Genomic DNA, 71,678 nt, shown 5'->3' with positions numbered 1-71,678 from the left:
TCTTTAACAACTAAATAATGAGTCTTCAAAGTATTTCTTGAAACCAAGCACTTCTTTAATTTTGCAACACTTCTCCATGAAACATCATCATCAAAATCCTTTATTGAAGCAAGATGTCCATCTTCTTGTTGGTAACATTAGGCATGCAAATATTTATTTAATTGATTTAGAAAATGTATCTAATAAAAATATTTCATGTTTAGTAGTAAGAGAAGAAAATCCGTGGTTGTAGTATAAGAAAGCTGCTCATATTCATATGCAACAATTGAATAGACTTATATCTAAAGACTTATTAATTGTTCTACCAAAACTAAAATTCGTCAAGGACAAATTATGTGATGCATGACAAAAGGGTAAACAAATTAAATCATCTTTTAATTTGAAAAATATTGTTTCAAGTGAAAAATCCTTAGAACTTTTGCACATGGATTTATTTGATCATTCAAGGATAAAATGTTTTGGGGGAAATTATTATGTTTTAGTTACAGTTGATGACTATTCAAGATATACATAGACGTTCTTTATTACTCTAAAAAGTGAAACTTTTAAAGTATTTAAAAAGTTTGCAAAACAAGTTCAAAATGAAAAAGATTTTAAAATTAACATGTTCAAAGTGATCATGGAGGGGGATTTCAAACTGAATTATTTGAAAACTATTGTGAAGAATTTGGAATTTCTCATGACCTTTTTGTGTCTAGAACTCCACAACAAAATGGAGTAGTAGAAAGAAAGAATAGATCTTTAGAAGAACTTGCAATAACTTTATTAAAGGAATCAAAATTTCCATGACATTTTTGGGTTATGTTGTGAGTATTGGATGTTGTGTTTTAAATAGAATGATTATTAGACATATTTTAAAATGTACTCCTTATGAACTCCTTAAAGGATGAAAGCCTAATGCTTCTCATTTAAAAATATTTGGATGCAAATGTTTTGTTTTAAATAATGAAAAACAAAAGTTTGGGAAATTTCATTATAAATCCGATGAAGCTATATTTCTTGGGTTTGCACCTCACTTATATATTATAATTTGGCCTTATCTCTAGTCGACGTGGGACTTCCAACACACCCCTTCACGCCGAGGTATAGACATTTGAGAGTAAAAATTAATGGGTGGTCCGATAGTAGCCACGACAACGGGTGGAATAGAAAGGCCCAAAAAATAAGAAATATCGCTAGGATAGGCTCTAACCATGACTCTGATATCATATTGGAAAGTGGGTTGAAGCCTAACTCAACCCCACAAAACTGGCTTGTAAGGTGAGGTTTGCACCTTACTTATATATTATAATTTGGCCTTATCTCTAGTCGATGTGGGACTTCCAATAGAGAACGTGTGAAATAGAATAATTCATACATGTTGTCTTTGATGAAATTGTGGACCATGAGGAAAAACCCCTTGAGTCAGATGAATCGGATGTAGGTGAAGAAGAAGACTTGAAAGAGACAACAAATGAAGAAAAGAAGAATAATTCTCTTCATGAAGTTTTAGCTAAGACATAGCAACAACCTCGAGGACTATCATTAGACAATGTTATTGAAGATGTCACAGAAGGGGTAAGTACTCGAAGAAACTTAGCTAATTATTGTATGATTATGGCTTTTGTTTCATAGTTAGAACCTAAAAACATAAAGAAAGCTCTTTAAGACGATCTATGGCGTATAATAATACAAGAAGAACTTAACCAGTTTGAAAGAAATCAAGTGAGGAAATTAATCTCTAGAAAAAACACTTATCAAGTAATAAGAAAAAAATGAATATTAAGAAACAAACTAATGAAAATGGAAATATCACCAAGAACAAAATTAGGCTTGTTGCACAAGGTGATAGTTAAGAAGAAGGTTACCTTCCACATGTTACAAATTACATTAAATTTTAAATATTAATATACAAATATAATAAAGTTTTATTGTTTTTACAACACTTCAATAATAATCTATCACACATAACACAATGAAAAAGATATGACAAGAGATAAAACCGTAATAACAACAATTATATTATTCTTCAGAAAAATTCATTAGTCTAGTATTAATACTATTGATAACTTTAGTTTTATTCTTAGTTTTGATTACTTTATACTTTTAATCTTGAATTTGGAAACATTCAATACGAATTTGTGATAAATATTTTCTACTTTTTAGGTTTGGAACATTTGTAAAAACAAATAAATTAATTTAAAACAAAATGCTTAACGTCAATTAACGTCCGTCAATACTAATACTACAACTCAATACCACATCTGACATCAATTGCTTCCCATTTTCAATACATAGATAACGCTCAATGGTGCCCACTTCTGCTTAATACCAAGGCATTCACAAAAATTCATGCTCAATGGTCCAGATTCTATCGCTCTATCGCTCAATACCCTAGATGTCGGTTTCTTTTCTATCCACCGGCAACATCGGTTACACCTAGCGTCGGTGTCCTTCAACGTCGACGACTAAAACGTGAGTTTGGACCGACATCAAAGGTCGAAAATAATAAATATCAAAATTCATTTTTGTAATGAACGTACCTTACACCATTTGGAGGATCTTAGATTGGGTGATGAAATGGATACCATATACTCACCCTTAATATGGTCCATAATTTTTTTTAGAGAGAAAAAAGACATCATAATACACAGAAAGAATGGCACAAGATTGGTCAGTGCAGTATGTACGAGTCAATACATCTTGGTGGCTCAACTAATCCTACTCAGCCAACTCTATTTTACAAACCAAAAAATAATAAACTGGCCAGGTGAACATGGAACCATTTAGCATCAAACACCTTATCAAGAATCAAAACCAATCAAATAATATATCTCAGATCCCATGTGGGGTAAATATCTTCTAGCTTAATCATCATCTGAATCCGCTATATCCTACTCAATATGAGAATTCATGACCCCGAAGAGAAATATGTTTCTTCATCCATATGGCTATGTCTTCAGCACAAACCTGGGCCTGAGGGCTTTTGAGAAGGACATCAAGTGTTGCAAATTCATGTACCGCATCCTTATACTCAAGAACAGGTGCATCCACGTTCACCTTTCGGAGCTCCTCTGAGTATGCAATGGCACGATCCCTCATCCAGTCATGTTCGGCCACAACCGTCAATGTCGGAGGCATCAATTTTAAAGGAGGACCCCGTCCCGGGACAAGGGGATTAGCAGATGGATGGTCCAAACTAAATTCCCCCTCAGGTAGGAAAAGTTTCCATGCAAGCATACACATGGCCTTGTCATAAAAGTAAGAGTTTGCCAACTTTATTTCAGACCGTGTGGGAACACTTCCTATGAAAAATGGATACAGTAGAACCTGTGCTACCACCTTGACAGGGTCCAGAAGTTTGCCTCCTTCCACAGCTTTACGAGCTACATAGTCTGCAATATTGGCACCACAACTTGCTCCAAGAAGAACACATCTGTTTCAACATTAAAAGAAAAATAAAAATGTTAAGCCCTAAAGAAGGAAAATACTATGAGGACTATCTGACAGCTAGATCCAAAGGAAGCATATCGGAAAGAAATTAGTGTGACCAACAATACAAAAGAATATTTAGGAAATTGTTAACTCCCAATGCACACATACAAGTGCCCTAGTAGAGGAGATTTTTAGTCACTCTCATAATCACACCATTCCACTCAGAATGTAACAAGTGGGAATGGGACCATATAACCATAATATAAAACTAAAATATTACCAAATTATATATGAATGGTTATAAAGCTACCTCTACATAGAGAGAATATTAGAAATCTCCCCTTTTAGAAAGGCAACGTATCCCAGTATGTTCGACATGCTAGAGTTAATAGCTAGAGACTTGGTCAAACAATCATCTTCTCAATTCACCGTATCATCATAGCCAATGTCTTCCCATTATTAGTGATCATTATTTGAAAAGAACTATTTTGGAGAAAAAAATTAAGATATTTAATTATAAATATTGTCAATGATTCTATAACCAAGCTTCATCAATTTAATATTGGGTTTTATCAAAGGAAGCTACATAATCATTTAGTGTAGAAGATATAGTTGAGATGGGGTGGCCAACAACTGAAAGATTAGTTTAGAAGAGTGTCTTAATGCACGAGTCTTCCATCATTGAAGGAAAACAGAAATTCAATACTGAGAATAACAAACCATCAGACAACAAGAAAGAACAAAAGAAATTTGAGGATAAAGGCATCCACAAAAGTGTTGCTTAAGCACTACATGTCTCCCTTTAATTCCTTCAACAGTTATGAAGAATGACTTGTTTCGGCCAACAAGTAACCTCTCCAGAATATGAATACTTGGCATGTCATCATCAGTCATCACTTTATCAGCTCTCTTTCAATGTGTTTGTATTTTTCATAGTACTTATTATAAGTGACCTATGAACACATAATGCTAATATAAACATATAAACAATATTAGAGAAATCCATTCCCAGTAGTATGTTTCAGCCAACCAGATCTATATGTTTGTAACCAGAATATGCACCAAAATGTGATTTACGCACAACTGAGGTTAGACATAGACCTCATTTAAGATAAAAATTCGGGAATTATTGAATAAGTAAAAAAAGTTAACAACTGTTTGTCCTAAATCTAAAACGTCCATAAAATGTGACCTTGCAAATATATCAAACATTGTCACAAGAAAGCTCTCATCTTGAGTCCTAGATTTTATCCAACCATATACAATTCAAAACTCAGATGAATCAAATCCATTGCCTCTGAGTAATTAACATAAACTTTGGTGTTCAACTTAAACTAGTCCCAAACTACTTTCATTTACAAACTCTCCCTCCCCAATTCAGGAAGGATCCTTGACCTTCATTCTTTAGCTAATCACTATCTCTATATCAAAGAGGCAATGGAAAATGTTTACAGACACACACACTAAACAACAACACAAGAAAATGAAGTTCAATAACAAGTCAAGAAAAACGACCATTAAAGATAAAATTCCAACCTGAATTCATAAATCATTAATCAGACAACCATGAACTCTACATAACAGTAACAAATAAATAAAACACAATCATCATGAAATAGTAACAACCTTGAAGGATCACCATGAGCAGCCAGCCAAGGCTCAACCACAGAAGCCCCAAAGGAACCAACAATATGCTTATGAGCATCCGATTTCTTGAACTCCCCACCACCACTACCACCACCATGCCCACCACTCCTCCCACCACTCATCGACCTGCTACATTCGGCCAAATTTGCCTGCTTCGCCAGCCAATTCAGCACCTTCACGCCGTCCTCAAACGCCGCCGGGTACCGGTTTTCCGGCGCCAGCCGGTACCCCACTGCAATCACTATCACATCACATAACTCGGCAATCCGCCGGCAGAAAATATCGTTCGCCACCGAATCGCTACCTCCGCTAACCCACCCCCCTCCGTGGAACTGCAGGACAACAGGTAGCCTCCGCCTCTCCCCCTGCGCCACCGACGGCGGCGAGTAGCCGAGGTACGTGCCTTCCGTCATCAGGTTCAAACACTCCACGCCGGAGCCCCCTCCGAAGCTGTTGCTCCGGCGCTCCTCCAGGAGAGGCGGACCATAGCTTTTCCTCCGTGTGATTGAATCGAGGTGAGCGGATCGAGGCTGAGGCTCGGGAATGGAGCGAGTCCTAGGTTTGGAACGAGACTCGGGAGCGTTGAGGGCCGATTCGGGGAGGAAGATTCGGATGGAGAGAGAGGCTAAGGGGTCGATGTGGATGTCTTTTGTGGCGACGCCGTCGGCGAAGGAGGGATTAGCGGCGGCTACAACTTCTTCGGGTCGGGTGGTAATACCGAATGAGTCGGAGTGTTGGGAAGAGGTTTGGATCCGGTTCTGCAAACGGTGCTTCAAGAGGAACTTGAAGAACACGCTGTAGAGCTTGACGGCCACACTTGGCATTTCTTTCTCACCACTACTTCCTCCACTGTAACACTCTCTCTTCCTTTCTCAATTTCTTTCTAATTCTTCCAAAACTATTCGTATGTTTTGCTTAACCTTGAAATGTGGAATTTGATCGATATTTGGATGCGTTATGGTTTAAGGGGGGAGAAAATTGATGATTATGTGACGGTGGTTGAGTTCGATGGCGGGTTGAGAAGAGAGAGAGGGAAGGGTCCCTTCGTGATTGCAAAGGATAGATACATTATACATACATACATGCAGCTCTACTGCTTGTGTTTTCCGTGACTTTTCTTTCTAGTGTTGGGATTTTTTGGACTTTTTCTCTTTTTACTATTTTTTATTCAACATTACTACTTTGAAGCTTATTCGTTATCATCATCCAACTTTCATTATTATTATGTTTCTAGATTCATCTAACTTTTCAAACCCATCAAATTTATTTTACATACACTTAGTATCTTTAAATAATGTCACATAACCTAATGTTTAAAAACAAATTCACAAATTCTAGTAATTATTTAAATAATAATTTTACTATCAAGGACGCTTACAAACATATAAATAACAAATGGATAATGATATTTTGACTCTTTTTCTTACAACTTTTTAACTTCAACACGTGTCAAATTAGAATTGGTCTAGTTATATTTTTTGCTGACGTGGAATTCAAGGTAGCAATAGATAATAACGTGAGAGATTGAAATTTCGTTCTTTCAAGGGTTTCCTTCCAAATTGGAACCTCTACATTCTAAAATCTTCCTCCCATTTGGTTCTGAATTCATCTTCTTCATAAATATTCCTCCTTGATCAGAGCCATGGGCAACGACGTTGTCGCCACCGGAGCGCTCACCAACGTTCTTTTCTTCCTTTGTAGCAAGGCTTAGGCCTTTCCCCACCGTAGCCACATTTTCTTCCATCACTGCAAGCAGGAGATCACTTGAGCCACTTTCGTTCATGGACGTGGCCACCGACGCCATCTTTCACTCGCGAGATCGGAAGCCATTCTCGCTAACTTTGCTTGGGGTCTTCCTTGCAGCACCGCCGGTACTTCGTCAGAGACAAAGAGCGTGGGCAACTATTTCACCGACAACAAATTTGTTCTTCGAAAGCACTAATTATTTTAAATTTCTGATATTGAATCTCAAACTGATTTTTCTCTTTTCTCTTGTTTTTTTGCTTTATTTAGAAATAAAATTGTGATAATATGTAGGTATTGGTTTGTGTTATATTGAAGGATAAGATGAATTAATACAAGAAATAATACAAAACAGCAAATGTTCTATGATATAGAAGCTCAATTAAACTCAAAATGATGCCTAAAAGTAGTATAGGCTTCAAGCTTTGGTTGTTTTACAACTCCAAAACAGATTGCAAAGTAAGCCTTTTTGGTGAATTTTAAGGTACTGGAACAGCCGAAATGCAGCTCTTACAGAGTACCCTTCTTTGATCCAATTTTAGTTCCCTTTCCATTTGCTAAGAAGCTACCTTAGTAGGTACAGGTTTCTGCCTCTGGATGCCTCAAAGAGATGTCACAAACCTCCAAAAACCAACTCAAACAACACCAAACAGATTTAGCACACTGCACCAGAATTCAGCAAATCAATTTTTCTGATTTTTGACAACTTAGAAGTCAAGAATGAGGAATTCGACTAGAACAGGGATGGAAAAACAACAAGCACTCAAAAAAGAACTTAATAAAGGCACTAGAAGAGATTAAGAAAGCAAGAAAAGTTAAAATGCAGGTTGAAAAACATAGTTAGCACGAAACTGATTGATAAAAGCAAAAGTGTTTGATGAAGTGCTTCAAAGAAAACCAAATTTTGTGTTTTGGGGTTTTAATTGCTTGAAAGTGAATTGCACGGTTCTACAAGCCTTTTAACACTTAATATGACTTCTTTTGATCATTTTGTTTCAATCTAGAACAATGAACCAACTCTTGTTGCAATCCAAATTGAATTTTGAAGATTAAATCATCAAAACAGATTCAGTTTTCAACACTGCACCATAAAATTGGCTTGAAATTCGTGGTTTGAAACTCAAATTTGTACAATAGTGACTCTAACTCAAAACTTATCACTTCAACAACTTTATTTAGTTATTTTAAATGTGTTCAAACTTTGAATTGGCTTGAATCCAAATTTTTACTCAAAAACACCTTGTCATTTCTCAACTTTGTACTTGGACCATTATATCAATAATTGAACTCTGCTAACAACTTTTAAACATCATTTTAGACTTGTTCAAACTGTTACACAACATAGAAATGCTAGCACTCAAAACTTGACTTTGTTATATCAAAAAGTGCAGAAAAGCTTGGATTAAAACTAAAACAATGAGATGTTATTAATTGTGAGCAACCAAGCTTTACACATTGCACTTCATTGCTTGTGATGGTCTACTACACTTTTAGCAACCTTCAAGAACATCAATCAAGTTTGTATAACACACCAGAATAAAAAAAATCATCTAGAAAACGATTTCATGAATTAAAACAGAATCAAAATTCTCCAACAGAGTTTAACACATAATTGAAATCAGAATGGATTTCTAGTGTTTCAGCTTGTATCACCAAAGCTAGAACATGTTCTCATTGACTTATTTAGTTGATGTAAAGTTGTTCAAACACTCAAAACTCATAATGGACCAGTCAAAGAGTGTTAGCACGGTGAAAAGCTTGGATTAAAACTAAAACAATGAGATGTTATTAATTGTGAGCAACCAAGCTTTACACATTGCACTTCATTGCTTGTGATGGTCTACTACACTTTTAGCAACCTTCAAGAACATCATTCAAGTTTGTATAACACACCAGAATAAAAAAAAATCATCTAGAAAACGATTTCATGAATTAAAACAGAATCAAAATTCTCCAACAGAGTTTAACACATAATTGAAATCAGAATGGATTTCTAGTGTTTCAGCTTGTATCACCAAAGCTATAACATGATCTCATTGACTTATTTGGTTGATGTAAAGTTGTTCAAACACTCAAAACTAGATTAGAACGAAAATACACAGCAAAATTAGATTAACTAAAAACAAAAACAGATGTAAAACTACATCAGGATGCACATGACTTATGACAACTTGGAATTAAAAAAAGATGAAAATGACTCAAACACAAAAGATTCACCGTTTAAAATGAAGGATAAACACGATAATATAATGGAAACATATCAATCAATGATTAAACACACAAAATTAAGAAGAACCAAAACCAAAGAAATTGAAACAATGTTGGAAAAGAAAAATTGAACAGAATGACAACAAAATACAGAAATGGAGTATAAAATGGAGGAAATGACTTAGCTCCTGGTGTGTAGATGACCTAATCTCTAGATACCACTTGATGGAAACCACTACCAGCTAAAACCATGCAGGCAGCAGCTCCAAAGAGAGTCACACAGTGGTGAATGAAGATTCAACGTAAATATGTAGAGGAATGAGGTGTTTGATGTGTTCAAATGAATGGAAGGTAAGTGTATGAGGCCTCTCAACTTAGAAAGCCCTCCTATAAAGGAAGGAAGCTATAGGAAAGAGTAGAGAAATCGAAAATCAAGAATGACTCAAGAGCAATAAGGCTGGAAAGCAATTTCAACAGCATTTTACTAAGCTCAAAAGTGAAAAATACAAGAGATTGGCTCTCTTATTTATAGGTGAAGAGGAGCCTCTAACCTCTGCCAAATTCCCTCCAAAAATTCAAATGAAACTAGCTGGAGAGGCCAGCTGTCAAAGCACATGAGCTAGGCTTGCTTACATGAACAACCAAGTCATCACATGAAAAATGCCTCTCGTAGTGGTTGGGCGCGTAGTGGTTTTGGCTAGGCGAAATCCAATTTCGGAAGCCAAATCTCTTCATAAATCCAATCCGGAAGCCATGCTGCCAAATATGGAATTCACTCCTTTTCCTTCCTAGCTTGGTTCCTTCACTACCTTTCATTTATCAAGCTTCTTGGTTGGTTGATCCATGATCTCCTAGCCTTATTAGACCATACAAAACAACAATATAAGTATTAAGATAATCCTTCTAAGACTTAGAGAAAGAAAATCAAGAAAGAGCCTTTAAAAGTCCTTCATCAACTTCCCTTTCTTAGCCTTAGCTTAAGTTGGTACTACTTTGAATGCTCTAGTTAGGTTTCCATCAAACATTCTCTATAGTTATCCGATTGAGTTGATTTTTTTTTCATTTCATTCCTGATTCAATTACCTTTAATTTGAATGCAAGAACTTAAATTTTGGACTTTTATTATGGTTGTATTTTATTTTCAAAATCTCAGTTTGTAGAGTTCAATTATGGATTAGATGTTGAGAAATTTGAACTCTGCTGCTTATTTGGTCTATAAATTTCTCTATAGTTATCTGATTGAGTTGATTTTTCTTTACATTGCATTTCTGATTCAATTTTCTTTAATCTGAATGCAAGAACTTAAATTTTGAAATTCTTCTATGGTTGTAGTTTTATTTCAAAAATCCCATATAGCTTGTAGAGTTAAATTATGGTTTAAATGCTAACAAATTTGACCTCGGTTGCTTGTTTGGTCTATAACTTTCTCTATAGTTATATGATTTAGTTTTTTTTAGATTACATTCCTGATTCACTTATCTTTTGTTTGAATGCAAGCACTTAAATTTTGGACTTCTTATGTGGTTATCGTTTGATTTCGAAAATCCCACACAGTTTGTACATTTCAATTCTAGTTAAATGCTGATAGATTTGACCTTTGCTGCTTGTTTGGTCTATAACTTTCTATATAGTTATCCAAGTTAGTTGATTTTTTTTTTTTGCATTGAATTTGTGATTCAATTATCTTTATTTTGAATGCAAGAACTTAAATTTTGGACTTTTGTTGTGGTTGCAGATTTATTTCAAAAATCTCACACAGTTTGTTCAGTTCAATCACAAAGAAGTCATTTGGTATGTCGTCAATCATTTCATGTTTGTGTTGGAGTGTGACTTGCAAAATAGATTTGCAGCCTTCATGAAGAACAAAGGATTGGTGGAGGTTTAATGCTTTGCCATTAGGATGGGTTTATGTACAAAGTGTTGATTTCCAAGTCACATAATTCCACAAAGTTTGTAAAATGATGGAAGGAAGTTTGCACACAATATGGATTGAAGGGAGAAGATAATATTCAACCTCATTGAAAAGCTTATAAAATAATTTTTTAAAAATACTTATGGGTTGAAAACGGACATCAAATGGGTACTCGTGGGTTGAAAAAAATTGCGGATTTTTTTGTGCGTGCATCTAGGAGGTAACGGGTACAATTGTGTCATGCGGGTTGGGTTGTGGTTACACACTATTTGTGTCCGACCCGACCTGTTGTCATTCCTATTCCTGACTCTCCATGGATGAATATTTCTATGGATTTTGTTTTAGAACTTCTACAGTCCAAACGAGGAAAAGATTCTATTTTTGTTGTGGTAGATAGGTTCTCAAAGATGGCTCACTTCATTCCCGATCATAATAGTGATGACGCCAACCTTGTGGCCGATTTATTTTTCACGAAAGTGGTGAGAGAACATGGTATTCCAAGGAGCATTGTGTCAGATAAAGATTTAAAATTTGTTAACCATTTTTGGAAGCTATTGTTGGGTAAGTTAGGTACACAATTTCTCTTCTTTATAATGTGTCATCCCCAAACGGATGGATAAACCAAAGTGATAAATCAAACTCTTTCTCAACTCCTTAGATGCTTTGTGAATAAAAATTTTAGAACTTAGGAGGAATGGATACCTCATGTGGAATTTGTTTATAATAGGGTAGTTCAATCTACTACTTGTGTGTCTCCATTTGAGGGTGATCTATGGTTTTAACGCTCTAACTCCCTTAGATTTGTTACTTTTGCCTAATATTTATTCTCTGACTAACAAAGATCTTGTAAAAGCTACTTTTGTTAGGAACTTACATAAGGAAGTGAAGGCACAAATTGAAAAGAAGATGGAGAAACTAGCTTCTAAGGCTAAATAAGGGAGGAATAAGATGAAGTTGGAGCCCAGAGATTGGGTATAGGTACACCTTAAGAAGGAAATGTTTTCTTCCAAAAGAAAATCTAAGCTCCTACATAGTGGAAATGGACCTTTTCAAGTTCTTAAGGAAATTAATGATAATCCTTACATTGTTGATCTACTTAATGTTTATGGAGTGAGTTCTAGTTTTAACATTAATGACTTGTCTCCATTTAGTTTAAGTACTAATTTGAGGACAAATTCGCTTCAAGAAGGAGGGAATGATAGAGAACTATCCCTTGATCGTATAAAAGAAGAACTTAAGAAAGAATTATTGCAATTCAAAGAACCTATGACAAAATCGAGAACAAACAGTTGGAAGAACACAAAATATTTGGATGTTCGAAAATATTTTCAAGACAAAAGGTTTATAAAATATTCTCATGAAATCTTATTTTATTTTAATTAGAAACTTTGCTTCAATAGTAAAATTTTATAAATAATTTTTTATTTACGTTTTAATTTTTAACAAGTTAAAAAGTTTATTTAATTATGTAATTTATTCTTTTTTTTTACTATTAAAACTCAGTTTTATTCAAAACGTAAATGCCAAAATGATAAATTTTTAATACTTTTCTATTATTAAAAATATCAGGGTTTTATACAAAACCTAAGCACCTAAATGTTAAATTTAAAGAATCTAACCAAGATGTACATTCAAAAATGTTTTTATAACCTAAATGTTCATGAGGTGCAACCCTTCCTTGCATACAAAGAATACCAAACTTGTGAAACCGTGAAAAAGAAAATAAAGAAGAATTTATTGGCTTTTATTTAAATAAATTTGTGAAACTAACCATTACCATATATCTAAGAGGAAAATAATCAAAGTGATCCAAAGAGATTATTATAAAAAGGTGGGAGAGAGAGAGAGAGAGAGGAGAGAGAGAGGAGAGAGAGAGAGGAACGGCTCATAGAAAACACAAAATTTTCACAATATTAAGAGTCTTGGTTTCATATCACTTATAATGGTCGTGGGTTCCTGCACACTAACTTCTAATACGAAGAGAAGGGCCACCTACAAATTTTCCACCGACATGGACACTGAAGCTGCCACCAAGGTTTCTTTCTTCTGCTATTACACTAAATATTCTTCTTTTTATCTTGTTTGAATTCTTTGTTCTGTGCGATTTCTGGGAATTATCTTTTGTCACCATCTCTTTGACAATCTATTCATCTTCTTTTCTGATCTGGGTTGGATTTATTTTTGCCTTTTCGTTGATAATTTCAAGAGTTCTTTGGTGGGTTTGTTGCAAGCTTTCTTTTTTATTATTGGATCGTCTGCTTCCTTGGTAAGCAAAATATTTTTGTTCTCAGCGCTGTCTATATGTTTTCCCAGCGTTTTTGAATTGACATTGATAGGTACTAGCAGGATGCCCAATTAAAAAAAAAATCAATTTTTAATATTTTCCTTTCTATTGATTATTGAAGATTTCTTTGGTGGGTCTCGCAAGGTTCTTTTATTGGATTGTTTACATCCTTCGAAAGCAAATAATTTTTGTTCTCACCGTTGTCTGTATGTTTTTCAGTGTTTTTGAATTGACAGTGATATTTACTAACAAGGTACCCAATAAAAGAAATATTTTTTAAGGATTAAAAACACAAGAACTAATCATTTAATTGTGCAACCTAAAATGGGGCGGAAAGTGTAAAATTTACTGATGTGGTGATCTCCTTTAGTGGTCAGTCTTTCTCATTAATTTGACTATAATCACTTCTTGGAAAAAGTGGTGGAGGTAATTAAGTTAAGAGCTTGCTCGTGGATTAGAGCCAAGAGCAACAGAACATCGTCATTTTCCTTTTATGTTTGGCGGGTTAGCCAAGAGCAACAAAACATCGTTATTTTCCTTTTATGTTTGGGGGTTCATCCTTTGCTTTCTATTAAGATGGCTAGCTCTTAGTTTTCTCCAATTGGCGATAGCAGTAGAATTTTTCATGCTTTGTTTCTCCTGTTTGCTATTGTGTTGTTTGTTTTTCTTTTGAGCGTGTTGATGTTCGGATGGGATGTGTGGTAGGTTTATAAGCTTAATGTTAGGATGGGACTTGCTTTGTGTACTAATGCTAAATGTGCTGTTCACATCTTGTGAGTAATATCTACCTTTTCTTTTTGTTATAATACATTATATGGCCTCTAAAAAAATCACTTTTTGCAATTTAATTTTCAGTACAGTCGATTAATCCACAACCTTTTCTAGATTCCCTTACTGTTCAGCCAGCCTTGACATAGAATTTTTTACATACAATTGCATGAAAATGTTGTGGCTTGCAGTATGCATTCTTTGATATTTTATACTAACTACAGCAACTATCTCCCACTTTGGTCGGGTTGGCTAGTGTTTCCTTCTATAACTTTTAGCGAGTCTTCCTTTCATTTCTTCAACTCTCCACAAAGGGTGTTCTTATTCCCCTTTTAATTCTTTGGCCGACATTCTCATCAATCATGCCATCACATCTGGAATTTGGTTTGCAAGATCCCATCCCCTTTTAAATTCTCCCTAAAATGTAAGAATTTGAAATGTTTGTACTTTCTCTTGTTTCACATCTATGTTTCTTCTTTTCTAACTTTCTCTCACTAGCTTGGTCTTGGCCGGGATTTATATGTTTGGCCTTGGTTGGGATGTCGTTAGCCATTGGTTGGGCTACTTTTCTCAACTTGATTTTTTTATTAACGATGTGAGTGTTTTTCTGCCTGATGTATGAAGATTATTAAACCGATATATTTGTGTTAGTTGAAATTGTTGATATTATTTTTCCATTGATTTAGATTTAGGCTGTAGTCATTTCTTAGTCAACATTAGTTAGAGAGTGCCTTAGCCAATGTTAAAGGGACTATTTTTTGGCTGATGTCATCAAGTTTTTTTCCCTTGACGTTTATTAGAGTTTTGTCTGGGTCGATACTTGCAATGTTTGTATTTTGGCTGGCATCAACATTATCTTGTTTTTTATTTTCTTGATAATTTCTTTTTTTAGTGTCAATTGGGAAAATTTTCATCTAGCCTTGACTAAGATGTTGTAAAAGTTGGCAAAAGACCCCTTGATAGAGTGTTAAGAGAGTATGAGAGGAGGAAGAGAAATTAATAGGGTGGTTAGGAGGTTAAGGAGTGTGGTTGATTGTTAGCTATTCAGTTAACGGTTAGTCTGGGGAACCTTATAAGAAGGTTATGAGCTATTGTAAAGGGTTAGCTTTTGGGATATTCTTTTGTATAGACAAGATACTTGCTCCTGTGGAGGGAGAGTGCTTCCTTGTGAGTGGAGTCTGTACATTGTATTCGAGAATTAAAGAAGTAATACACATTCTTTTTCTTCTGTCAGAGTTAGTTTGTTTTGTGGAGTGTGTTAGATAGATTTCTTTATTAACAAACTCTATCAATTTGGTCTGACTTGTCGGATCAAAGCTTGTGGAGCGAGATGGAGGGAAAACTGAAATGCTATAGGGGAGGATGGATGGAAGAGTGGTTTGATTCGATGGAGACGACATGGAGGGATTGAAGGCCGAGATGACAAGGGTGCACCAAGAACTTCAAGAACTCGCACGTGTTCTCTGCAGAAGGACGAGGAACCAGGGTAGGAGTTCAGAGGGGAGTCGCGACTCCGTGAATGAAGGTCGGGTAGGAAGGAAGGAAAGTCCCGAGGACGACTTGGAGGACGACAGGGGTGAAGTGCAGCGGAATTGGATGAAGCGGGTAAAATTACCCACGTTTGAGGGACAAGACCCGATGGGGTGGATCTTGAAGGCAGAGAAGTTTTTTGATATCCAAAATGTCATGGGAAGGGAGAGGATTAAGCTGGCTTACATCTACATGGAGGGGTGTGCCAGTATTGGTTTAGATTTTGGAAAAAAATAACCGAGAACCCTTCTTGGGAGGCTTTGATGAGGAGGTTTGGATGAAGGAATAGAGGGTCAATTTTTGAGAAATTGGCAGCCGTGAGACACAGGGGGATGGTGGAGGAGTATGTCCAAGAATTTGAGGTGCTTGTGGCTCAAGCTATGGGAGTAACGAAGGAACAATTGTTGGGTTACTTTTGTGCATGTCTATAAGGGGATATCAGGAGCCAAATTCGGCCCCATAACTCGAGGGAACTGTTGACAGCAATGGAGGTGGCCCGAAATGTAGAGGAAGCGGGGAGTAATTCAAGAATGAGTGGAGGAACGGGTAATAAGAGCAATCAGCCATGGGGAAGGTATCAGGGGAGTTCGGGGACAATTGCAAGAACATAAACGTATAAGGGAAGCCAAAAAGGGTAGGGGGCTACAAGTGGGGGGAACATGTCGAAGAAGGAGGGAGAGGTCAACACAATGAGTTCCAAGGTAGGAAGTAATGCAGTAGGGGAGTTGCAAAACATAGGGGTGAGAACTCTAACCTATCCCGAGTATGACAAGAGAAGGGAGGAAGGAAGGTGTTTCTACTGTGGAGGCTTATATAGGGCATAGGTGTTTAGAAAGAAGCATTCGGGTTATGATAATGGCCGAAGGTGATGAAGGAGGGGAAGACGAGGAAGAAGAGGAGATGGAGCAGAAACGCATAGAACTATCCATTTTGTCAGCAGGGGGCCTAACCCAGACCCACACAATGAAGCTGCAAGGCTGGGTGTAGGGGAAAAAGATATTAGTCTTGATAGATAGTCGGGGCAAGCCATAATTTCATTTCGACAAGACTAGTAGAGGAATTGGGGTTGAAGGTGGAAGAAATAACTCTTTACAAGGTGTGTCTAGGGGATGATCGACTTCATTACAAGGGCCGCTTAGTGCTCTCAGCCCAGTTGGCTTGGATTCCAAGGTTGTTGGCTTAATTTCACACCATCACCATGGGGGGACATTCAGGGGTGTATCGGACCTACAGAAGGGTAGCCTAATCACTATACTCGATTGACATGAAGAAGTCAGTAACTGATTTTGTGGCGGCCTGTTTAGTTTGCCAACAACATAAGTACTTAGCATCATCACCCCAAGGCCTGATTCAACCATTGGCATTCCTCAAGGTATATGGGAGGAAGTCAATATGGATTTTATTGAGAGATTACCCAAATCCCAGGGGTATGATGCAGTGTTAGTAGTGGTTGATAGGTTGAGCAAATATGGGCATTTCATACCCATCAAGCATCCTTATGCAGCCAAGTCCATAGCAGAGGTCTAGTTAGGCTTCATGGGATGCCTACTTCGATTGTGAGTAACCGTGACCGTACCTTCTTAGGTCTATTTTGGAAGGAATTATTTAGACTACAAGGTACATAGCTTCGCATGAGTACAACCTATCAGTCGGAATGGGCAGACCGAGGTACTAACTGGATATTGGAAGCCTATCTACGTTGTTTCAGCTCTGAACAGCCCAAGATGTGGAATTCGGTTTTAACTTAAGTAGAATACTGGTACAACACCAGTTATGAGGGGGCAACCAAGTGTACCACCTTGGAGACAGTTTATGGGAGACATCTGCCCACTCTAACAAGGTTTGTGCTAGGGGAAACGGCCGTGGAAGCAGTGGCGCAAGAGTTGCAGACGAGGAATGAGGCTCTGGAACAGTTGAGGCACCATTTGGCAAAGGTGCAGGATCAAATGGTTAAGTATGCTAACAAAAAAAGGAGGGGGACTAGGTTTATCTAAAGATCAGACCCCACAAGCAAGCTTCCATGCCCACTAGGCTACATCCTAAGCTGTCAGCATGTTACTACGAACCCTTTCAGGTGATCAAATAGATTGGACCGGTGGCGTTCAGACAGCTTCCGGAAACAACTTGGATACATCCTATGTTCCATGTCTCCCAGTTGAAATTGGGAATTGGAACACAACAGGTGGAAGGGGACCTGCCAACAGAGTTACAAGTAGAAGGCTATTATGTTGGCCACTCAGGGTGCTACGAAGAAGGACGAAGCAGCATCAGGAGGATATGGTGCCACAAGTGCTGATTGAGTGGCAGGAAGGAGGGAAAGAGGGAGCAACGTGGGAGGATGAGCTGACCATTAAGGTGTAATATCCAGAATTTAACCTTGAGGACAAGGTTGATCTTTTGGCGACGGGTAATGATAGAGTATTAAGAGTGTATGAGAGGAGGAAGAGAAATTAATAGGGTGGTTAGGAGGTTATGGAATGTGGTTGATTGTTAGCTATTCAGTTAGCAATTAGTCTGGGGGAACCTTATAATTAGTTAACTGGGGGAACCTTATAAGAAGGTTATGAGCTACTGTAAAGGGTTAGCTTTTGGGATATTCTTTTGTATAGACATGATACTTGTTCCTATGGAAGGAGAGTGCTCCCTTGATTGGAGTATGTACATTGTATCGAGAATTACAAAAGTAATACACATTCTTTTTCTTCTGTGTTAGTTTGTGTTGTGGAGTGTGTTAGATTTCTTGACTAAAGAACTCTATCACCCCTTGATTATTGATGTCAAAAAATAACCCTGATATGTTCTCAAAGTTAATTATTGGTGGTATCTAATGAAAACAATATCAACCAATGTCCATTGAAAAAAACACCCTTGATGACATTACCCAACAAATCTTCGAAAACTTTGACCAAAAAATAGCCTCAACAAATGTTGATGGAAATATATCACGAAATTTTATTTTTGAATTGTAGAATATTCTTTAATATTAAAATAATTTCTTTGTTTTGGGTTAATTGAAACATTGTATATAACAAGAAAATTAAAATATAGTGAATTTGAATAGTCCTATCCAAACAAACAAAGCATTTGATAAAGTAATTAGTCCTATTGGCTTACCCCATTTTTCTTATCTTTGTTGTCAAAATCATGACCTAGATTGTAGAGTTGCATCATTTTTTGAGTTTTCAGCCCTCTGTTTTGGATTTGAAGTAATTTGGTATGATGGGACTAAGTAACTGATCTTTCTTACCAGATCATAAAATTTGAGAATTTCTCTGATTCAAGCACGACTGTTTTGGCCCAGGCTTTGGGACTGATTTGGGATTTCAATTGTATATAGGAAAAGATTGAATCTCATGTAACACCATTCAAATTTGACTCTCTTGACTTTTTTTCTATCTTGTCTGAACTCATTTTTCCTGTCTGTTCTCATTTTGTGGCTGTCTTTTGAAGTTTTTTTTTTCTGGAGTTTCTATGGCTGTTTAGGGTAGAGACAATAAGTGTAAAAGGACCAAAGTAGAGGCAGGGGTCAATGACCAGCCAGACCTCCCGCATTTATTTCAATTGGTAATAAAATAGAAGGAAACATTGAATATATGAAGTGCATGCAGTTCTATGAGATGTGTTGAATATAGTAAAAACTATGTATAAGATTAATCTCCCTTGTGTTGAATATACATATTGGGTACTCTATTTATAATAGAAAAGATATGAACGAAGTCCAAAATACAAATAGTGTATAATAATAAACTAACTAAAGATAAAAAATAAAGATAACATATCTATCTAAGATATTTAATAATGGGCTTAAATGCTTACTTCGTCCCAATGTTAAGAGGTGAATTTCTGTTTAGTACCTGGTTTTAAAAGTGTAGACATTAGGTCCCAAAGTTGTCAAAATTGTATGAATTGAGTCTCTTCCGTTAAATGGGCAGTAATGGAGTTAACTTCCAACTCACGTGGCAAAGGAATCTGCATTTTTTCTTCTCTCTCCTCTGCCTTTTCCTGAAATGCCCCGGCTTTTTTATTTTTTATATCTTTATTAAATGCTTTTCCTACAAAACCTACCTCCATTATCAACTAAGAAAACACCTCCATGCTATTGCCCGCAAATAAGCTAATCACCCAACACACACTTCATGCAAATAAGCTAATCACCCAACACACACTTCATGCAAATAAGCTAATCACCCAACACACACTTCATGCAAATAAGCTAATCACCCAACACACACTTCATGGCAATAACAACAACAAAACTAATAAAACTGTGTTGAAATACTTCACGGCCACCCTTTAAGACTACTTTTCTGCAAAATACTTCAGCATCACATAGAATAAGGTTGAAACCATCAAATGAATGTTGGCTCCATGTTGGTAAAATACACATTGGCATATTCACAAACACATAGAGGGCAGGTTATTTGTCCTCACTTTGCCCCATTTGACTAGGTATCCAACACAACTAAACCATACAAGGAAAAACAAATTACAAAATTACAGAGTATTTATTTGACCAGAAACTGCATATTTTGGTGGATGGAGGTCTTCAGAAATTTCAACAACTAATAGAGGCTTTGAGATCAATCTTGGTGATGTGTCAACAATACTGTAAGGCCTACAGGATCCATTCACTGCCGAATCTGAGGCTTCAATTAAAATCAAACATTGTCTTTCTTTTTTTGTTAAAAACAAAACCCTCGAAAGAGAAGAATTCAAATAAAACCCTGAAAGTGAAATCTTCAAATAAAACAAAGAATACCAGCTTGTTCCTCTCGGCCTTCGCAGAACCCTCAGTGATATCTTCCTTCGACGACGCCGTTCCCGCCTCCACCGGCATGACACGTGCTGCCGTAACAGGCTTTGGCAGTTTCGCTGGCTGCCGTCGCGGAGGCACAGCAGCAGCAGCAACGCCGCGACGAGAATGAACTCGACAATGATTGCGACAATGGCGCCCGTGGAGAGCTTCTTGGACTTCTTATGCGTCGTGGCCGGGGTCGAATTGGAGGAGGGAGACGGCGCCGGAGCTGAGAAAAAGGGGTTGCAAGCCTTCAACGGCAGGCCACAAAGATCTATGTTTCCTGCGGGCCATTGTGTTCCAAGAAGAGGCCATTGAGGTGGGTTAAGTTGTTGACGAAGAAAGGGATTTGACCGGTGAAGTTGTTGGAGAAGAGATCCAAGTGAGTGAGACGAGCGAGGCGAGTGAGACTCGGAGGGAACTCACTGGAGCAATGGTTATTTGGGAGGTAGATGATGCAGAGCAAAGAGAGAGAGAAAAAAATAAAAATATAGAAAAGAGAAAAAAAGTTGGGGGCATTTCAGGAAAAGGCAGAGGAGAGAGAAGAAAAAATGCAGATTCCTTTGCCACGTGAGCTGGAAGTTAACTCTGTTACTGCCCATGTAACGGAAAGGACTCAATTCATACAATTTTGACAACTTTGAGACCTAATGTCTACACTTTTAAAATCGGGTACTAAACATAAATTTCCCTCTTAACATGGGACGGAGTAAGCATTTAAGCGTTAATAATATAATATATCTAATACTCCCTCTCAAGGTGGTGCATACTGTTAGATGTTAAGTTGTGTGTTTCTGTTAATTGGGCTTAGCCCATTCTGTATTTAGGGTTTAACCCTTATCTTACATTATAAATAAACTACCCTATGTGTATGCTAAACACATAAGGGAGATTTCTCCTAATCTTCTTCACTATATTTAACATGGTATCAGAGCTAGGGTTAGAGCCTATCCTAGCATTATTGGTTGTTTGTTGGGCATATTGTTCCACCCATTATCGGGCCGCTATTGGACCACCCATTAATGTCTAATCTCACGCTCGAGATGTATATACCTCGGCGTGAGGGGGGTGTGTTGGAAGTCCCACATCGACTAGAGATAAGGCCAAATTAAAGTATATAAGTGGGTGCAGACCTCACCTTACAAGCCGGTTTTGTGGGGATGAGTTAGGCCTCAAGTCCACTTCTAACATGGTATCAGAGCACAAGAATAGTTCCAGTCAACTCCACGGTCTTCGGCACCCATCACTGCCGCTGTTGTTGCAATCGCCGCCGTCGCCGGAGTTCCAGAATCGACCGACGACGACACCATCGGAAGCGTCTCGGTCGGGCGACCACCGTCGTACGAAGATCGCGGCGAACGGACCTCTCACGCGCCTCCACGCGCCACCGCAAGAGTCACCGTTGCCGCCGCGCGTGCCGGCGCGTCGTCGGAGCTTTCCGCCGCCGATCAGCACCGCCGTGATCGCCTCCTCGCCCTCTTTCTGGATCTGTGGTCGTTGCGTCAATCGGAGCATTTTGAATTTTTAGGGTTTCTCCCTCTCCATGGCTGCCCAACTTGATGATCGGAGTCGGTCTCGCCAACCAGGTAAAGGACGTCCAAAATGTGACCACTGTGGCAAGCTAGGCCACAAAATTGATAGATGTTATGCACTTCATGGACGTCTTCTTCGACCTATAGCAATGGCTAATTCTGATCCACCTCCCCGATCACCGTCTGCAGACCATCCTACTTCATCAAATACCATGAATAACCCTTTACTCTTTCAGGAATTTCTCAGATGGTATGAGGACCGTCAGCACTCTAGTTCCACTACATCTGCTTCTGTTACACGCACAGGTACTCCTTTTGTCGGTCTAACTCACTCTCTCGGATCTTGGGTCCTTGACTCAGGTGCCACCGATCATATCACTGGTAACAAGTCCTTGTTTTCTTCCTTGTCATGTCCGGTTAATCTACCCTTGGTAACGATGGCTGATGGGTCTCGAGTCTCATCTCATGGTATTGGTACTGTTCATATTTTTCCGTTCATATCCATTGGTAATGTACTTTATGTCCCTGGGTCTCCTTTTAACTTATTGTCCGTAAGTCGTCTAACTCGTTCCCTTAATTGTGTTATTTCATTTACCAAAGATTCTGTTTGTTTGCAGGACCGGAGTTCGAAACACATGATTGGCACAGGATGTGAGTCTCATGGCCTATATCATCTTAGCCCTTCTCCACATGCTGGCGTAATCATGGAGTCACCATCCCTTCTTCATGCTCAGTTAGGTCATCCCAGTCTTGCCAAACTGCAGCAACTTGTTTCGAGTCTGTCCAAATTATCAAGTTTGTCGTGTGAGTCTTGTCAATTAGGTAAACATACTCGTAGTTCCTTTCCTCGTAGTGTTTCACAACGAGCGTCATCCCCCTTTTCATTGGTTCATTCTGATATTTGGGGACCTAGTCGTGTTAAGTCAACTTTAGGATTTCAGTATTTTGTTACCTTCATTGATGACTATTCCAGATGTACTTGGTTGTTTCTCATGAAGAATCGTTCTGAGTTGTTTTCTATTTTTCAAACTTTTTTCAATGAAATAAAAACTCAGTTTGGGGTTTCTATTCGCACTTTACGTAGTGATAATGGCCGTGAATACCTTTCTCAACAGTTTAAACATTTTATGGCTTCTCATGGCATTCTTCACCAAACCTCATGTGCTTATACCCCTCAACAAAATGGGGTAGCTGAGCGCAAGAATAGACACCTTATTGAAACAACTCGTACCCTTCTCATTCATGGTCAAGTACCCTCACGTTTTTGGGGTGATGCTGTTCTCACGGCATGTTATCTTATCAACCGCATGCCATTTTCCGTCCTAGCAAACAAAATCCCTCATTCTATATTATTTCCTCAAGACCCTCTACATCCATTACCTCTTAGAGTTTTTGGGTCTACATGTTTTGTTCATGATTTTAGTCCTGGTCTTGATAAGTTATCTCCTAGGTCTCACAAATGTGTCTTCTTAGGATTTCCACGGTCACAAAAGGGCTATAAGTGTTTTTCCCCTTCCCTCAATCGTCATTTTATTTCTGCTGATGTCACTTTTGATGAATCTTCTTTTTACTTTACACATTTATCTTCTAGTTATGTACCTCTCCCTGTTACTGTTGATATTCCTCTTATCTATGATCCTCCTGGTGATGCTCCACCCATTTTGTCTCCTTCTTTAGACTCTCCTTCACCACAGGATCGTCCTTCACCACCACCCCTTCAGGTTTATAGTCGCCGCAATTGTCTCCCTCATGACTCACTTCCAGTGCCGCCTCCTGTGTCTCCTCCGGCTCCAGCAAATGAGTCTGACTTGCCTATTGCCCTCCGTAAAGGTATACGCTCTACCCGTAACCCTTCCCCCCATTATACTGTTCTTAGTTACCACAGATTATCTCCATCTTTTTACACTTGTCTCTCATCCATTTCTTCTGTGTCAATTCCTGAATCTGTGGGTGATGCCTTAAGTCATCCTGGCTGGCGTCAAGCTATGCTGGATGAATTAAGTGCTTTACAGAAAAGTGGAACTTGGGAGCTTGTCCAATTACCATCTGGAAAGTCTGTTGTTGGTTGCAGGTGGGTGTATGCTATCAAGGTTGGCCCTGATGGCACAATTGATCGTCTGAAAGCTCGACTGGTTGCCAAAGGCTACACAGATTTTTGGTTTGGATTATGGTGATACTTTTTCTCCAGTGGCAAAAATGACCTCTGTTCGCCTATTCATTGCCATGGCCGCTCTTCGACAATGGCCTCTTTACCAACTTGATGTCAAAAATGCTTTCCTAAATGGTGATTTGCATGAAGAAATTTATATGGAGCAACCGCCTGGCTTTGTTGCTCAGGGGGAGTCATCTGGATTGGTATGTCGTCTTCGCAAATCCTTATATGGCCTAAAACAATCTCCTCGGGCCTGGTTTGGTAAATTTTGACTATCTCGGCATCTCTCAGATGAAACAACACCTTTGTCATCATTTTCAAACCAAAGATCTTGGCAAACTCCGGTACTTTTTGGGTATTGAAGTAGCACAATCCAATGATGGTATTGTCATATCTCAGAGGAAGTATGCGTTAGACTTCTTGGAGGAAACATGGTTAATGAACTGTAAATCTGTTGAGACACCTATGGATCCTAACATCAAACTCTTACCAAATCAGGGGGAGCCTTTCTCAAATCCTGAACGGTACAGAAGATTAGTTGGTAAATTAAACTATCTTACTGTTACGCGTCCTGACATTTCCTTCGCAGTTAGTGTGGTGAGTCAATTTCTAAACTCCCCATGTGAAGACCATTGGGATGCAGTTGTTCGCATACTGAAGTATATTAAAAGATCACCTGGAAAAGGTTTGCTATATGGCCCTAACAACGATACAAAAATCGTTTGCTATTCAGATGCTGATTGGGTTGGTTCCCCTTCTGATAGGAGGTCTACTTCTGGATATTGTGTCTCTATTGGTGGCAACCTGATATCTTGGAAAATTAAGAAGCAAAGTGTTGTGGCAAGGTCCAGCGCAGAAGCAAAATATAGAGCTATGGCATCTGCTACTTGCGAGCTTGTGTGGCTTAAACAATTACTTAATGAATTGAAATTTGGAGATGCCACTCACATGACACTTATATGTGATAATCAAGCTGCTCTTCATATTAGCTCTAACCCTGTCTTCCATGAGAGAACCAAGCACATTGAAGTTGATTGTCATTTTATTAGAGAAAAAATCATATCTGGAGATATCAAGACTGAGTTCGTTAACTCAAGCAACCAGTTGGCAGACATATTCACCAAGTCCTTACGAGGACCTAGAATTGACTATCTTTGTAACAAGCTTGGAACATATGATTTATATGCTCCAGCTTGAGGGGGAGTGTTAGATGTTAAGTTGTGTGTTTCTGTTAATTGGGCTTAGCCCATTCTGTATTTAGGGTTTAACCCTTATCTTACATTATAAATAAACTACCCTATGTGTATGCTAAACACATAAGGGAGATTTCTCCTAATCTTCTTCACTATATTTAACACATACAAATCATATGTATCAAGCTTCTGCACTCGAGTGATACAAAATTGTTAATGATTTGCAAAGACGACATAGAAGAAAAAATATAAATCCAAGCGACTCCCCTTAAGCAACAAATCTGGGAGGTTGTTCCATATAAACCTCTTTTTGTAAATTGCCGTTGAGGAATGCATTGTTGACATCCAGTGGATAAATAGGTCATTGTTGAAGAGCCACCATGGTTATAAACAAACTAACAAAAGCTATCTTTGCCACTGGAAAAAAAACATATATGGATGGGTCAAATGCACCAGTGACAGAAGAAAATGCACCAGTGACAGAAGAAAGGTCAGAAGAGGCAGCAACAGAAGAAGCCATGAATGAACAGGAGAGAGAAACCCTAAAAATCCAAGATTCTCCAACCAAGGCACTTGAAAGAGGAAAAAGAGCGACCTTGACGTTCTGAATAGCTACCAGAGAGGAGATGGGACACGCTGCCATGCACAGCGATAAAGGGAGAAAATGCACAACTTAGAAAGGCACTAAGAGTATGTAGGAGCTCCAATGAAGGCATTGTTGACAACACAGTGGTTGCCTGACCAAGACGATCAAAGTCGTGTGGTCGTCAGTCGAAACTGGAACTCCGGTGACAACGGGTGTAGTGGGAGAGGCAACGAAAGTTTTTATATAAAAGAACCTAGCTTTGATATCATTTTGAATATAGTAACCTGACTCTAATACGATGTTTTATATAGTAGAAAAACTAGATGAGATTAATCATTTTTGTGTTGAATATACACATAGAGTACTCTATTTATAATAAAAGAGATATGAACTTAGCGCAAAATACAAATAAGGAATAATAATAAACTAATTAAAAATAAAAGATAAAGATAAGATAAAAATAAGATATCTAATAATATAATATATCTAATAGGGGTAAAGAGAGGAAGATAACAAAGAAATTTCTGTGTGGGGATCACATTTGAGGGTTAAGAGAGGTTGTTTCCCACCCTTATGGCCCAATTTTTTTAGTGTTTTCTCATAACCTCTGTTAGAAGTGGACTTTAAGCCTATCTCAAGCCCACAAAACCGACTTGTAGGGTGAGGTTGAGTTAGGCTTAAAGTCCACTTCTAACATGGTATCAGAGCCATGGTTAGAGCCTATCTTAGTGATATTTGTTCTTTGCTGGGCATATTGTTCTACCCGCTATCGGGCCGCTATCGGACCACTCATTAAAAATGTCTATCCCACGCTCAAGATGTATATACCTCGACGTGAGGGGGGTGTGTTGGAAGTCTCACATCGACTAGTGATAAGGCCATTTCATAGTTTATAAGTGGCTGCAAACCTCATCCTAGAAGCCGGTTTTGTGGGGTTGAGTTAGGTTTAAAGTCCACTTCTAACAACCTCTTTGTGCATGACCAAACTAGTTACATATGTGAATCCAGCCACAAGTGAGTTGTGTGATTTGGAATTCAAATGGCAACTTCCAGCACTCAAAACCATTCCCCTTCCAATCCAAGATAAAAATACTATTGGTCCTTTGGACCTGTTAAATTGAAATAATAACAAAGGTTTCCTTTCCCTGTCCTCAGAAATTATTATCTTTGATCTTCCATGAGGCATTATGGATATTTCTATCTCATGTATGTCTTAACTTGTATATTTGTACTTCTATCAAAAGTTTCCTGGTTCAGGTTTACTGCTTCTGCAATTCAGTGAACTATTTATTTCGATGATATTTCCTTCACCATTATATTGTATTGAAGCAGATCAAGCTTGATGCATTGAAAGAAAGAGCTGGGCGAGAGATCCGTGTTTTTGAAACATATGTTTCCTCATCATCAAATTCTGCATTATCCAATGGTAATTGCACCCTATCTTATTGACAATCCCAAGGCAACAGAAATGCTTTCCTGGAAATTTTTATTTATTGATATTGGCTTTTTCTCAAATATCCTGATTAAACTTTTGTTTATGGTTTCTAGAAGAGGTGACTGATGACTTCTATGAGTTTACTGCTGAAGATTATCACAGACTTTTGGCAGCTAAAAAGGAAGGTAATGATGGTAATACCATTCCACAAGAAAAGTAAAATTTTATTAACCATTTATTTTAAACTATTTTTATGCCCTGTCTCCATTGATGTACACTTTATATATTTACTCTCTATGGATCTATTTTGTTAATGACACTGAAAATAAAAAGAGGGGATCAGCTGGGATGGGAAGAATTGGCATGGGACAAAGCTACCATTGTGCTAACCGTACAACATTCCATTATCCTTGTGTTTCCCCTCATTCCACCCCAATTAGTGGGAAGTGATATTTTTATCTTCAAGGGGAAACGACGAAAAATGATTCCCCCTTCTGTTCCATTTCCATCCTATGTAATTTATACTCTCAAACAGGGGAACTTTTATCCTCTTCCCCTCATTTCATTTCCATTTTGATCATTACCTGACAAATTTAATGTTTACTTCTAAAAAATTGATAATCTAATGACGTCGAGAAAGCAAAAGTTGAAATATGAGGACAAACTTTTTGGTTCGATGTCCCTTGTGTCTTGTTTATATGTTTTTCTTTCTTTTTAATTTACTTTGACGTGCTGCAAATGATTAGTGGACTTTAAGGCGCCAACTTAATTGGGATTTCGTTGTTCCATAATAATGCTTAGAATTTTAATCTTTACAGAAAATATAAGGACAAAATTGGTTTTCTAGTCAAGGTTAATGGGCCATTTTTTTGCAGTCTTAGGAAGTTAGAATTGCCATATTTTTTAATGCTGTTCAAACCATCCTCTACTAAACTGTTTTATCTTCTACATTTTGGCTTTTTAAATGCAATTGTATGTATTTGATTTTGTGCTGATAGAAAAAATGTATTTGTTTTTGTTTATAATTCATGGGTGACGGTACTTTTTAAAATAGTGATGTTAAACAGTTAAGTTGTTATATATGTCAGGAATTGCTTAGACAAAATAATATTACCTTCATTACATTAAAATTTAAATGTATTCAATTTTCTCAGATAAGTTCTTGAAGACTCGAAAAATCCGAGAAGCAGAAGAGGCAGCACGGAGGTCAGAAATGACCAAGGTGGTTGTTATTATTATTATTATTGTTATAGTTGGAGTTGAGACTGAAAATAGTGAATAGTAAATAATTTACAAGGATAAGATAATGTTGTAATTAGAGAAAATATCTTTAGAATCTTCCTAATTAGAAGATATAGATATATAATCTTTTATTTTATTTTGTTTTCCTAGTTTCCCTATTTTCCTTTTTAAGAGAATTTGATTATTACAAATAGAGGATATGAGAATGTATTTTTCATGATTGAGAATAATAAATCAGTCTTATTTTCAACTTGGTGTCAGAGCTCCAAATCTTGGGGCTCCATTCCGCTGCAACAGTCGCACCGCCGTCGCTGTTCGACCACCGCCGCTGCCGCCGTCGCCGGTTGGGGTCGTTGATAGGGCAGAAAGGTGTGCCCAACACCGGCGATCACAACGCCAAAAGTCGCTCCGTGAGAGGAGCTGCCACGCGCTGCCACAGTCGCCGGCGCGTGTAGCCCACGCGCTCACCTCCGACGAGACCCACTCGTCGTCGCCGCCACAGACAGGGTCGCTGGAGCCTCCTGAATCTGTTCCTGGGGTCGGTGACGACTCGTTTGGCTTATATTTGAGCAGATCTGAGTTTGAAGGTTTTGCTCCTCTTCTCGGTGTGACCCACATGCCGTCGTCGTCTTGGAAAAGGTCACCGGAGACTCCTAGTTCCGTTCTACGGGATGTCTGAAGTAAAAAAGGTTCCTTTGGGAGTACCTAATGACCTACCAAATATAGGAGGTACCGATCGGTTGGATGGTCAGAATTACTTACAATGGAGCCAATTTATCCGAAGGGTTCTCAAGGGTCGTTCAAAACTTGATCACATAGATGGAGGAGGACCAGGACCAGATGACACTTATTTCTCAATTTGGGACAATGAAGATTCATTAATTATGACTTGGATGTGGCAATCCATGATTCCTGAGATAAGGAGAAATTATATGTTCCATTCTTTTGCAAAAGAAATATGGGCTGATTTACAGAGCACTTTTTCTTTAAAAAAGGATCTTGCTGCTTACTATGACACTGAGAACTGGATATTTAATACAAAACAGGGCTCCCTTTCTGTATCAGAATATCACGGAATCCTGAGTGGTCTTTGGATGGAATTCGATCAGAACCAAACAATAAAGATGTGTAAAACAAATGCTGCCGCTTTTGTTGAAATCATTGAAAGGGGAAGAATCTTTAAATTTCTCCAGGGCTTGAATCATGAGTATGACCCAATCCGGGTTTAGATATTTGGAAGAGAAAAATTACCATCCCTGTCAAAAGTTTTTTTTATGGTAAGAGGAGAAGAAACTCGGAGAACTGTCATGCTAAATGGAGGGATCTCCAACACAGGCTCTGCCATGACAACTGGAAAGGGAGTCCACAAGGGAACAAAGGCTGGGGGAAAGACGTTTGAAAAAGGTACTCATGGGGACTATTGTTCATACTGTAAAAGATCTTGACATACCAAGGAAATATGCTTCAAACTCCATGGAAGAAAGAATGTTCTCGAACGCATGGGAAACAACAAAGGGTCTACTCAAAGATGGGTAAATCATACTACCTTAGAACAGGAAGCCACCAATCAATCTAGTTCTTCACAATCTAATCCACAACCACTAGATCTTGATATGAAAGCTTATAAGGAGAAACTAGAGCGCTTGGAAGCAATGGTTGAATCAATGAGTAAGCCCTCTGGATCATTTACTCTGTCCATAAAAGGTAAGATTTGTCTCAATAGTGTTGGTCAAGTGTCTCAAGGTATTTGGATCCTTGATTCAGATGCAACTGATCATATGACACCATTTAGTGGGTCTTTCGACTCATATGGTAAAAGCAATAAAGCACAACTTATTACAGTTGCGAATGGTCAGGGTATACATATATGTGGCTCTGGGAATATAATTTTGGACTCATCTATTATATTGAAGGATGTTTTACATGTTCCTCAATTAGCTAATATAGTCTTATCTCTAGGCAAAAAGTCACAAAGGATTTAAATTGTTCAGTAGCATTTTTTCCAACTTATTGTGTTTTTTAGGACCTTGCCACAGGGAAGACGATTTTAACTGCTAAAGAGCAAAGTGGGTTGTATTTTTTAGAGTTTGATGACCAAAGCAACACAAATTATGAGTCAACAAGCTACATCTGAGATGTGGGCAAATTCCCAAATATGGCTACATCATCAAAGGCTTGGGCATATTTCATTTAGTCTTATCAAGTCCTTGTTTTCCCATTTGTTTACCAAAGAGTCTGTTGAGTCTTTTAATTGTGATATTTGTCAATTGTCAAAACACCATCGTGCATCTTATCCTATTAGTAATAAAAAGAGTATTTCTCCATTTGATTTAATTCACTTTGATGTTTGGGTCCTGTCATAGATTCTATTTCCGGAGCCAAATGGTTTGTTACCTTTATTGACGATTGTACCTGTGTCACGTGGACATACCTTATGAAAAATAAATCCTAAGTTTTTCAAATTTTTGTTAATTTTTTCCGTCTTGTCCAAAATCAATTTAGAAAAAATATCAAAAGAATTAGGTCTGATAATGGTACTGAATATGTGAATCATGAATTTCTCAATTTTTGTCTCATAATGGTATTGTTCATGAACTAACCTGTGTTAACACCCCTCAACAAAATGGGGTTGCTGAAAGAATGAATCGTCATCTTCTTGAAGTAACTAGAGCTATTCTTTTTCAAATGTTTGTGTGGGAAATCAAATAGTATTTTAGGAAAGAATAAATTAGGAAATTTGTGTATTTCATAACAAGTATATATTTTATTGTAATCAGTACAGATTTGAATAAATAGGGACAATCCCATAAATCAAGGGATTCTAGAATAGAATATAGTTATTATATTTCCTAAAATAGCTTAGGTCTCCCGTATATATCTTGTATGATCTCTTTGTAATAAACATATCAATTTCCATTTAACCTAATTTCCAGATGGTATCAGAGCCAGGTTAGAGCCTATCCTAGCGAGTTCTAAGTGGGCATTCTACTCTTCTCTTCCACCCGCTATCGGGCCGCCATCGGACCACCCAATTTCTACTATCACGCACGAGATGTCTATACCTCGGCGTGAAGGGGGTGTGTTGGAAGTCCCACATCGACTAGAGATAAGGCCAAATTATAATATATAAATGAGGTGCAAACCTCACCCTATAAGCCGGTTTTGTGGGGTTGAGTTAGGCTTAAAAACCCACTTTCTAATATGGTATCAGAGCTTCCGATCTAGGAAGCTCTGTCTGCGCATTGTAAACCCTAAGACGGCAGCCTGCATTGCTGCTGCATTTTTCTTAACCCTAAGACGGCAGCCTGCATTGCTGCTGCATCTCTCATAACCCTAAGACGGCAGCCTGCATTGCTGCTGCATCTTTTCCTATATTCATTACATTTTTTTTCCCTTGCTATTGCAACCTTCTCTATCGCTCAATCTTCTGTTGCTGCTGTCTTCTCTGTGCCTTAATTGCACAGCCTTTCCTTTTTTCCGCTCAGCCATCTTCTTGCTATGATGTCAAGGGAAGCGGAAGTTGTGAACCCAACCCCAGAAACAGGGAATTCCCATTCCCAGCTTCCTGGAGAACTGCAGAATATCCATTCTGCATATCGACTCAATGGAAGAAATTATTTGAAGTGGGCCCAACTTGTTCGTACAGTGCTGAAGGGAAAGGGGAAGTTGAGTCACCTGATGGAGTCTGGACCCAAACAGGAGGATCCCAAGTTTACTACATGGGATGAGGAAGATTCAATGATCATGGCGTGGCTGTGGAATTCAATGATTCCAGAAATCAGCGACACATGCATGTTCCTTAATTCGGCAAAAGAGATTTGGGATGCTGTAGAGCAAACCTACTCTAAAGCCAAAGATGCTGCTCAAGTATATGACGTAAAGGTGAAAACTTTGGCAGCAAAACAAGGGAACAAGACTGTTACAGAATATGCCAATCAGTTGAAATCATTATGGATGGAGCTAGACCATTATAGAGTCATAAAAGCCAAATGTACTGAAGATTCAGCACTTCTCAAGGAATATATCGAACAAGACAGAGTTTATGATTTCCTTGTTGGTTTGAATCCTGAATTTGATCAAGTTAGGATTCAAATATTGGGGAAGCAAAAGGTACCATGCTTCAATGAAGTGGTGGCTATTGTGAGAAGTGAAGAAAGCAGAAGGGGTCTCATGTTGGAGAGTCCAGCAGTAGTAGAGAACTCAGCAATGGTGGCTGACCATAAAGGAGAACAGACGTTGGCCATGGTAGCCGAACAGAAGAAAGGAGGATCAGCAAATGTGGAGAAAAAAGGTGATGGTCTCTGGTGTACCTACTGCAATAAGCCTCGTCATACCCGAGAGAAGTGCTGGAAGTTGCATGGGAAGCCTTTAAATCGAGATCGAGAAGGGGGACACAGAGGAGGCCCCTCAAGGAAAGGAGGACAAGTTTATGTTGCTGCTGGAACAAATGAAGGAAATAATCCAGAAGCTGCTGCCCATCTTAATCAAGAGGAGATAGAAAGGGTGAGAACCTTTCTTAGTAAGCTGGAAAAACCTACAGGTGTGTGTTCTTTGGCATATTCAGGTAAGTTTCCACTTTCTTTTGGATTAAATGTCTCAGATACACCCTTTAACAATTACTGGATATTGGACTCTGGAGCCACAGACCACATGACACCATTAGCCAAATACTTCTCCACATATTCCCCATGTCCCAGCAACAAGAAAATTGCCACAGCAGATGGAACCCTTATAACTGCAGCTGGTCAAGGAAATATCCAAATCAATTCTTTAATAACCTTAAAAGATGTTCTCCATGTCCCAAAGCTGTCCACCAACCTAGTCTCTATACGAAAACTTATAAAGGATTTGTCATGTAAGGTTGTTTTTTACAACGATCATTGTGTATTTCAGGACAAGGATTCGGGGAGGATGATTGGACATGCTAGAGAATGGAATGGCCTTTATTATCTTGAAGATCCAAATCTGTCCAACAAAAACAGAATCTCTCATTCCTTCATATCTGAATCTTTGATGACCAACAGAGAAAAAATCATGCTTTATCATTGTCGGTTGGGACATCCCTCCTTTGGAGTGATCAAAATTATGTTTCCCTCTCTGTTTACAAAGTTAGATGTTGAGAGTCTTCATTGTGAGGTGTGTGAACTTGCTAAGCACAAGCGTGTATCTTTTCCAATAAGTAATAAAATTAGCAATTTCCCCTTTTATCTTGTTCATACTGATGTATGGGGACCTTCTAATGTTTCAAATGTGTCTGGTGCTCGATGGTTTGTCACCTTTATAGATGATTGTACAAGGGTCACTTGGGTTTTCCTACTTAAACAAAAATCAGAAGTCAGTTCTGTCTTCCTAAACTTCCACTCCCTGATAAAAGGTCAGTTTGGTGTTAATATTAAGAGGCTTAGGTCAGATAATGCCAAAGATTACTTCAATCATGTCCTTAATTCTTTTTGTCAAAAAGAAGGTATAATTCATGAGTCCTCTTGTGTCAAAACACCACAGCAGAATGGGGTCGCAGAAAGAAAAAATGGGCATCTATTAAATCAGACTCGGGCATTGTTGTTCCAACATAGTGTTCCAAAAAATCTCTGGGGGGAAGCTGTTCTTACAGCAACACACCTTATCAATAGACTACCCTCTAGAGTCTTAGGATCAAAAAGCCCTATGGAAGCTTTGTCGTCTTTCTATCCAAACCTATCCACTACAAATAATCTTAAACCAAGAGTTTTTGGGTGCATCTCATATGTCCATATTCATAATACAGACAGGGGGAAACTTGATCCTAGAGCCTTAAAGTGTGTCTTTGTTGGTTACTCACTCACTCAGAAAGGGTATAAATGCTACCACCCCCCATCCAAAAAATTCTTTGTGTCTAGGGATGTTACCTTCAATGAACAAGAGGGCTATTTCCATCAACCTTATCTTCCGGGGGAGAGTTTCAGGGAAGATAAGGAAAGTAGTAATTCTGGTTTTCCCATTCTTCCAGACCTGATATTTGAACCTAAACTAGATCAAATTGAAGCTGTACCAAGTGAAATTAATTGTGAAGCTGATCAAGGAGATGTTGAAGCTGGAAAATTTGGTAAGAAGCTGGTATACTCAAGAAAGACTAAGGCCATTCCAGGATCAAGCAATGTTCAAGAATCCAACTCAAATCCACAAAAAGAGGTAACAATTTTTTCTCCAGCTGTGCAGGCTGAAATTGAAACCCAAAATGATCTTGAAATTGAAACCCAAAATGATCTTGACCTCCCAATTGCCATTAGAAAAGGGCCAAGAAAATGCACCAAACAGCCAATCTACCCTCTCTCAAATTACCTGTCCTTTGAAAATTTCTCTCCTACCCATAAAGCCTTCCTAGTAAACCTAAACACTACACTCCTACCTAATACCCTATCTGAGGCATTGTCTGACAGAAAATGGAGGCAAGCCATGGATGTAGAGATGGAGGCGTTAGAGAAGAACAACACCTGGGAGTTAGTCACCTTACCAATAGGAAAGAGGCCAGTTGGATGTAAGTGGGTTTATACAGTGAAATACAAGGCTGATGGATCAATTGAGAGATATAAGGCAAGACTAGTTGCCAAAGGGTTCACCCAAACCTATGGAGTTGATTATTTGGAGACCTTTGCTCCGGTTGCCAAAATGAACACAGTTAGGGTGATATTGTCTCTTGCTGCCAATTATGGCTGGAACTTGGAACAATTTGATGTTAAGAATGCTTTCCTACATGGAGACCTTGAAGAAGAAATTTATATGGAGATACCTCCGGGATACGGTAGAGACGTTGTAACCAACACTGTTTGCAAGCTGAAAAAGGCATTATATGGGCTAAAACAGTCCCCCCGTGCATGGTTTGGCAGGTTTACTAAAGTTATGACAGGTCTAGGTTACAAACAAAGTCAAGGGGACCATACTTTGTTCTTTAAACATTCCAAGTCAGGGGGAGTAACAATATTATTGGTGTATGTGGATGACATAATATTAACTGGAGATGATAAAGAAGAGCAGCGATTGTTGAGCCAATGCTTGGGCAAGGAATTTGAGATCAAGACCTTGGGAAAACTAAAATATTTTTTGGGAATTGAAGTTGCCCACTCCAAGAATGGGATATTTATATCCCAGCAGAAGTATATCACTGATTTGCTCAAGGAAACTGGCAAGGCAGCGTGCAAACCTGCTAGTACCCCATTAGAACCAAACATAAAGCTTGGAAATGCAGAAGAAGACGTTGCTGTTGAAAAAGAGATGTACCAGCGATTAGTGGGCAGACTTATATATTTGTCTCATACCAGGCCAGATATTGCCTATGCAGTGAGTTTAATTAGCCAATTTATGCATAGCCCAAAGGAGACCCATTTACAAGCTGCCCACAGAATTTTACAGTACCTTAAAGGAACTCCAGGAAGAGGGATTCTATTCAAAAGGAATGGTAATGTGAAGCTTGAAGCCTATACTGATGCTGATTATGCAGGGTCAATTGTGGATAGGAGGTCAACTACAGGTTATTGCACCTTTCTTGGAGGAAATCTTGTGACTTGGAGAAGTAAAAAGCAGGGTGTAGTGGCTCGGTCCAGTGCTGAAGCGGAATTCCGAGCCATGGCACAAGGTATATGTGAGTTGCTATGGCTTAAAATCATCTTAGAAGACTTGAGGATAAAATGGGAAGAACCTATGAAGCTCTATTGTGATAATAAGTCAGCAATCAGCATAGCCCACAATCCAGTGCAGCATGATAGAACAAAGCATATTGAAGTGGACAGACACTTCATCAAAGAAAAGCTTGATAGTGGCTTGATATGCACTCCATATGTGTCCTCTCAAGATCAAATTGCAGACATTCTTACCAAGGGGCTGGGCTGCCACAATTTTGAGAAGATTGTATCCAAGCTGGGAATGGAAAACATCTATTCACCAGCTTGAGGGGGAGTGTGGGAAATCAAATAGTATTTTAGGAAAGAATAAATTAGGAAATTTGTGTATTTCATAACAAGTATATATTTTATTGTAATCAGTACAGATTTGAATAAATAGGGACAATCCCATAAATCAAGGGATTCTAGAATAGAATATAGTTATTATATTTCCTAAAATAGCTTAGGTCTCCCGTATATATCTTGTATGATCTCTTTGTAATAAACATATCAATTTCCATTTAACCTAATTTCCAGAGTTTGTTCCAAAAAATTACTGGGGAGAAGCTGTGTTAGCTACCACATATCTCATCAACAGGTTACCCACTTGTATCTTAAATGGCATTAGTCCTATAGAGTCTCTATTGTCTTTTGTTCCTTCTTCTTCCATAATAACGAGTCTACCTAGTCGAGTCTTTGGATGTGTTGTTTTTGTTCACTCTCATCATCCTAATCGTGGTAAATTAGATCCCAGAGCTCTTAAATGTGTCTTTATTGGGTATCCTTCTAATAAAAAAAGGTACAAATGTTATCATCCTCATAGTCGTCGCGTCTTTATCACCATGGATGTCACCTTTCATGAAACACAATCCTTTTATGTCAGTCCACCACTTTAGGGGGAGAAAGCACTTGAAGTGGATGAACTCTCCTTCTTATCATTACGACATTTGTCTTTGGAGGATGCCCAAGACCAGAGCAATGAAGCTACCATAGTCCACCGTGAGGAAGAAGAGGAAGAAGACAAATTTTTTGGCAACAAATATGAAAGAAGAAAACAACCCACTTCAACTCTCGAGCAAGAAAAATTGTCTAATCCGGAGGTGAGGATCCCTGAAGATATCAATGAGGAGGAGGTAAGTATTACTGAGGATTTACCCATTGGATTGAGAAAGGGAAGAAGATCATGTGCTAAATATCTTATTTCTCAGTAGTTTGCACTAACAATCTCTCTGATAAGCACAAAAGTTTTGTTGCTGCAATTGATGCCACAAAAATTCCTACCTCAATCCAGGAGGGCATGAAAATTAAACATTGGAATCAAGCCATGAAAGAAGAGATGAATGCATTAGAAAGAAATTCAACTTGGGAGATTGTTGATAAGCCAAGAGACAAGAAGGCAGTAGGGTGTAGATGGATATTCACAGTGAAACATAAGGCAGATGGGACAATAGAAAGATATAAAGCTAGATTGGTAGCAAAAGGATATACCCAAACACATATGGGATTGACTATGAGGAGACATTTGCCCTAGTGGCAAAGATGAATACAGTTCGAGTTATTCTCTCTTTGGCTGCCCATTTTGGATGAGACTTACACCAGCTAGATGTGAAGAATGCCTTTCTTCATGGAAATCTAGATGAAGAAGTGTACATGGAGATTCCCCCAGGTTTTGAAGTGAAAAATGAAAGAAAAAAGGTATGCCTCCTGAAGAAAGCATTGTATGGTTTTAAGCAATCCCTTAGAGCATGGTTTGGAAGATTTACAAAAGCAATGGTTTCCTTGGGATACAGACAAAGCCAAGGAGATCATACTCTATTCATAAAGCACTCTTTTACAAGTAAAATCACTCTATTACTTGTCTATGTGGATGATATGATTATTGCAGGAGATGATGAAACAAAAAAGTTGACATTAAAAGATAAATTGGCAGCTCATTTTGAAATGAAAGACCTAGGAAAACTCAAATATTTTCTTGGAATAGAGGTTGCCTACTCCAAGAACGGAATTTTCATCTCCCAAAGGAAATATGTATTTGATCTCCTCAAAGAAACAGGAAAGCTGGGATGTAGAACCTCAACAGTTCCTATAGAACAGAATCACAGAATTGGAAGTGAAGAAAGTGCTCCTATAGAGAAGGCCCAATATCAGAGATTGGTAGGAAAATTGATTTATCTATCACACACAAGACCAGACATTGCTTATGTTGTGAGTGTAGTGAGCCAATTTATGCATGATCCAAGAGAGAGACACATGCAAGCAGTTGACAAAATTCTCCAATATTTGAAGTCAAGTCCAGGAAAGGGGTTATTATCCAAAAGGGAAGACACATTGACTATGAAGATATATACTGATGCAGACTATGCAGGTTCTATTACTGACAAAAAATCTACTTCTGGGTATTGTATATTTCTTGGAGATAGTCTGGTAACATGGAGAAACAAAAAGCAAGATAGAGTATCCCGTTCTAGTGCAGAAGCTGAATTTCGAGCCCTTGCTCAAGGAATGTGTGAAGGACTCTGGATGAAAATCATTTTGGATGAACTTAAAGTCAAAGTGGAGAACCCGGTGCAACTACAGTGTGACAATAAGTCTGCTATGAGCATAACCCATAATCCAGTACAACATGACAGAACCAAACACATTGAAATTAACAGACATTTCATCAAAGATAATCTTGACAGAGGATTTGTGATTACAACTCATGTTCCTACAGAACTTCAAATAGCAAATATTTTTACAAAAGGGCTTCCTCCGGGTAGATTTCAAGATCTTGTAGGCAAGTTGGGAATGATTGATATTCATTTACCAACTTGAGGGGGAGTGTTGTAATTAGAGAAAATATCTTTAGAATCTTCCTAATTAAAAGATATAGATATATAATCTTTTATTTTATTTTGTTTTCCTAATTTTCCTATTTTCCTTTTTAGGAGAATTTGATTATTACAAATAGAGGATATGAGAATGTATTTTTCATGATTGAGAATAATAAATCAGTCTTATTTTCAATTGATAATCAATATGATTAGTTTTAGGGATTAAAAGTTTAGAATTTATCTATTTACAAAAATAATTGGAAACAATCAGAAACCTAAGTATAGACAGTATTTCACTTGTGTACAAGATTTAATCTGTTCCATATGGGGTATATTTTATCTGCTCATAAATGCTTTATGAATTAATCAGATTGGTAAAACATAAATTTATCTTTTAAGTTTGTTTGGGGTTTTTTGCAGGCTATAATTAGAGTTCGATTCCCAGATAATCACACATTGGAGACTACATTCCACCCATCGGAAACAGTCCAGAGTTTAATTGATGTCCTGACTAAAGTTATTGTGCTGCCAGAGCAGCCATTCTATATATGTAGGCATATTAGTATTTATTTGAGATTAAATTTTGAATGATATATGGTGCTTAGAATTTGTACCGACCTTTATGGCATAATTCAAATTCCCTTAACTCTACTATTAGTTTAGCGTAGCTTACTATGAATCATCGCTTGATTATAAATAATTAACCAGTAAAAAGTTGCTTTGGACATAATTTGAGAAATAAATCATATTAACTTTGAATGATGCAGATACTACTCCGCCTAAAAAGATTATGAAAGACATGTCTCAGAATTTTTATGATGCTGGCTTTTGTCCTGGTGCCATTGTCTACTTCTCATACGATGTCCCAAAAGGTAAGTTCATCCTGTCATGAGAATCCTTTTTTCAGTGTTATATTGCTGTAAAGTCCTTTGAGTACCGTGTTATTCCGAGTAAGTCCTTAAATCCTTGGAATATTAGTGTCAGAAACTTTTGTTTCCAAATGAATTCTTTGAATATCTCAAATGTCTGCATATATGTCTAATATATTTCTAATGAAGACTGAATTAGCAACATAAGAGGAAATGTTTAGCAATTCTTTCATGTTTTTATCTCACTTCACAAAATCTTTGGAGAATTATCGTCGTGACACTAATCAATGAAGGATCAATTTAGGGGTTACCTGATTATTATATCAGTACTAATCTATGGAGGACCAAATTTTCATGTCATAATACTAAAATTGATAGACTTGGTATCTATATAAATCCCATGGTTTTTCCACATGTGAGATCAATTTTGAAGAAGATATTTTTGGCGTATTTGTAGGTTTTTTGAACCTCATTCAATGTTCAAATTCTTCAAGTTTGCAGTTGTACTCTTGTGTATTTTATTTTGTTATTGATCTGTTTCAGATTTTATATTTAGTCTCTTTCGGTACTGTTTAAGCATTTATATTGATGCCTAAAATGTGAAATGTCACTTCATCAAGTATATGCAATCAAGCGCCGCATCGAGCAATATAAAATTGATAGTAGCTTAACTTATTTTGTTCACATCATATGCCATTGACGTGTATTTCTAGTTAATTTGAGAAGCACTGCTGAAAAGGCTATGATAAAGTGTTTCTTAATACCTTGTATGGGATTAAATAATTACCAGCTGTTATATTTTTTTTCCTTTCTCATTTGATGGGGTGTTTAGGTAGCACTGGTCCTTACCTTCAAGAAGATATCTTGTCTTTGAAGGAACTGCATGCTGCTAATGATCAAGGCCAACAATCTGAGCCTTTAGTACAGTCAGAACCTGAACCTGCTGTGGCAACACATCCTCCTCCTGTTGAACAACGAAAACCTGCTGAAAAAAAACTTGTTAAACCAAAGTGGTTAAAAATGTGATTTCAATTTCTCTTAGATTCAGTAATCATTGTTCAGAAAAGAACCTTCACTTTTCTTGTGGGTCAACGTTATATCTGAATTCAACGTATTATGCAAAGTCCACAAGAATACATCATAGTTAACTTCCTTTCCTTCCTTCTGCATTTCGTGAATTTGTATATAGTGTTTGAAAACATTGGATAAGTTTCTTAGTGAATGCAAGCGTCTTAGATGTATGTGTTGTTTCAAATTTCAACGTTACATTATACTTGTAGAAATTTTCTTTGATCCTGATTTGGAGAATGCAAGCATCTTGCAATGTTGTTTGCTTATTAATATTACTGTATTATATTTATATAGATTATACTTACAAGTTATTTACCAGAATGAGGCATTGCCAAAACTAACTTTTTTCTTGGGGTCTTTCTACGGCAATTTCTTCCTGCACATCCACAAATTTCTTTCTGTGCTCTCAAATTCTAATGTTTTTAGATTATGCTATCCGGAATGTAAATTTTGTACATTTGAATTTACAAATCCAAATATAAAAAACTGTATTTCAGATTTTTACTTTTTGAAATACAAAATTTTATGGAAGTGGAAGTTGAAAGTGTTTTTTAGGTACTTAAAATGAGTGTTCAAGCAACAAATATAAATCAATTAACAAACTTCAAACCAAAAGAAATTATTCTACCAAAAGAAATTATTCATAAATAGAAGGTTTTATCAAATACAAGAGTTTAAATCTTTTATATCTTTTCTCTCACACAAAGGAAATTTACCTTCTCATAAATTATAGAAAGAAGTATAAACAATAAAGAAGATATATCTCCTAATCCTCTAAATATTTTCTATTAATTACAAAATATATAGGTGAGAAGACTCTTTATAATTTCTCTAAAAGTATCTTAAAAGGTGTTTCAACTGAAGTCTCTTTTCTATTCTTCTCTTTCGAAATCTATAAAAGGTGCTGATATTTATAAATTTTGGCAACACAACTCAAGTGGTGGTCTATAGCTCTAATCTTGAGGTTTCCTCTCTCACTAGGTTTTCTCTATGGCTTAAGCATTGAGTTTCTAAGTTGGCTACCTAATGTTACTTCAAGATAAAGGATTCTATGCTTTAAGTCAGTGAGGAAACCTTCTTGCCTAGGTTTTCTTCATAGCTCGAGCTCTCAAAATTGGCACTATAATAGTGTTATGGTAAATTTCTTCAAAAGTGTTTAATTTCTTCTTTTTTCCCTCTAAAATACAAGTTTAACTCCATGAATTTGTATGATCCTAAAAGAAAATTGAAATTGAGATAGTTAACATGGATTTTATACATAATCAAAGAAAGATAAATGATAAATTGAAAACTATTAGTTCCAAGCACATATGACTTAAGAAAAAAAGATAAAGTAATGTTCTAGAAACTAGGTCAAAAAGGAAGGTGTCTTGAAATGAAGAGAACCCTAACTTGGTCTACAAGCCTCCAAGGTGGTGTGTCTTTGACCTTCTAGATAGAGAAGGTCAACCTTGTCTCCCAAGGTTCAAATACGTGCCTCACTTGCTTGGCTAAGGATGATGCTCTCCTATACTCCAAGTAGTGTTACACTTCTCCAAGTTGGCACTAGCTCATCCTACAAAGCAAACTAACATAATAGTCAACATGTTAACTTATGTCAAGCCAACTAAGTTAACAAGTCAACCAAAGTCAAGTCAACATATGTCAACTTAGGGAAAGTCCACATAATGAAATAAAATAAAGATAAGGAATAATGTTTAGAGTTCACCCTTATAGTCATGCTTCTAGTCACTCTCTTAGAGAGGTCTTGTCTTGACCTATTTTGTTTTCGAGAGAAGTTGAATACCTATTCTAAGTATTGTAAGCATTGAGCGTTTAACTCAATCTCTCTTAGACGCTTTATGCACAACGGAGTTTAGCCATGCATCTGGGTGTTTTGACCTAGATGTTTTTCTATGTCCTGAGAACCTAAGTGTTTTGCTAAGTTTTTTTATGTTGAGGATTCTAGTTTTAGGTTTTGTGTGTTTGGGATTTAGGCTCTAAGTCTTGCGTTTTCACCCTGAGTAATTTTCTGATTATTATCCTGTTTTAATGTTATTTGATTAAACTTTAAAACATGAGAGCGTTTAGGTGTATCAACGATTTTGTCTTTAACAATCTCCCCCTTTTTGATGTTTAACAAATACACATTTAAATGATGTAATCATTCTTTGTTCAACATTTTAATTTTAAGTCTTGTGTGTTTTGGTTTGTTGTGTGTTTTACATCTTTTGTTGTTTTTATCTTTTGCATGTTGTTAGTAGAAAGAATCGAAAAACATTATTGCGTATAGAGGTAAAGATGATAAACGAATAAACGATTATATAACAAATAAACAACAGATAAGACAAATAAGGTAACAATCAACAACTTTTATTAAAACACAAAACAGATTACATAAATGTAAACATGAACTCCTAAGATGAACTCTAAGAATTTGGAGAAACTTCCCCTGATTCTATGCTACCCTAACTTTATCATGGAAACATACTGACCTGAGGTTTAGATCTAATCCTAACAATATCATGCTGTCATTTAGTGTCATGCAATAATTCCTAGAATTAACATAGAATTAACATACTAAACTGAGGTTATGACCCTATCTCCCACTTATTTGATAAATCATTAAAAAGGGTTTATTGGAGAGACAACATAATTAAAAAGAAATAAGTACTCAATCATGCACACAGTTAAAAAATTAGTAGTACACAAGCGTAGTCATGTAGGGCATGAAGATAGGCAATCATACAATTTGTCCAATCATCATATATCATGAAATGAATAGATTATCAAATATACTTGGCAAATATTCGTATTGATATAGTAAATCACATAATTAATTGTGTTCTTTGCAAAAGTTTTGGATGGAAGAACGCATTGGTTATGACTCATGGTTTAGGGTTTTCGGGAACAGTTGGAGGAGGATGGGTTGTGATGTGTTGGAGAAGGAGTTGTATTTAGGATGACAGAGCGTCAATTTTTGCTTCAACCTTTGCATCTTGTTCGACAAGAACTGTCTTGACAATAGTCAACACTTTTTCCACATGATTGGTTGTGATGCGAATGTTTTGGAGACTGCTGATTCAGGTTGATTTTCTTCTTGCACGTCTTTTTCATTGGCTACTTCTTCTACATTTGATGATCTATGGATAGTTGATTCAAGCATCTTATTCTTTTTTACGTGTCTCTTCGTCAATATGTCAACATTTTTGCATATGACATCAAGTGTAGCATTCTTCAATCTGACTATCAACTTGTCAAATGGTGATGTTTGAGGCAGACTGGGAAGAAGCCAGTACCCAATGTCATATGGATCCCTTAAGAAGGCCGCATTGGTTTGTAGAAGACATGCTCCCTTTATTTGTAGTTCATCACTTTCATGTTTGAATGAAAAGGGGCTTGTAGAGGCATGATCAATTCAAAACTTGTCAATTGCGATGAATATGTTTTACTTTCAATAGAGATAAGCCTCTGACTTGTTGTTGTGAATGTGGATGTCTTTGTCCCATATTCTTCTAGGATTTGTCAAAGGTTTTGTGGGAGCTAGTTTTGTATCCTTAATAGTCCTAATCTTCTCCATTTTTAGAGGTCTTTCATCAACCGGAGGTAATTTGGGTGCAATGACATCTAGCATGACAAGTACTTTTCTCATGTGCTTATTTCCGTATTCATTTGCTTTTAGTAGGGTCAGAGCCATGTTATGATAAAATTCTTCAGGAAAGCTACCTTTCACTTCCCATGGATGGACTTTAGTGAACTTGGAAAAATGAGGAAAGAGTTTGATCTTATCTACTGTTAAACGACTTCTAGTCGCCTAAAGTAGAACAAATTTGGTCCCACCAATGTAGTAAAGGGCTGACCAAAATATCAATCCTAGGACTCGACTTGTTAACTTTTAGAATGTATAATTAGATCTTTTATTATTTATGAACTATTACTATAAAACTAGGTGGGGACAATTACAATGAATGAAACTAAAAAGGACAAGAAAAATCTAAACTAAAGTCTGTTTAAAAGAAGAAAGAAATTGAAATGGAATAAAAGAAAAGAAAATAAAAGTCTAAACTACTCAAAACAGAAATACAACGTAATTACTATAACTACCTAAAACTAAAATAGAAACATACATGCTACAATCTAAACAGAACTCAAGTGCTAAATGAATTAATAAAAAAATAGGGAAAGAAAATCTTTGAAACAAAAATACAAAACAAAAGCAAAACCTAAGTCTAAAAAAGATGCATTAACAATCAAGAGATATTCTTAAGCTAAGCATCAAATCTGAATCATAATGTAAAACATAAAACCTAAAGTGAATCATCAAATCATATACTCTAAACAGAAGTAATCAAGAATAATCATGCCATTACTCTCAACTAAAATTGAAATCAACAACTAAATTCTATATGCATATGTAAAACAATACCAAATCAAACTATCATATGTGCAGATCAACTACCAGAGATATTACAATCAAAAGAAATATGAAAAATCAAAGAATCAGCCAAGAGAATTGGTTAGAACAAAAACTAGAGTCAAATTCATATAGATTCATATAGATTCAATGCATAGAGTGGTTGATCACATTTCAGGAAGACATCCTGTGAAAATAAGCCCATTACAGGGCCTTAAAGTTCATTTTCAAAACTTAAGAATCAATGATCATCACTCAGCTCTCAAAACTATAATGAAATTGAAATAACACATACTAGAAATAATAAAAAGAAAAAAATAGAAACATAAAACCGAATGAACCTTTATGCATTTGACTCATCTCTAACTCGAAAAGACATCTCGATAATGAATGCTCACTATTAGTGTTGTCAAAATGGGTCACAACCCGCAGACCAACCCAGCCCATTATGGGTTCGAGCCGAGTTGGATATGAAAAAATTGTATTTTTTTTATGCGGGTCAGATTTCAACCCGGCTCATTTAAACCCGGTTCATGCGAGTTGAACCCATGGTGGGCCGGGTTGGCCCACCAACCCACTTACCTAATTTTATTTTATTAAAATTTAATTTTAATTTTATAAAAAAAATATTTATTATTATTTTTTTGCTTGAAAATATTATTTAAATTCTTTGATCACCAACTTAGATGTATTTTATTTTTAGCTTTTTCTCTTCTTCTTTTCAGGATAAATTTATCGTTGTAAGCTTTGTTTTTCTATTCTCTTAAACTTTCCTTTTGATTTTCTTCTTGAGAGATCTATTATTTATAGGCTGCATGGATATTTGTCTATTAGACTGAGCTTTGTAGTCTTGATACTCGTGCTTTCTTTTTCTTCTTTACATAACAGTTGTTGGGTAAGTCAACTTGTCAGAGTAGGCATACTTTTTCAGTCCTTTGCTTGAAGTAAGTTGTAAGATCTTTTTAGACTTTGTTTCAAGTGAAGAACATTCTATGAATATCTTCTTTGTCTCTAACGTCCACTTTTTGATATTTGATCTGTAGCATTGTGGATGCATGTAGAGTAACTTATCTGCAAGATTAGAGTAAATTATGCATGTAGCAGATACGTCTTTTCTTATCACTTTTGTTATTTTTGAACATTGAGCATTTAATGTCATTTAATGTTTGGTCAGAACAACAAAGTGTTTTTTGAAATTCTACCGTTAGGTAGCATTTTGCAATTAAGTTCTTTTCTGAAGATACCAAGTGTGTATAGTTACTACATCATACGATGAGGTACTTGTTAAGCTCATCGTATCGTTTAGTCAAGTAAAAACTCATTTAGCTTTTGTCTCATTTTAGATAGATAGTGTTTAGTTTGCTTAAGCTTTCTTTCATATTTTAATAATTTCGTCTTTTAATATGTTTTGTTAGAGACATTGTATTGACTTATTTTTTTTTAGAGAAGTTGAATACCTATTCCAAGTATTATAAGGTGTTTAACTCAATCTTTCTTAGATGTTTTAGGCACAACAACGTTTAGCCATGCGTTTAGGTGTTTTGACCTAGATGTTTAAGTGTTTTCTTTTTCTATGTTGAGGATTCTAGTTCTAAGTTTGTGTATTTGGGATTTAGGCTCTAACTCTTGTGTTTTCACCCTAAGTAATTGTTTTATTATTATCTCGTTTTAATGTTATCTGATAAGACTTCAAAACATGAGCGTTTAGACGTATAAACATTTTTGTCTTTAACAACAAGATCTCCCCTTCCATACTACAAGACACATAGGGAGTTGCTTGGGAAGCAAACTTGCGCATAAACCCTAAGGTAGAAACCCTTAGATATGCATCTTCTTATGGGTCATCTTCTCTAGGCCCAAAAACCCTACACTACAAGTCCAAAGACAGAAGCTTGGGCCACCTTTCACATATGAAGCCCATCTTGATATGTGCGTTTGGTCATGAAAGGAGTTTGCCACATGTATATTCATTGCCTAATAAGGATGAAGATGAGATAAAAAAATTATACTCATTGAAAATGAAGATGTGCATGAGCTTTTACATAGAAAGTAGAAATGAAATAATGAAACTTGTCTTTACCCCACTTCTTGACATTCGTACTTAAAAGCGATTTTCATTTAGTAAACAATTAATTAATACATAATTAAATATATTATTAATGTTTTTTTAACTAAATATATATTTAATACAAGATTAAATATATAACTAACGCTATTTATGGTTATCATCAATGTAAGTTTTCTAATTATTATTATTGCTTATAAGTTTCTATCTATTATTTTCACTTAAAAGAACTTAAAAAATTTTTTAGAAAATATTAAAAAATATATTCAAATTTTATAAAGACAACCACTAGGAAATTGTTTAATATTTTAAAAATTTTGTAATGAATAAGAATGTTTTACTCCAAACAATAAAACTGCATCTTTTCCCTTTTCTAAACAGAAAAATAAATACAATCTGCAAGCCACTATTGACTATTGATAACTTGGTCAAGATTTTTTAAGTGGAAAAATTTCCACAACTTGCAAAACAAGTAGAAATGACAACTATTTCCTTTTCAACTTCAATGGCGTAACTCTAAAGGGAACCAATGCACATGAATCAAAAGTCCCAAAGTCTAACATTCAGAACACCCAAATTCTACTACAACCAGCACATGCTTTTGAACAACGAAAGCTGACATATTTATATATCCAATACATTATGTGATCGGCCAATTACAGCAACGTGGGGCAACTAACTAACATGGCTGATCCAGAAGCAACAAAGCAAACAAACCAAAGAACCTAATACTGTCTAAAAGCAACACAGTTTTATTTTTTAAAAAGAAATAAGATATTCACTATCATGTAGCAGAGGGTCAGGAACCAAAGTACATGATAAACATTTGTGACTAAACTCGTTTCCCCTGTGAAGTGAAACAAGACTTTCTGTATATTTTGCAGCCCTTATAGAATCATATTTTCCATAAACCTGAAGATCCCTTGTATTCTCCGAATCATAAAACACCAATCTTTCGTTGTTGTCCTTCCAAAGAAACCGATTGCCCCCATAAAACCCCACGAGCTTGTAAATCACTGGCACGGGTCCAACACTGCATAGCTTCACCCACGACCCTTCGTTCCAGTAATCTCTCATCACCCACACGTCAAAGTACTTTTCTGTGCCCCTCACCGGGTAAACAACAACACCAATTGAAGCAGATTCCTCAAAGGGTGCCAAAGTTGCAAACTTTTCGTCTGAAGAGTCGCGTATTCTTGGCACTTTTATCTTCCTGAAGGACTCATTGACCATGTCAAATGCTAGAACAACATCTTCTGAGACACCTGACTCTTCAACAAAACCCCACCAGTGGCAACAGTTGTTGGCATAAGTGTAGACCCGAGAAGAACCCCAAACTTCAATTGGGAGCGGGAGAGCAGAATCAACTTTTCCCCAAGAGTTTGAGTTAAGGCTATACAACTCCGCTGTCCAATACCCAAGTTGTCTTTCATCTGTTTCCTTCAACCATAGGTCTTTGATCACAACAACTTTGTAGTCATTGGTTGTTGGGTCGAATCCAAAGCCTGCATAATCTGTGAAAGAATAAGTCCCATGAGGACTTGTGAAATGGGATTCAGGCAAAGCCTTGAACTGTCCCAATGAAGGGTTCATCAAGACATTAGGATTTCCTTCAAGGAAGTATATGCCATTGCAAGGACCCATGATTTCGGTCCAGTATTTGTAATCAGAGTTGTGCTCATAGGGAGGGTTTAAAACATTGGACGAAACGAGTTCTTTGGGGTCATTGACGTTCCAAGAAAGGACAGAAATGTAAGTTTTGAGGCCAGAAAAAAAGGGTCTTCGAATGACCAAGAGATGTTCCTCTTGGCTCCGAAGATTGTTGTAGACAAGAGGGTAATTGGTAACAAAATGAGAATCACTTATGAGATCTAACCAGGATTTGCAAACGCACTTGCATAGCAGCAACACCTTCGCTGGCAACCTTGAGAACACGTTGGACACCAATTCCCGTGGCAAAAGCTCCATCACAACTCCACCTTCTTTGAGCACTTGCAAATAGCAATGGAAATTCTGAATCGGAGTTTTGCCTCTTCTATATTCTGATTCAAAACATATTCAATTTGTAACTAGAAAGTGACTAAAGTAAGTGTAGTTTTATTTGTCTTCATCTCAAAACGAATATGCGGGTCAAATTTGGCTGTCGATAAAATATCTTCAATTATAAAAGGTATTGTAATGGATGTTACCTAAACGAAATTCAAAAGATATTTTTGTGGAAATAGATATATTATGGATTTAACTAGATATTTTTCTATTATTTTTATTACTTTATTTCATTGTTTTAGCCGTGTGAATTACTTTGCAATTTGCAAGCACAGTGGCTTTAATAAGCCTTAATTTGCTAATAGTAATACGTATGCTGACTTTTAGCGTCGTCTCACCATTTATTTGTATCTTCTAGATTCCGACTCAATAACATTTTAAATAATTATTTTAAATATTTTTTAATAAACATTTAATTAAATATATTAAAATTTATGAAGAATTTAAAATTTAATTAAGTTTTTATTTATTAGAATTATTAATTTTTCACTTTGAAATTAAAGACAAAAGGAAATTTGACCTTTATATATAAGAAAGGAAAGGAAAAAAAGTCTATTTCGGATTTGATAATTTTTTTCAGTAATGGGTACTTCTATGGATAGTCCAAAGCAATAATCGATATTGTTGGAGACTTTGAGCATATCCATATTTAAAATAATGGCTTTAAGATACAACAGGGAACTATTTCATTAACGAATACAAATCGCTATTATTTGATAACATATAGTTATTTATTTATTTATTTTATCATAAAAGAAAAAACGAAAAAAATTTTAAAAAAATTATTTTGATTTGATTGAAAGGGGAAGGTTTATTTTGAAAATATATATTTTTAAATTTATGAAAAGGAAGATTTAAAAAAAAACGAAAAAAAATAGTAATTTGAAACGATGTTTTTAACTTTTATAAAAAATAAAGAAAGATTCAAAATTTGGAAAGAATATGTATCTGCAAAAGGAAATATTTCAAATGCGAAGAGATTATTTTTTTCTAGTTTTGTGAGGAAAAAATAAATAAAATGTATATTTGCAGGGATATTTTTATGATATAACTTTAAAATTACTTTTATTTTCTTTTTAAATTAAAGCTATAAAATGAAAAATTAACAAAGTTTAATTCATATGTGATGATATACTTCTACTCAAGGGACCTATAACAAGAGAAATAGTTAGAAGAATCCAAAAAAACTAAGTCACCTTTGAGAGCATAATCCAAGTTGAAGTTCATATGAACTATCAATAAAAGAAATTGGATTTATCCATAGCGACTATTTGTCAATAACTACGAAAATTCGTCGGTAATAGCATTTTTTGACAAACTATCGACATGCAAAAATTTGTCATCTAATACAAAAAACACATAATAAGGTGAAAAGAAGTTCTAATAATCTACTAGTTATCATAATTACTTTCTTCTTCTTGAGAGTGTTGTTGTTTTTAAGATTGTAGCTGAATAGGGTGAGCTGGACTATAGTGGGTTATTGTTGGGATGTTATTGGAATGGATTGAGGTTGTTGAAGACAAGTTTGAGAAAAGGTAGGAATCTCATGACCAGATTTTGTCGAGCCTGATCACATGCTTCTAGTTGTTGCATTAGTTGATAATGACCTCCTCAACACTAGTGGAAAAAGATGGTTGGTGCTTGAGGGTAGCTTTTCCACTAGTATAATTTGCAGCAAGTTGTCTTATCCTATATAATCTTTCTTTTTTTTCCACTAACAACAACAACCCAACATTGTGTCTTAATAATGTCATCCTATGCATCATAATCATTATGCTCTTCTAATGCATCAAGGCACACTAATGCATTTTTGGCTTTTAAAATGGCCTTATATGATTCAATTATAGAGTAAACGAAACATATCAAAGCATGATGGCAATTTTGAAAATTTTGTGAACTTATAGGCCCTGGTTCTTTCAAAGCCTAACTAACTTTATAGTCTGGTTTCTCAAAAATTGAGACCTAAAGGTTTGCTAAATTTTCAAAATTCACTCTTTTTTTAATTACTTTATCTGAGAGAAGAGGTATAGGCCCGATTGTTGAGAAAACTAAAGCAAAAATACTTTTTAGACTTTGACTTCTGAATATCTGAGACCTAAAGGTTCACCAAAATTTCAAGTTTGCCAATGAGTGTAGAGTTTTAGGTCTCAATTATTCTTAAGACCAAAGCTTGTTGCCCTTTGTAATTTGCTTTTACTAATAAGTGAGGCCTAAAATTTTGTCCAGAGTTAATATTCACGAAAGTTGTACAATGACCTTCATTTATTCTTCTATGTGAAAACATTGTAGTTTCTTCTTCTTTTGTTTCATAGTTTCTTCTCCTTGTCATTTCCTCCTCTCTTTTTCACCATTTCTTCTTCTTCATCATCTCTTCTTCTTCTATTTCTTCACGAAATTCTTTTCGTTGTCGTCTACCTTTACATCTCCACTCTCTGCCACCACTCAACATCTAACTAGTGAGTGCTTAATTCGATTTTTTTTTGTATTTTTGGTAGGGTTCATGTAATTTTTGGGTTCTTTGTTAGTAAAGTTTTGATTTTTACGCTGCCCTTGTTGTCCATGTATTGTTATATTATGGTGGGTTGATTAGCTTCCCAAAACACATCTAGGATTGTACCTCCCATTGTTGCTAATGTTTCACACTCTCAGGTTCCTATTATAATCTTAAAATTTTAGTTTTAGTATGGCCCTATGTAATGAAATTTTTTTTTTCAAATATGTGATTAATTATATGCTTAAATTTATTGATTTATTTTGTTTTATTTGAGATTGTTGTTATATCAAGTTATCCTTAGTTTTTCGTTTGAGATTCAATATGAAAACTATTTATTGTTACCAACGTTTTTAAGAGAAATTTTATTTTCTAAAAACTAATATAAAAGGAGACAATACTAATAATTTATATATATTGAATCTTGAATTGTCTAATAGACAATTTAAGAAATTAATCACTTTTCAGTAGGTTTATTAGTGTGTGTGTGTGTGTGTATATATATATATAAATTGTGTGAATATATTATTTAAAATTTATATGTATCAATAAACTAAAAAAAAGTGAATATTCTTGAATGGGACTAGGTCACACATTGAATACAAAAGCAAGGTGATCATTCCTTCAAAAGTTATTGAAATTGTTCTCACAATTTAAGTATATATACGTATGGATCGGGATTGAATTAATTCACCAAGCATCAGTGTTGACTATGAGAAAGGAGTAGAGAATTTATACAATTTGAGCTATGTAATGAGGGTAGAAGTGATGATGAAGTGATGTTTATATGTACTTGTGGCAATTGTTTGAAAGAGAGAAAGTTGAATGCAACTAAAAGTAGGGAACACCTTATTTGTGATAGTTTCCTTCAAAGTTCTACAACATGGACACGGCCTGACAAATTAATAGATTTCCCAACTATCTCTCGAACTAAACATGTTGTGGATTCCACCATAGAAGATCGGCTAGAAGGAGACAAATTAGAGAATATGATCCGTGATGTTGGTGTAAAAGCTTTTGTTCAAGCACATGTGTTTGAGACGATGTCTACTAATGCAAAAACTTCATTGTATTTTAGTTTAACTAAGTCAACATGGCTGTCAACGGTGTTAAGGCTCATGCATTTTAACCCGGCCAATGGGTGGACCAATAAGAGTTTCATAGAATTACTAATGTTGTTGAATGAAATGTTCTCGATGGAAATACATTACTCACTCGTAATTATGATGCCAAAAAAATCTTTTTTTAATAGGTAGGGACTACAAAATAATGATTGCATATTATATAGGAAACATGTTGAAGGTTTGAAAAAATGTCTAAACTGTGAGTCATCATGATACAAGCAAAAGACAACTATGACGATAGTGGTTAGATAAAAAAAGGATGCCCCAACTTAGAAAGTAGTTTGATAGCTTCCAATTCTACCCAAACTTAAGCATTTGTTTGTGAATATTAAAGATGTTAAAAATCCTATATGACATGCACATTAGAGAAGAAGTGACAAAGTGCTTCATCATTCAACTAATTTAATGTAATGGAAAAATATTGATCATGAATTCCCCTAGTTTGTTAAAAAATGTAGAAATCTTCGGTTTGGTTTAGCTACTGATGGAATGAATCCATTTGGTAAGAGTGAGGACGCTAACACATTAATTGAGAATTTAGATTGATTAATTTGAAAATCTAAGACAATAATTAATTGAAAATCTAAGACAATAATTAATTGAAAATCTAAGACAATAATTTTGGAAAAACAGTGAAATCAACCTATTTTCTTTATCATTGTTTTTTATCTTTTAAAATATTTTTATAAATTTATTTCTTTCTATCTTTTGTTATTTTGATCTTTAATCTTTTATTTATATTTATTTTCTTTACTAGTTTTGTTTTACTAACAATTTTATAAAGTTTTTATAAGAATTAATTTGTTAATAATGAATTTTGTGTTTGTTGGAAGACGACTTAGAGTTGAATTTATCCTTTCTACTTGTTAGCTATTATCTTAGTTTGTTGGCTACTATCTTAGAAATATTGAAGTTGCAATAGTTTAATATTATTAATTTAATTGTGTCAATGACAACATATCAAATTTGTGATTAGTGCATATTTATGCCCTCATTTAGCCTTTAATATTGGATTCTTAATTGGTTTTTGTACTTTAATAGAATATTTTAATTAGAAATTTTTATAATTGGGTTTATTGAGCATGTGGTACAAAAACATGATAAAAATAGTTTTTTAGTTGCATAAATGCTCTTTGGGTATTTTGAGATGTGCTTGGAAGTGCGAGGAAAAACTAGGAGGGGGTTGAATAGTGTTTTCATAACTTTTTCGCAACTTGCAAACTGAACATGATGTACATAACACTTGCATGTTAAAGAAACTTGTTAGCAAATGTTATCCTGTCAAGATCGTTTGCACGACTAACTCAATGTATCTAGATGTTGTATGTAGGTAGTGACTTTGGATGAAGTGACGCTTGTTGATAGAGAAAGATAGCGTGAAGAAGCTTCAACTATAACTAGATTGTTTATCAACAAGCTAAGACACACAAAACGTTTTATATTGGTTCACCTGTTAGGGCTACGTCTAGTTCTACTCTAAGTTAACTTAAAGGGTTCCATTAGATATTCAACAAAGTATATTTTAGTGCTTTAATTCACTCCTGGTGTTCCTAGTCCTATTGAGTAACCATTGTTACTTATGACTGAGTTTAACTTACTATTGATTGTGTAGTATTATTTACCACTCCTGGTATTCCTAGAAGATTATCGTATCGTTGTCATACATAGTCTAGTTGAGTTTTTACCCACTCCAAGTTTTTGTAGACGGTTCTAGTATCATTGTGATACGTCGTCTAGTTTAGTTTATCCAATTTTGGTTGTGAAGTATTATTCATTACTCCTAGTATCCCTGATCAATGAATAATCTCCAATTACCCTAGATTCGTTGAGTATTCTCACCACTCCTGGTTTCTCAATCAACAAGTAGTTGTTAATTACCCTTGCTGGATGAGTATTCACACCACTCCTGGTACTAAGCAACCCTGCCTAGATATCCTTGAGTATTCGCACCACTCCTTCTACTAAGCAACCATGCTTAGATTTCCTTGAGTATTCACACCACTACTAGTATCCCTAGGCATTCTAGTATCCATGATACCGCCTAAATGAGTTTCACCCACTCTTGGTTGTGCAATATTCTTCACTGCTTCTAATATCCCTAATCAATGAATAACCTCTAGTTACCCTAGATCAGTTGAGTGTCTAGTACCAAGAGTGGTGCGAACACTCAACTGATCTACCGTAACGAAAGGTTATTCGTTGATCAAGGATACCAGGAGTGATGCAAATACTCATCCAGTCTAGGGTAACTGAAGGTTATCCACTAAGTGAGGATACTAGGAATGGTGCGAATACTCATCCAGTCTAGGATAACAGAAGGTTATTCATTGATTGAGGATACCAGGAGTGGTGAGAATACTCAACTGGTCTACGGTAACTAAAGGTTATTCACTGATCAGGGGTACCAAGAGTGGTGAGAATATTTAGCTGGTCTAGGGTAAGTAGAGATTATTCACAACTAGAAGTAGGTTAAACTCAACTAGATGACATATCAGAGTGATACCAAAAGCGTCTAAGGATACCAGGAGTGATGAATAATACTACGCAATCAAGAGTGAGTGAAACTCAACTAGTCAGAAGCAACAGTGGTTACTCAATAGGACTAGGGACACTAGACATGGTTTAAAACACTCAAATTTACTTCATTGAATACTTAATGGAACCTTTTAAGTTAACTTAGAGGAGAACTAAATGAAGCTCTAATGAATGAACCAATATTAAAAGTGTTAGTGTGTTGTAGTTTATCTAGTAAATGATTGTTTCTTAATGGAAGCAATCTTCATATACACTCAAGCTAGCAACAAGGGAATGCTTTACATTGGCGAGCTTCTCTAGTTAGAGAAAGAAGGCTTTCCAACTTTCAACCAATCCAATATTGGAATGAGCACAAGAGTACCATGAGAAGGAGACACATACTCTCATACTACAATACAGAGCTAATGGATAAACTCCAAAGGCTCTAACAAAGAGAATTAAGTGTGGAGGATTCTAGGAAAAAGATGGAGCTCTATATGATAAGGGCAGGAATTAGAGAAGAGGGTGAGATCACCATATCTAGGTTTCTTAGTGGTCGTAACCTTGAAATTAGAGATAAAGTGGAGTTGCTACCATACCAAGATTTGGTACAATTAAGCATCAAAGGAGAACAACAACTTTTGAGAAGCAAGCTTCACTCTAGCTCTAACATTAAGAAAGACTACAAGAGGGAGGATAAACAAGTAGAAGAAGTAGAACCCTCTAGGAATCTAGGGAGAGAAAAGAAAGAAGAAAAAGAAAAAGAAAGACCAAGGGTGGAAATATCATCACACACTTGCATTAGTGACATTCAATGTGTCAAGCGTCTTGGTAGAGGTCACATTGTCTGACAATGCCCCATCAAAAGAACCATGATAATAAGGGGTAATAATGCCTATAGTAGTCAAGAAGAAGAAAGTGAGAGTGAGAGTGAGAGTGGGAGAATTAGCGTAAAGAAGCAAGAAGAAGGTGCAAGTGAGGACGTACATCCTTGTGAAGACAACATTCTCCATAATCAACCTAGTTCACAAGAGCTCACCCAAAAAGACAACATCTTCCATACTAGATGTAAAATCTTAGACAACAAATGTTCTTTTGTTGTGGATAGTGGCTCATGTTCAAATTGTTGTAGCACTAGGTTAATTAACAAGCTTGAATTAGCTACTTTTCCTTATCCTCAATGTTATAAATTTCAATAGATCAATAAGGACAAGAAAATGGAAGTTAATTAACAAGTGATGGTCAAGCTATCCATAGGGACTTATGAAGATAGTATGTTATGTGACATAATACCTATGAATGCTTGTCACATTTTGTTGCGAAGTCATTGGCTTTATGATAAAGAATCTTTACATAATAATCATCAATCATAATAAAAGAAAGTTTTACTTCATCTTCTCACACCTTCCCAAGTAGAAGAGGATCAAGCGCAAATGAGAAAGAAAATAGAACAAGAAAGGGAAAAAGAAGGTACAAAGAAAAAAAAATAAAAGACACATTTTGTTCTAAGTGTCAAAGCATGATGCACAAGTCTCAAGAATGCCCCAATAAGAAAATTATGATGTTAAGGGCCAAAGGCTTGTGTAAAGATATAAACTTCTCCTTACCATCTTCCTCTAAAAGCATGGCTAGAAAAGACCCAAAAGATCCTTGTGTTTGAGATAAAATCTTCAAGAAACATGCTCCTACTTTCCAAGGCCTTAATCATTCATTTTGATTTAAGGTGCATCCTTTATGGGAGCTATATCCTTCACATACTCATTATTATAACACGTGTTCTAACTTGTGTTATAAAATGGGTATTTGACCTTGACAGAAAAATAAGAGAGAATTGGAGGTAATGAAGAAGAGGAAGTTGCCTTAGCCCATGTTGAAGATTTGAGGGCAAATCATTTTCAAGAGTTAGTGAATGATAGCAAATCCCCTAGCCATGGTCAAACACTTTAAAAAAGAGTGAAAGTCATCCTTGAAGATGATATCAACTCTACCTTGTGGACCCCCTTTGGAGCCATCATGGAGTATAGCTTGAAGAGTAGTGTAGGTTGTTTAGGCCATTGTATTCTACCATGTAGTGTAGGTTTGTTTAAATCTTGTATTAAGGCTTAATGAGCATAAGATTTTCCCTAAGTTAGACATTCAAACCAAGTGGAAAGTGTGTGTCATGTGTTATGCTTCCATTAGAGAGGATTTGCTTTTAGAAGTGACCACATGACACTCTAGAATTGGAGAGATTTTGCTTTATGAGTGACCACTTGTCCTTCTACCATTGGAGATGATTTGGACACTTGTCTCTATCTTAGAAGGCCTCTAAATTCATCCAAGCCTTGTCCTTTAGGGTTTTCTTTTTCTTTTAGGGTTTTAGGAGACACCCTTGTCTATAAAGAGATGCCTCCACCATTGTAATAATCTTGAAAGTTTATTAATGTTATGCTGCCCAAATTTGACCATACATTAGATAAAGACTAGAGCAATCCTAAAACCCCTCTAGTCACATTCCTCCTTGAATTGACCTTACCTCTTTTAGATCCACCAAACACTACACCACCACCACCATATTTCCTAAAGGTTGTGAGTTTCTACACAATCCACACCTTAGCCCATCATCCTTGGATCATTTACCACTATATTTCTACACCATCCATCCATTCGAAGAAACACCTCTCCATACACATCTCTTAGGTTTGGCCCAACCTAACACAAGGAGGTTACTATCATTCAAGCCTTCATCAAACAATTTTCACATCAATTTCGTTGCATCCAATGTTCATTCCGGTTCTTCTCTATTCGGTTAGCTTCTATCATGCTACAAAACTTGGAGAGCTTACATCAATACGTTATTTTTAATTTTATCTACTTGAATTTAATATAAGATAAGGTTGTAAGTTTATAAATTCAGTTAAAATATAAAAAATTAAAAAATTTTATAATTAGTTAGATATCAAAATTTGAAAGTTCCTTTATATATATATATATATATATATATATATATGTATGTATATATATATATATATATATATATAGAAAATAATAATAATTAAAGAAAAATATTATTATTAAATAAATATTATTTATTAAATAAATAATAATATATAGAAAATAATAATAATTAAGGAAATTTTTTTTTTTGTAGTTTAATATTAACTTATATGCATGTTTAAAAAATATGAAAAAAGTTCCAAAAATTACATTATGCAATCGATAATTTAAGTTTATAAATAAGTTAATGTTATTTTTTTTCTCTTTAAGAGAAAAGTTTATTTAAATATGTTATTCATTATCTAAAGTAAATTGTGGAATTTGATAATGCTGAAATTCGATACTTTTTATGTAATGAAATGAACTAACATATGATTATTATCCGTTTCGCAATTAAACTTTTTCTTACAATTATAAAAATTCATTCTAAATTCTAAACATTATATTGCTGTTACAGTGATAAAGTAGCAAAAATGGAAAAATCACATCACATTATTGCTCTATAAAATATAGCCGTTAGGGTGGCCAAACCACAAAGCAATTCAAAATAAGTAGACCGTTGGATAAATATAAATATTCAAACAATTGTCGGTACTGTGTGAGTGTGCGACTATTGCCCCCCAGTTTTCCTTTAACCGTGACAAAGTCCAGGAGAGATATGGAGAACAAAAGAATGGCAGTTAACGGGAAACGCAGCCCCAGAAGCCAAAAGATCCCATTAGCAGATTCCAATGTCCAAAACATGGCGACCCTTTTATCCCCAAGGTTCAAATCTGCAGCTGCTATGGCTGGTTGGGATGAAGAGGCACTGTTATTGGCCAGCCTCATCGTTGAAGACACGCCAGTTAGAGATTCCAAGCACAAGAAACGCTCTCTTTTGAATTCCAGTTCTCCATCCACCAACTCATCAAGGTAGTGTCTCTTTTTTCTCGACAAAACTTAGATGCAATTTTCGTAACATAGGTTACCAAAGTTACCCTCTAGTGCAAAATGAAAAATACTTTGGGATGAAACTTTAATATTGATCGAAGAGCCTATAAAAAATACCGATCAATTATATTCTTTTTTTCTTGTGTTTTTGTCATTCTTTTTGTCTTTTTTCTCGGTAAAGATTTTTTTTTTCTCAATAACTCTGGTTTTAGGATACGTAGAACTTGGAGGACTTCACAACAACCAATCCCTGTAATTCTTGATCTTGATGCAGAAGAAACTCCCAAAAAGGGTGATTTCACTATCTTAGAAGTCTCAATTTTATAGTTGTTTGCTTTCTTGTGTTGTGACTAATTGCTTCGATGAACAGAAAGTGGGAGAAAGAAGAAGGAAGAAAGGGCTGGTGTTAATAACGAGGGAAGAAAAGGAGGAGGAGGGGATGGGAATGAATCGAAAGAGAAGAACCCGGGTGCCCCTTCTTCTAGTTCTGCTTTACCCTGCATTGATAAACTTAGGGACGAGCTTTCCTGTGCTGTAAGAGCCCTATGATGTTTATTGGTGCTGATTTTGATCTAGTTTCATATTTTTTTTTTCGGTATGAATGTGACGTGTATATGTTTTTTTGCAGATTTGTTTGGAAATATGCTTTGAGCCAAGTACCACTCCTTGTGGTCACAGGTAAACACCCAACGAAACTGAACTTTTTCTTTGATCAAGAAATCTATTTCGGAAAACATCCTTTGCAGAAATTTATTCTAGAAAACATCCTTTAGGGGTACTCAATTTAATTTTTAATATATTAAATTCTAGATTTCTGATATAGAATCTACAAATTTTCAGCTATTTCGGAAACTGATTTTAACATTATATGAACTACTACATTTCTGGTGTGAATACAGTTTTTCAGCTATTGCAGACAACTAAGCTAGTAATTTTTTCTTGGGATACCAAATTTATGTTTTACAATTTTGCAGCTTCTGTAGAAAATGTCTACGATCTGCTGCAGATAAGTGTGGCAAAAAGTGCCCCAAATGCAGGCAATTAATAAGGTGTTACTCTATTATTTTTCTTTCACTTTACAAAAATATATGTTTTCAATTAATTTCTGTCCCAGAAGCATTCTAAATAGGTGGCTTATTTATATAATCCCTCTTGATCAATTGCAGCAATGGACGATCATGCACGGTAAACACAGTCCTCTGGAACACAATCCAGCTCCTGTTTCCCCAAGAAATTGAGGCAAGAGAAGCAGCCCGCTCCTTGAATAGTCGCCAACAAGCTCAAAATCTGAGTCCTCAAACAGCATTTTATGCTAACCTAAGGAATACAAGCATACAACCTTCTGGTGGGGCATCAAGCAGAAACAATTCAAGGAAGAGTGTGGCAGTCACATCAACAACACAGGAGGATGAGGATGCTGCATTGGCTAGAAGGTTACAGAGAGAAATTGTTGAACAAAGCCCGGGAACAACTCGAATGAGAACAAGAAGAGGGGTTCCTACTAGCCAAGATCAGGATGCAGCTTTGGCTCTAAGGTTGCAGAGAGAAGAGTTCATCCAAACCTTTAGGGGGAGCAGCCAGGAACAGACTATTAGGCTACCTTCACCGTCTTTTGCAAGAGCAAATTTGAGGGCTATGGCCTCAAGAGCCATGAATCCTAGGACTCGTGACAGAAGAAGATAATCCTCGGATGAATATGTGCGGAAAAATATTTTGCACCATAGAGACCGTTAACCATGAAGAAATGTTACAACTGTAGTTCATTATCGTGATCTTTGTGTATTTGGTTTTCAAACTGAACTGTGCAAACTCAACTTAGTTAACTAAAAATTTTGCTAGAGAGACTGTTGTACTGTTGACAATGTAGCATTTTAATAATTATTTAGATTTGAAGTGCACTGTTTTGGTTTTGAATTGAGGGTTCAAACTAAATTGTGCAAACTCTAACCAGCATTCTGAATTCTGATGTTTCTGAGCCATCTTAACTTTGTCGATGTTTGCATTAACACCGACCGTTCTTAAAGGTTGTAAAAGCAAAAACAGTTTTGTTCGAGTCGCATTTTATTGAGAAAAGGATGATTATATCAGAAGACATATTATACATGTAATGATAAAATTAGTATTTGAAAAACTTAAAAATTTACTCTGCATTATTAATTGTGAAATATACTTTTACTAAAATTTCTCTGTATAATCTGAAATTTTAAATACATTTCCTATATAGTTTTCTTTAAAATATTATTTTTGTTATAATAATGTAATACGAATGTGCAAAGAGTCTTTTATCCTATTTCGTCTTCTAAAATAAAATTAAAATATATTTATGACCAGTGACTAATTGATTTGCTTGCTATAGAAATTAAAATAATGAAATATGTTTTTTATCTTTTAACTTTTAAAATTAATTTTTTTTCTAAAATTTTAGTCCAATTTAATCTCTTAATCATAAAAATACATAACTAAATTTTGTTAAATTTATTTAACTTTTCAAACGTTTTCCATCATAATATTTAAGTTTTTGCACTGTTTAATATATTTTAACTTTAATATTAGTTAAAAAACACGTTTGAAGTCAACTAAACTTAAATAAAATGGTTAAAGACTAAATTTCTGTATTTTTAAAGTTAATTAACTAGACCAAAATTTCAAATAGTGAATAATTTTAATTTTATCTTAAAATTAAACAATTGGCCGAAAAAATTAGAATAATATGATCCTGTGTGCCTTGGACACGTCAGACCGAAATTAACACCTGATGCCATTAGTAGTATAGTAGAAAAACTTCATTTTCCATTTATTTTGCATCGAAAGACAAATCTATTACACAAACTACCTCAAAACACTCTTAACATAAATTGAAATGCTTGATGCACATCCATGAGGAGTGCTTCATAGGGAACCCTTTCAAGCTTATTGTGAATTCATGACCAACTAAAACTTCCCCATTTTATAACATTTGATCACTCTACAAGGTAGGAGGGATCCATATATAGCCATGTGTTTGAACATAGCCAGCTTGTTCAAGTAACTGATCTGCTTCTGCAGGACCTCTGCTTCCTGGTTTGTAAGGGATTGGCTTGAACTCCCCATCATCAATTCTGTGCAAAAGTGGGGTGAAGATTTGCCAAGATGCCTGATAAGACAACCATAAAGCCATTAAGTTTGTGAAGCAAACACTTTTGCAACACTCTATCAAGCATGTAATCATCTTACCTTCAACTCATCTCTCCGGACAAAGTGTTGCTGATCACCTCTAATTCTGCCAAAAACAATCCAATTTCCGTTGTTATTTAATGTTCATCTATTTGTTTATGACAGCAGAACATATTTCTAAGTAATGCAATGCTTGCAGTTCTATCACTACTGCTCGGTGGACTTCTGTGTATCAAGTTATGTATAAGAATAGTTTACAAAGGACCTCTTATACATCCATCTGCATCGGTATTCCGCTAGAAACCATTGACAAGCTGTAACTATGAACAAGGAAAAGGAACATACGTGTCAAGAATTAGGCGTTCATAAGCCTCTGGAATGGTTACCCCTTGATACCGTTGTCCATATGACAAGTCAAGTTCACTTTGAACTGCAGACATCTCTAGTCCAGGTTGCTTGACCTGCATGATAAGACATTCAACAAGTCAGTTCATAATATTTATTTTATTTAACCATGAAGTATTTCTTCAAGTGTTATTTGACAGAAAACTAGTAGATGGATGAACTTCTTCAATAGTTTGGCAAATAGATTTGGTCGAAGCAACAGTAAAAAAACAAGCATATTATTCTATTTACATTTGTAGAAAAATTATTCTAAACTATGTTGTGAAATATATATATATATATATATATATATATATATATATATAATATATCCAGTACACGAACATTCACCCTATAAAGCAAACTCCTTCTTTCAGTGCTCTACTTCAGATCCTAAATAAATTAATATAACATATAAAAGAGAACTGTAACAATGAATCAGATCAAACAAGTGGCATGATCAATCTCATTATGGGACATTAGAAGGGCTGGCTCACCGTAAGCTTCATGTAAATAGCTTCAGAAGGCTGGAGGCGGATAACAAACTCATTTCTCCCCTGCTTTTGACCTAAAATATTAAAATTCATAGTCATGTTTATGCTAAACTAGCATTTTTTATGAAAATGAAGAATATATTCAAGCAAACAATGATATTGATAGTATGTGTATTCATAATGGACAAACACGTAAAGAATATGTGTCTCCTTTGTAATTGTGGAATATGGAGATGAAATCACCCATCTAAAATTTGCCAGTTTCCACTGAAATAAGATTAGTTTAGAGTGAAAATATGTTTGAGTAGTGCAATAATCATCAATATCAAATGTTGCCAACTTCTTCAAATAGAAGAAACAAGGAATAATCTTTTCAATCAAGACAACAGATAACTCACCAAGATGCAAATGACATCCTCCTAGACTATCACAACACATCACAAAAAACTAGAATGATAGGAGCCAACAAATGCACACAATATTTTATTGAAAAACCCAGAAAACTATTCTCTGTATATGTAGAAAATGTCATCATCAGTTTGGGAAGATTGTTATCTATGTAATCAGGGTAACCCTGCGGTGGCCAACTGAATGGATGCCATAAATTTTATTTCGGATCTAAAGAATTGAATAAAAAAATTATTAATCTAATTTGATCTATTAAAAAGTTTAATTAAAAATCAAATCCATCTTGATCCATTCCATCAATCCATTCATTAACAATTTTTTCATGGGTGGATATCCAACCCATCCATAAAAATGATATATTTTTGAAAAGTAACAATATGCTTTTAAAACAATTTTCAGAAAGAAATTGTAAAACAAATTTTAAAAATACTTTTTTACAAACTGTTTAGGGTTTAAGAAATAGTTGGTTAAAAAAAAAACTGGTTGGATCATATTTTATTCATTGAGTATTGATGGGAGGATCCATTAGATTTTGAAAAATAATGAATGGATCATTAATCATGGTAAAAATAAATTGATATAATTGATCTAGTCCTTCTTGTTTTAATTTTCTAATGGATGGTTTGGATGAATTTTCTTCTAAATAGACTGGATAGATGATAAATAAACAGATTGTTCGCTACACTTCACCCCTCTTTAAAGAAGAAACAAAAATAGAAGCATTAGTGAAAATGATGAAGCAGACTGAGGGTCTGCAAGCCTCCGTCGCCATAGGCCCCAAACCTTCTTTGTTCCAGCCTATCACTCTCCCCCACTTTTTCTTCATACTTATCCCCTTTGCACTCTAACAAAATGTCACCCTCACTTCCTCTACCCGCTAATGTTTATTTAGTAAATGAAAAGAAAATCTTCTATGGATATTCATTTTTATCCAACCCTTTGCTTACATAGGTCTTTAATTCACAACCTTTTCTTTTATTTCTACTCTGGTTTTTCAGGTCACCTCCTATCATCTTATATTTCAAAATAATGACATTCTTTACTATATCGGAATCCACTTTCACTTTCAAGATTGATGTAGAGTGCAGCAAACAAAAGATACATGACAAGCCAAAACATGTTAAAGAGACCGAGATGTTAAAAGTTATAGTGACATACACTTGAAAATATCACCAGGAACGTCCTTGAATTGGACCCGTATCTCAGCCTTTCTAGAATTTAGGGCCTTCCCTGCTTTTAGTATGAAAGGAACACCTGATGCAAAAGAGAGAAAAAAAATTATACTTCTTTTAGGCACTAGAATGAATTTGAACTTCATTTACTTTCCAAATATTTAGTATCAAAGAAATTAAAAGATACTCCGGTATCCTATTTCTTTTTAGTAAGAAATGCTGAAATTTCATCTGACCTTCCCATCTTTCATTGTGAATTCGCAGAATAACAGTAGCAAATGTTGGGGTGTTTGATTCGTCAGGCACAGTTGGGTCATCTGTATAGCCTTCATATTGTCCCAGAACAACCTCGTCATCTCTAATAGGGAGCACTGATTCAAGAACCTGCACTTTTCATATCAACCCGAAAGAGTTATAATCTATAGAGGCTTCCATGACTTATCTCAAAAACAAGGTAGCCATAAAATGCAACATGAAAAGTCTCAGTATTCGAGTTACTAAAATATCCCTCTGATGCAGCGCTAGTATGCAAAATTAAATTTAAAAAAAGAGCAAGAGATTGGTACTGATATTGATTACTTAGCGCTGGGATTAGATAGGAGGAATACACGAGAAGTGAGTAATAATTCCAGTAAAATTGAATGGAAAGAGGCACACCTTCACTTTCTCATCCCGAATGTGCTCAGGCTTGAGAGACACTGGTTTTTCCATAGCAACCAAGCAAAGAACCTGAGTTGGTAGAAAAATAAAGAGAAAAATATATTTGGCTGATAAATTTCTGATGAATTCATTAATGGATACCATTTTGCATTTGGAATTTCTTTAGTACATTATAAAAGTAAATTTTAAGTGACGATTTTAAGATATTCAGCAAATCAAAAGCATCGGCACAAGGCTTTCCACAGTTCAATCTTTGAATTACTAGTTTGAGTACTTTCCTTTTATTTATCTTTTCAAATGCCAAAGTTTCCTTCAGTGCACATTAAATAGTTAACAGTTGTAGTTTCGATCACTGCTAATAAAATACTTATTTGAACATTGTAGCACTGAAGGTTTTATGCTAAAATTTGGTTATGTCAAGCACACCCTTAACAAAATTTCAACCGTCGAGAGACGTGAATTGAAGTATTATTGTTGTATCTCATTATTCATTAGAAGTTCGTACTTCATAATACAACCATAATTATAAAAGCCAGTATATGAAATTCTTTCATTAAAATCAGGGCATCACCTGCAGCAGATGGTTTTGAATAATATCTCGAATAATTCTGCAAAATAAAAACACAGTAAATTGACGGTTTTGGTTCCTTTACTGCAATAAATAATTATAACATTTTTAAAATAATTATTGAAAAATCCACCAAAATATTTCAACCATGGAAGATAGTAGGAACAAAATTAGAAATTTCTTTCAATATCAGCAACAAAAATAAAATTGGCAAGCAGAAACTTGTTTTCTTTCATTATCATTTCATTCCATAATCTACAATTGGAAATCACTAGTCATTTGATAACTTCGCTTAATCAAATTTCGGCACATACCCATACTGGTCAAAATATCCTCCACGGCCTTCAGTTCCAAAATCCTCTCTGAAAACTATCTGCAATACAGTTAACAGCCCATTCAAGTTTAAAAGAATGGCTTACCAACTTTGGTAATGCAGTAGTTAAATGGATAAGGCAACAAAAGACAGTTAAGCCATATTTGAGATTGTTGTAAAACATGAAGAATGAAAAAAAGGTGGATAGATATGATAGGGCAGACTATGAATTGCCAGTGCTTGACAAGCGATACCTTTCCTAACTTCAGTTGTGTAGATATTTAGAGATATTCAGAGATATTTTTCTAACTTAATATATCTAACAAATTATTTATATGCTATCCAAATAACAAATTATTTATATGCTATCCAAATAACATATATATATATATATATATATGATAAGAAAATATTCGTTATAATTGAATAATGATATTTTCTTTTCTACGTAAATCAATAATCAACTATATCTCATACTTATTTTCATTATCTTTTCTGTCTTTATTCAAGGGCTTAAAAGTCTATAAATACATATCCATATCATGAAATTCTCTTATTCACTTTTATATTCATGTATTCTATAATTTCTCTTGTTCTTAATGACTTAATGTTGGAGAATCTTCTACAAATAAATCTGCTCTTGGCCTTCACCAACAACTCTGCAATCAATTCTTAGAAGTACAAATTTGGTTTCTCATGAATACCACCTTTTTCCATATTGGGAGAACCATGCTTATTTTCGGTAAGAACAAGTTGAATGGAGAAAATTTAATTAACTCTTAACCCAAAATTGTAACTCTTCAACAACTAAAAGTTCTCACCTGCACATTGTCAATGTTGTCACGGTTCCAAAGAGGCAAGAAAAAACGATTTGCAAAGCGAAGTACCAACTGCCAGGGGTTAAATGAAATAGATTAATCATCAGAAAAAATTCATGAAACAAATTAGAAGGCATTGCCTAATCATTAAATACCAAATTCTGCACTAGTTCCTTTCCCAAGTAGTGATCAATACGGTAAATCTGTGGTTCCTCAAACAACTTTCCGATCTCAGTACTGAGTTCCTCAGCAGATTGTAGATCCCTACCAAAAGGTTTCTCAACAACAACACGCGTCCATCCACCAAGATCAGCTAAGAAAAGGAACCAGACGCAGCCATATCAATACAAACAGAATTAGATTTGTGGATAATAGATAGAAACCTTGAAATGTAAAGGAATATAGCAAAGACAACTGTTCTCGTCACAAAAAGTTTTAGTCTGTGCTGATAAAGAAATGGGACTGAAGATGATTTGAAGCCAAAAGTCCATTTTGCAAATGCTAGCTACCTAACACAAAGTTCAAGTTTTTTTCATTATTCTTTCCTATTATCTAAAAGCTATAAATATAATACAGCCACCAGTAGCTATCTTGTGAAGCCAAAATCTTATACCAACCACTGGAAGGAGCTATATCTCTAAGCAATAACCTCTATTAGCACCATTATTGTCAGGAAAAAGATCTTGCAGGAAAGTACACAAGTATCCTATATTTAAATAAAAGTATAAGAGCTTCTTAGAGTAGATCCTGTGGTTCGGAGAAGACTAATGTTTGACCAAGCATTATCCCAACAGTTGTTGAACTATGGATCACTGTTGCGATCCTATCCAGGACCCCCTCCCTCAATATAAAGCAAGTGGTCCTTTAAAATATTTGCAATCAAAAAGGTAATTATCAATATCATACATTGTATGATAGAAACTTACATTTATTCATGCAACAAGTCTTGATCATCTTGCAAACAGATGGATATACAGAAGGAGGAAGAGCAAGATAGAAAAGCCTCCGAGATAATCCCTCTACACTGTTTTTCAAATATTCATGCTCTGAAATCTCTTTATCCAACAGGCGAAAGCCATCCTCAGAATCATAAGAGCCACATACATATTTGATCTAAAAAGAAGTAATGGGGAGACAGGGAATCATAATTTTTAAATCAACCAAAAAAAGGGTTACGTGTGATCAACATAATATTAGTAAAATGGTTCAAGACAACCAAATAGAACTAACCAGTTTTAAAAACTTCTCTAAATCCTCCAACTGTTGGGGGGATACACCTTTTCCAGGAACAAGATAGCTGCACATCAAATCATATTTTGCAAGGTTTAGAAATAGTTTAAACATGTATCAAGAGAATACTTGAGCTAATAGGATAGGATGAAGCATACGGTAAAACAACTTGGTGAAAGAAGCACATTGTTCACAGAAAAAATTTCACAATAAATTGTTTGGCTAAAAGAAAATAAAGATCCTTCAAGTATGCTGCATTAACTACTTCCACAATTTAAAGGACAGAACTGCAGTTACAAACACAATCTAGTAACATCAAATCAACATCAACAGTTCTGAAGTTGAAGGCTCCAAGTGATATATATATATATATATATATATATATATATATATATATATATAATTTATTTACTATTCAAGAAATTCCTAGAAAAGGATATAGACTTTTATTTTGAAAAAAAAAGTCTCACCTCCGCAACCGGTCTCTTAATTCATCATCAGAGATTTTTGTCCTTGCATAGCCAAAAATATGAACTTCTTCTGGTGGTAGGAATCCCTGCAAATAAGGACGCTAAAAGTTGAAAAAAGTTGCTTTAAGAAAACAATCTTATAAAATATTCCAAGATATTTTCCAAAAAATGACGAAATAGTAATTGACATTTAATTTTGATGTCAGAACAATGTAGAACAAGTGAATAGAATCTTTTCACACAAAAGAGTCTCCGTTTATGAAACACATTCTGCAATGTGTCCCATAGTCCAGTATCAGTCCATGATCAGTTACATGATCATCAGCACTTGATATTCCTCACTTGGACAACTGTTATCAAAAGCTAGCATTATCCATCAAGATTCTGCTTTACCTGCAGATATAGGTGGAAAAGTGCGGGAAAAGTCTTCTTCTTAGCAAGATCACCAGAGGCACCAAGTACAACTATAGAGAGGGACCCAGTTTCAGGTACATTTCCTGTCTCTCTTGCTATGGCGGATTCACTGCCAAAGCTAGCTCTTCGTTCAATGTGCCATTCACTTGTTCCCATCTTCTAGAAGCACCAGAATTACTTGAACCACTGAAACAAATTGGTAATTAGTGTGATCTAATCAGTATCTGATAAGAAATTATATGCTAATATCTATAACAGATTCTATTGATAAAGATAAACTGAATAATGATATGTGTCCAGAATTGAGAAAGCAACAGGGACGATGACCCTGATTATCCATAACATGGCATCCAAAAGTGCAATCTGAGAAAGCATCACCAATCCAAACAGTAAAAAAATAAAAACATCCAAATAAATACCCTTTCGAATGGTGAATACAGTGATTTCAGTCCAATCTCAGACATTACTCACCAAGACTAAAATATCATATTCTGAAACTCACCCAGAAGGGGGTAAAAACAGTAAAAACAATTAGAATCCAGAATAGCAAAAACAACTGGAATTTAGAATCAATCTTGAAAGCAAAGAGAGAAAAAAAAAATAAGAAAGAAAGAAAAGATCGGGAAGAAAGAGTTTTTGCATGTGGAAAGATATAAAAAAATCATGAAAAAAAGGGTGATTCTTCACCAGACATGCAAGGAGCAAGAGGGGAAGTACCAAGTGATGGAGAGTTAGCTGAAACAGTGGCTGATTTTGATGATAAGACTGTGTTGTTTGAGGGAGAGAATTGAAAAGGAGAAGAGAGTCTTTTAAGCTGGAAAACTCAAACAGTTGTTGGTTTCTTCACCAACTATCTCTGTAGTAATTGTGCCAATGTCAGCTCATGGGTCAGAGCCCTCATTGCTGACGCATATTTAGTCTTTTACTTATTTCTGCATTTCCTCCAAACTTTCGTTTTTTCTGTTCAGACCCCTAATTTGGATCATGCGGATAAAGTGCTTTAGGAATACAGAAAAATAATTGTTTCTGTACAAAATTGCACTGTGAATTCTTTTCACTGAAACATATGCTTCCTTTTGACATTTTCAGACTAACTACCAACGGTAACATAAAGTCAAATTTTATTTATCTTCTTTGATACAAATTAAAGAGAAATTAGTTTGGAAGAGAAGAAACACCAATTGAAATTAATCTATGTGTATATTATAATCATTTGAAAAACTAATTTTCAAATAATTTTATAAATTAACTTATGTGCTAATTACCTTTTAGTTTATATAAAAGTATTTTACTTTTATAATTAAAATTTTTAATGTATGTATTTGATCACACTTTATCAATATTTTTATTTAAAAAGAAATATTTTTATTTTTTAATTTAATTTTTTATTTTAAGAAAATATTTGACTCTAGAACCAAATCTTCTCAAATGATAAATTTGAATAACGCAATCTTATAAATATAGAGAATCACATGGAAAAAAGTACTTCTCTCAAAACACTTTAATAATCATTAAAACTTCGTACATTTCTGTACTAAATTCATTCTAAATGCAATTTAGATTTGAATTCAATTATTGTGATAATAAAACTTAATTAATTTAATCTTGATTGAAAAATAATTATACAATATTTTAATGTGTTAAAAATATTTTTAATTAAATTTATGAAAAGAAAACAAATAAAAGTGATCAAAATTAAAATTAAAATTAATAGTCTTTAAATATAAAGTTATTTTCTCCAAATAAAGTATGAAAATTAATCTTAAAAATAACTAGTAAACTGCATTCATTTACGCACATGAAAAAAGGAAATATAAATTTGTTCAAAGAGGAAGATGGAGAAATTATTTCTTATTATACTAGTAATATAATAGAAGAAAAATACTAATACTTAACATTTGAAATATAAAATTATTTAATATTTTGTTTATCTACTTCCATGTGCCTCATTGAAATTTTCAATGCATTTATTACATTATCAATAAAAATTAAAATGATTAAAATCTTTAATAAATGCAGGGGGAATGAATGTGTTGGACAGTAGGAGGCATTTCTGAGGAAACTGACCACACAGCACTGAAAAGATAAAAATCATAAATAAAATTGAGAAATAAAGATAAGGGAAAATATTTATTAATTTAAAATTTAAAAAAATCAAATTATCCAATCTAAAAAGTATTGTCTAAAATTATTCACATTATTATATTTAAAATCAAATTTTAATTTA

The 71,678-nt window shown here is 35.5% G+C and overlaps 5 protein-coding genes and 1 pseudogene across 11 annotated transcripts; 3 read left to right on the top strand and 3 right to left on the bottom strand.

Annotated features, from left to right (window-relative positions):
* Nucleotides 1-2,552: 2,552 nt before the first annotated feature.
* Nucleotides 2,553-6,145, bottom strand: LOC124823577 (putative carboxylesterase 11). The gene is made up of 2 exons (XM_047295809.2): nt 5,041-6,145; nt 2,553-3,415 (listed from the first exon to the last, which is right to left on the bottom strand). The coding sequence occupies exons 1-2, from the start codon at nt 5,883-5,885 to the stop codon at nt 2,878-2,880; spliced, it is 1,383 nt and encodes a 460-aa protein (XP_047151765.1). The 5' UTR covers nt 5,886-6,145; the 3' UTR covers nt 2,553-2,877.
* A 6,590-nt stretch (nt 6,146-12,735) lies between these two features.
* On the top strand, nt 12,736-41,098 carry PUX1 (plant UBX domain-containing protein 1). 6 transcript variants are annotated; one of them, XM_088115987.1, is made up of 7 exons: nt 12,736-12,959; nt 27,094-27,190; nt 27,316-27,393; nt 28,354-28,421; nt 39,309-39,438; nt 39,656-39,760; nt 40,590-41,098. In XM_088115987.1, the coding sequence occupies exons 1-7, from the start codon at nt 12,867-12,869 to the stop codon at nt 40,781-40,783; spliced, it is 765 nt and encodes a 254-aa protein (XP_087972113.1). In that variant the 5' UTR covers nt 12,736-12,866; the 3' UTR covers nt 40,784-41,098. The 6 variants fall into 6 exon arrangements, with proteins under 6 accessions (XP_087972113.1, XP_087972111.1, XP_087972114.1 ...); XM_088115985.1 differs by having other exon boundaries at nt 12,737-12,959; nt 27,313-27,393; XM_088115988.1 differs by having other exon boundaries at nt 12,738-12,959; nt 27,097-27,190.
* On the top strand, nt 28,447-31,488 carry LOC148197684 (uncharacterized; annotated as a pseudogene).
* A 6,724-nt stretch (nt 41,099-47,822) lies between the features above and the next one.
* LOC124820936 (F-box protein CPR1-like) lies at nt 47,823-49,398 on the bottom strand. Its single transcript, XM_047292727.2, has one exon. The coding sequence runs from the start codon at nt 49,252-49,254 to the stop codon at nt 48,046-48,048; it is 1,209 nt and encodes a 402-aa protein (XP_047148683.1). The 5' UTR covers nt 49,255-49,398; the 3' UTR covers nt 47,823-48,045.
* A 9,628-nt stretch (nt 49,399-59,026) lies between these two features.
* Nucleotides 59,027-61,209, top strand: LOC124820938 (uncharacterized). Of its 2 annotated transcripts, none has more exons than XM_047292732.2 (6): nt 59,027-59,349; nt 59,589-59,659; nt 59,738-59,901; nt 59,996-60,045; nt 60,342-60,416; nt 60,534-61,209. In XM_047292732.2, the coding sequence occupies exons 1-6, from the start codon at nt 59,096-59,098 to the stop codon at nt 61,048-61,050; spliced, it is 1,131 nt and encodes a 376-aa protein (XP_047148688.1). In that variant the 5' UTR covers nt 59,027-59,095; the 3' UTR covers nt 61,051-61,209. The 2 variants fall into 2 exon arrangements, with proteins under 2 accessions (XP_047148688.1, XP_047148687.1); XM_047292731.2 differs by having other exon boundaries at nt 59,028-59,349; nt 59,580-59,659.
* Nucleotides 61,210-62,137: 928 nt separating this feature from the next.
* On the bottom strand, nt 62,138-70,329 carry LOC124820937 (glucose-6-phosphate 1-dehydrogenase, cytoplasmic isoform). The gene is made up of 16 exons (XM_047292728.2): nt 70,169-70,329; nt 69,431-69,637; nt 69,038-69,123; nt 68,568-68,634; nt 68,264-68,450; nt 67,493-67,650; nt 67,341-67,409; nt 66,521-66,579; nt 66,210-66,246; nt 65,636-65,707; nt 65,215-65,362; nt 64,965-65,060; nt 63,402-63,472; nt 62,866-62,981; nt 62,581-62,626; nt 62,138-62,500 (listed from the first exon to the last, which is right to left on the bottom strand). The coding sequence occupies exons 2-16, from the start codon at nt 69,605-69,607 to the stop codon at nt 62,333-62,335; spliced, it is 1,557 nt and encodes a 518-aa protein (XP_047148684.1). The 5' UTR covers nt 69,608-69,637; nt 70,169-70,329; the 3' UTR covers nt 62,138-62,332.
* Nucleotides 70,330-71,678: the final 1,349 nt, after the last annotated feature.

The sequence above is a fragment of the Vigna umbellata genome, chromosome 5 (genome assembly GCF_029865625.1).
Source record: "Vigna umbellata cultivar VRB3 chromosome 5, Vumbellata_1.0, whole genome shotgun sequence".
Taxonomy (NCBI): domain Eukaryota; kingdom Viridiplantae; phylum Streptophyta; class Magnoliopsida; order Fabales; family Fabaceae; genus Vigna; species Vigna umbellata.
This window is presented reverse-complemented; position numbering and strand designations above follow the sequence as displayed.

What these genes read in the sequence shown, in the direction of transcription:
- LOC124823577 (XM_047295809.2), bottom strand. Translation starts at nt 5,885, where the DNA reads ATGCCAAGTGTGGCCGTCAAGCTCTACAGCGTGTTCTTCAAGTTCCTC. An exon ending in GCTCATGGTGATCCTTCAAG is followed by an intron (nt 3,416 to 5,040) that starts GTTGTTACTATT and finishes ATGTTGAAACAG; the next exon opens with ATGTGTTCTTCTTGGAGCAA.
- PUX1 (XM_088115985.1), top strand. Translation starts at nt 12,867, where the DNA reads ATGGTCGTGGGTTCCTGCACACTAACTTCTAATACGAAGAGAAGGGCC. An exon ending in AAATTCTGCATTATCCAATG is followed by an intron (nt 27,191 to 27,312) that starts GTAATTGCACCC and finishes TATGGTTTCTAG; the next exon opens with AAGAGGTGACTGATGACTTC. An exon ending in TAAAAAGGAAGGTAATGATG is followed by an intron (nt 27,394 to 28,353) that starts GTAATACCATTC and finishes CAATTTTCTCAG; the next exon opens with ATAAGTTCTTGAAGACTCGA.
- LOC124820936 (XM_047292727.2), bottom strand. Translation starts at nt 49,254, where the DNA reads ATGGAGCTTTTGCCACGGGAATTGGTGTCCAACGTGTTCTCAAGGTTG.
- LOC124820938 (XM_047292731.2), top strand. Translation starts at nt 59,096, where the DNA reads ATGGAGAACAAAAGAATGGCAGTTAACGGGAAACGCAGCCCCAGAAGC. An exon ending in CCATCCACCAACTCATCAAG is followed by an intron (nt 59,350 to 59,579) that starts GTAGTGTCTCTT and finishes CTCTGGTTTTAG; the next exon opens with GATACGTAGAACTTGGAGGA. An exon ending in ACCACTCCTTGTGGTCACAG is followed by an intron (nt 60,046 to 60,341) that starts GTAAACACCCAA and finishes ACAATTTTGCAG; the next exon opens with CTTCTGTAGAAAATGTCTAC.
- LOC124820937 (XM_047292728.2), bottom strand. Translation starts at nt 69,607, where the DNA reads ATGGGAACAAGTGAATGGCACATTGAACGAAGAGCTAGCTTTGGCAGT. An exon ending in GACTTGTTGCATGAATAAAT is followed by an intron (nt 67,651 to 68,263) that starts GTAAGTTTCTAT and finishes TCCTTTTCTTAG; the next exon opens with CTGATCTTGGTGGATGGACG. An exon ending in TCCGGAGAGATGAGTTGAAG is followed by an intron (nt 62,501 to 62,580) that starts GTAAGATGATTA and finishes TTGTCTTATCAG; the next exon opens with GCATCTTGGCAAATCTTCAC.